The following is a 67,420-nucleotide window of genomic DNA, read 5'->3' as shown; positions in this document are numbered from 1 at the left end:
TATGGCACAGAGCAAGGCCTGCCCCCACCCCCAACACATACACACACACGATTTAGGGCCCCCTTCCTCCTTAATCTACTGTTGGTTAGGCTCATTTTCCTCCTCATACTAGTTCACATAGATATGAAATAAAGCCCTAAGTCCCTGCGTACAGCCCTTTTTTCCTTCACAAACTCTAACCTTGCCCACAGATACTTGCTATCTATGTATGTCAACAGATTCCAAAGCTGTATCTTTAGTTCAGATTGTTCTCATCAACTTCAGACCCATATGTTCAATAATTTGCTAGATTTCTCTACCTGAGTATTACACTGGTACCTCAAATTCAGCACGTAAAAAGTTAAAACTATTGAGATGCCTTAAAATATATATTCTAATTGTGGACCCAGAAATTTCTCTGGGCAAAGTAAAATCTTCCTCAATGTTTTGTTTTAAAAGATCATTGTGCTTAGAGTCACCAAATTATTATTTTTCCTTTGGGCCTAAAGTGAAAAAATTCCCATAAAGTCCCACAACCTCTTTATTAAATAAAGGAATGTTAACATTAATCTGTAACAGCAAAAAACTAGAAGCAACCTAAATGTTTTATCTCTAGCTTTCACACAATCCTAAAGAAAATCCTAGAAGGTAGGTTTGTGTGTGTGAGAGAGTGTATAAAAATTGATAAACTGATCTTAAAATGTATACAGAGGGGGGTCTGGCTGGCTCCGTCAGTAGAACCTATGACTCTTGATCTCAGGGTCATGAGTTTGACCCCACATTTTTTACTTAAAAAAATGTTCAGGGTCGACTGGGTGGCTCAGTCAGTTAAGCATCCAACTTTTGGTTTTGGCTCAAGTTATGATCTCACAGTTCATGAGATCGTGCCCCATATCCAGCTCAGCACTGACAGCACAGAACCTACTTGGGATTCTCTCTTCCTCTGCCCCTCCCTCATTCATGCTTGCACATGGTCTCTCTTTCTCAAAAAACAATTTTTAATCATTAAAAAATAAAATTTTATATGGAAATGTAATGGCCAAAAATAGTTAATATAATCTTATAATCTTAAAGTTGGAAGACATGGACTACCAGATATCAAAACTTATTACAAAATTATAGCAATGAGGAACACTTGTGATGAACATTTATCTTATAAAAAAGGAGACACTGCAGAGCAGCAGAGCAGTGAGATAAAGGATTGTTTTGTTAACAATTTCCATAACTTGGAAATGCTGCAAAGAAAAGGCGGCAACGCTAGCCAAAGATGAACTATCAAAGCAATATACTTGTGCTTAACTCATTATCTATTATTGATTAAAGGATAAAACTCTGTGAAGTCACATGTTAACTTATAGATTTTGGTCTGGTAATGATGCAAAGGATTTAGTAGAAAAGGTTATGAGGGCGCCTGGCTGGTTCAGTTGGAAGAGCATGTGACTCTTGATCTCAGGGTCATGAGTTCAAGCCCCATGTTGAATGTAGAGATGACTAAAATAAATACATAAATAAATAAACTTAGAAAAAAAAGAAAAGGTTATGGTGTTATTATCCTGTAGACACAATCAACTTAACAATGTTATTCTTTCTTACTTTTTTTTTTAAGTAGGCTCTGTATCCAGTGTGGGGCTTGAACTCACCATCCTAAGATCAAGAGTCACATGCTCCACCAACTGAGCCAGACAGGCACCCCATTTAACAATGTCACTATAACATTCTCTTCCTAATGTGGGTGGACCTCATCCAATCAGCTGAAGGCCTGAATAGAACAATAGGACTGAATAAGAGAAAATTTCTCGGGATGCCTGGCTGGCTCAGTCCATACAGCATGAGACTTTGTTTTTTTGGTGGTGAGGGGAACAAATGCCCTTTATTGCTCTAACCAGCATAACTTGGCAGTAGGCTTGAGCAGAGCTCTCCTATCTGTCCTGGCTCCCATTTTCTCTCTCCTGGGAGTTTGTGATTCACCCCCAGGGTAGAAGAGTGTCCTGGGCAGGGGTCTCAGGCAGAAGTAGGATAAAAAATACAGAGTTGGGATCTGAAAGGGGACCAGGGTGAAGCAGAAAACATTGTGTTACCAGATCATCCAAATAAAAAAAGTCCATCAGGGCAGAAGTGAGGATGTTTCCCCACACGGGTCCCTCTGCCCTTGCCAGAAAAGGGAGGGGGAAGGAAGCTTCTGCTAGAGGCTTCCTGCTGTGCCCTTCATGCCATCAGCATCTTCCAGATGTTGTCCTCAGCTTCTTTAACACTCCACTCCATGTAGGATTTTTTTCTGTTTCAATTCTTTAATTTGTTTCTTCTGCTATTCTCTGTTTCTCTAACAGTTGATTGTTAATTACCTCCTTGGAACGAAGAATAAACATTCTTCCTACACTTTCAAACATGTTAGTCTCATCTACCAAAGTCATAATCTCTGCACCTGTAAGATGTCAGCATGCAACTCTTGATCTCAGGGTTGTGAGTTTGAGCCCTGTAGCAGTTGTAGAGATTACTTAAAAATAAAAGCTTCAGGGGCGCCTGGGTGGCTCAGTCGGTTGAGTGTCCGACTTCGGCTCAGGTCATGATCTCGCAGTCCGTGAGTTCGAGCCCCGCGTCGGGCTCTGGGCTGACAGCTCAGAGCCTGGAGCCTGTTTCAGATTCTGTGTCTCCCTCTCTCTGACCCTCCCCTGCTCGTGCTCTGTCTCTCTCTGTCTCAGGAATAAATAGTTAAAAAAAAAAAAATTAAAAAAAATAAAAAATAAAAAAATAAAAGCTTCAAAAAAGTGAGAGAAAATTTCTCCCTGATCAGTTCTTTGAACTGTGACATTGGTCCTTTTTCCTGATTTTAGACTCAAACTGAAACAATAGCTCTTCCTGGGTGTTGAGCCTGCTGCTGGCTTTCAGACTGGAATTTCATTGTCAGCTTTTTGGTTCTCACGCCTTTGAACTGGGACTGGAACTACACCATCACCTCTTCTGGGTCTCCAGTTTGCTGGCTAAAGATCTTGGGACTTATTAGCCTCCATAATCCTGTGAGCCTGTTCCTTATAGTAAAATCTCTCTATCTCTATCCCTGTGTGTGTGTGTGTGTGTGTGTGTGTGTATCTCACCCCTCACCAGAGCTCTAATATAATACCTAATTTCCTTAAATGCTCATTAAACATGCTTTACCATACTGCTTATTCTGTCATTAATGAGTTAAATAAATCTTTGGCATGTTTTTCATTCTATATTCTTATAAGAATCTTGCTTTTAACTTTTTGCAATTTGTACTCTGACAATGTTTTCAACAAAAAGTGCTGGATAACCATATAGGAAAAAAATGAATATTGACTCTTACCTCACACCATACACAAAATCTATTGCAGATGACTTATAAAAAATAAAATAATAGAGTTTCTAGACAATGACATAAGAGAATATATTCATTACCTTGGGATAGGCAAATACTTCTTAAACAGGCATCAAATACATTATACACAAACAGTAAAATAAATTGGACTATATTAAAGTGAAGAACTTTACTTCATTGAAAAATACCACTAAGAAAACAAAAAAGTAAGCTACAGATAATTCTTTCTAACAAAAGAATCCTATCCAAAATATATAAAGAGCTCATACAAATAGAAAAAATACAGAGAACCATATAAAAAAAACAGGCCAAGGACCTGACCAGGCAAGTCAGAAAAGATAACCAATAGACATATGAAAAGGTGTCCTACTTTACTGGATATCAGGGAAATGCTAACTATGGCCACAGTGAGATACCACTACATATACTAGAATAACTGAAACTGGAAAGACTGACAATGTCAAGAGTTGTCAAGGAAATGAAGAAACTAGACTTCTCATATATTGTTGGAGGAATGTGAACTGTTATAATCTCTTTAGGAAAAATATTGGCAATATCTACTGAAGCTAAACACATACCTGCCCTATTACTCAGCAGTTATACTCCTAGGTATATATCCAATAGAAATACATGTATATTAGTCAATAAATTTATTTTTTTAATGAAGAGGAAAAATTAATACCAATTTGGAATAGTGGCAAACTCTGAGGAGAGAAGATGAAGAGCAAGGGGGAGAATGGAATGAGATTAGGAAGGAGTATATAAAAGCCCAACCTATCTGAAATATTAATTTCCTTAAGAGAATTTGAAGCAAATGTGGTGGAATATTGGAATTTGATAGAGCTGTGTGAGAAGAATGTGGATGTTTGATATAGTATTCTTTATAACTTTCTGTATGCCTAAAATTTCATAAAGACAGTTTTATTTTTTACTTCTTTTCTTTGATTTTAATTTTTTAAAGTTTATTTATTTAGCTTGAGAGAAAGAGAAAGTGTGAGTGGGGGAGGGGTCGAGGGAAGAAAGGGACAGAGAGAATCCCAAGCAGGGCTCAATCCCATGAACCCTGTGATCATGACCTGAGCTGAAGTCAGAAGCTTAACCAACTGCCCCTTAATTTTTTTTTTTTTTTAAATGTAAGCTCTATAGCCAACATGGGACTCCAACTCATAACCCTGAGATCAAGAGTCACATGCTCTGCCAACTGAGCCAGCCAGGCACTCCTCATAAAGAAATTTTTTTTAATCTTATAGAATTCTCCCAGAATGTTTAGGAGTCATTGATTTAATAAAACTTGTGGGGCACCTGGGTGGCTCAGTGGGTTGAGCCTCTGACTTCAGCTCAAGTCATGATCTCCCAGTTTGACTTTGAGCCCCACACCAGCCGGGCTGATTACTGTCAGCACAGAGCCTGCTTCGGATCTTCTGTCCCCCCTTTCTGCCCCTCCCCCATTTGCCCTCTCCCAAAAAGTAAATAAAATATATTTTTTTTTAATAAAATAAAATAGGGGCTCCTGGGTGTTAAGTGTCTGACTTTGGTTCAAGTCATGATCTCGCAGTTCAGGAGTTTGAGCCCCATGTCGGGCTCTGTGCTGACAGATCAGAGCCTGGAGCCTGCTTCAGATTGTGTGTGTCTCTCTCTCTGCCCCTCCCTTACTCGCACTCTATCTTTCTCTCAACATAAATAAATATCTCTCTCTCAAAATAAATACATAAACATTAAAAAATAATAAAAATAAAATAAAATAATGAAATAAAATAAAAACTTGTAATATGAATATACAGTATAATGCCAATATTGTGTATGTAAACATACCACATACACACGCATAGATTGATATGATGTAATGAAACTATCTCAGGAGTCTTCCTCCCGAAAACCTAGAATCATAAAAACATCAGACAAATCCCAACTGAAAGACATTCTATAAAATACCTGAGGGTAAAACTATCAAGGTCATCAAAAACAAGGAAGTCTGAGAAAATGTCACAGCCAAGAGAAGCTTGAGGAGACAAGAGAACTAATGCAATGTGCCATGCTGGATGAGATCCTAAAACAGAAAAAAAGCATAAGGTAAAAACTAAGGAAATCTGAATAAGGTATGGACTTTAGTTAATGATAATGTATCAATATCAGTTATTAATTGTAACAGAGGAACCATGCTAATTTAAATGTTAATAAATTTAACATTTATTATATGGAAACTGTATATGGAGTGGGGTATATGGAAATTGTATTATCTTCATAAGTTTTCTGTAAATCTAAAATTGCTCTAAAATAAAATTTATTTTTTTAAGTCAAGTAATTTAGCCAAATTCATACACCTAGTAAATACCCAATACCCAAAATTCAGAGGCCAACACAAATGACTACAAACCCTATGGTTTTTCCACCACCCAAATCCACTTCCAACTTACTACCAACTTCCACTACCCAAACCCTTCCAACTTACTCTCTCTAGGTATTTGTATAACGACCTTAACAAGTTCCTTGAGAATAGAGAAAAAAGCTTTTTTTTTCTTTTTCTTTGCGTACATTGGTGTTCAGTAAGTCAGCTTAAATTCACTACTCACGGAAAAAAAGTCACAAAAACCTAAAGACTCTGTGATTTTCAGAGAATCTTATCAGGTTCAACCCACAATCTATACAGCCAGCTCCTCAGAGAGGCCGGATAGGCCCTGGACGGAGGGCCCTTCAGTTCTGCAAGGGTCCTGTGCTGCCATCTACAGGTAGCTGGAAAGAGTTGACACACACCCTCTCCCCCCCCCCCCAACCCCCGCCCCACCGCTGTATCTCAGCAATTAGTAAATCAGAGAGAAGTCTCAAGCGCTAATTAAATTACAGAACATATTTAACTATCAGATAGCTCACTTGACACTTGTATAAAGTAGAGACCCTACTTCTCTCCGGCGATTGAAGGTTCTTCTAACTCCGTATTAACATTTAGTCTCCTAAAATTCACAGAATTCCTTGCTGACCCACCTCCACAGATACAGATCTGGCTGGCTATTACTGCACACCTCCTAGAACTCAGATTCTCCCGCACAGCGTAGGCTGCAGACACTTGCTCAATCCCACAGACTTGAGATCCCACCAACCAGATTCTCTCATCTTCACCGACCCCTGGGACTCCTTGCACTATCTTGCAAACCCCCAGACCTCCCCCATTAGGGCAAATGTGCGCGCAAACCCAGACGTCACCACAAAAAGGCTCAAGTTCCGCGGGCAGCTCACACCAGCGCGAAAGCTTGGGGAGAGCCCCAGTATCAGGCTCAGTGCCCTCAGGCTAGCGCTTTGATGCCAGCTCGGATTCCCCAACCCCCCCCCCCCCGCCCGATCCGGTCAGTCTAGGCCGGCACCCAGGCCAAGGCCCCGCCCCTCTAGACCTGTCATCACAGAAGCCGCACGTGGCCGGGGTGGGACCTCAGGCGACCTGCAGCCATCACTTTGTCTCCTCCGCCATCCATTGGGGCCGTCGCCGCCAATCAGAGCCAGCGGATCCGGCAGGAGCGCCGGCGCCCGGGTGAGGCGAGAGGGAGAAGGGGTGGGGGTAGGAGAGTCCCTGAGACCGACTGGGGCTCGCGGTGGAAAAGGGCCTGGCCTGGGTTCTGCCAGGCTGGAATCCGAGAGAGGGCGGATCCTAGCGAAAGGCGGAGAGACCACAAGGGGGTGGGGACCAAGGAAGGGGCTAGGGATAGGCGGATGTTCTGGGGAGACGCAGAAAAGGCTAGAAGGGGCGGGGCTAGAGAGGGGCGGGGCCTGTGTTACAGGGGAGGAGCCAGAGGAATTAAAGAAACTAGGAAAGGGGCTGGGCCCCGAGAAGGTGGGAGGTGGGACAAGGGAGGGGGTGGGCCTGGGCGTTGCGGGGGCGGGGCTCCGGCAGAAGGGGTGAGGTTTGTAGGCCGAGGCTGCAGCTAGGGCCTCTCTCTAACTGCCTCAACCCCACTACCTCCTCAGGTGCAACGGGACTCACGGAACTACAGGTGTGGGGTGGGGTGCGCGTGGAAGAAGGGACAAGAATGGGGGTGCGCTTGGGCAAACATGAGGAGGTGGGGGCCACGTTAAGGAAGGAGAGAATCTGAGGACTGCTGCGGGGGAGGAAGACAGAGTTGGGGGAGGACTTGGGGGCTCACCGTGTGGGTAGGCAGGTGCATTCTCCAGGGTCCCTTGTAAGGGAGTGCTTTGTGGAGGTTGGAGGTACAGTGTGAGAGGGCAAGTCTGTCTGATGTGGAGGGTTGGAGCCTGGCTATGGTTGAGGGGGAGGGGATGTGAAGTGCTTTGGGGAAAGCAGGTGCTGTATGATGAAGAGCTGGTGGTCCAGAGTGTGGGAGAGACAGAGGGACTGTGCAGAGAATGGGCACTATGTGAGGGAAAGAGGCTGTAGGCCCCAAATGAGGGGGGAAGAACCCCTAGTGCTTTGAGAAAGTCTCCTGGCTTTGTAGAGACTCCAGGAAGAGGTTTGTGTACTGTGTTCTAGGAATGGCATGATGGGATTAGTGGGGTGAAGAAACCAGTCCATAGTGCTCCTGGCTCCTTGGCTCCTAATTACACCTTCAGGCCTGAGCACTCTTAGGGAGGATCCAGGCCCCACTTGCTGCTAGGTCTTCTGTGACTGTCTCCTCAGTCTGCTTTGGATCTGGCTGGCTGAGACTGGAGTTTCTTCCCCTAGCTGGTGTTCCTGTTAACCCCCACTCTAGTTCCTGTTCCTCCCAGAAGGCTGCCTTCGTCCCTGTCTTCCCCCTCCCCCACTTTGCCCTGCCCTCTGCTCTGGGTGTGCTCATTTCCCACTTCCTTCCTCGCCCTGGGGCCTGGCCTGGGACTTGCCCGTCTAGGAGCTTTGTGTTCAATGGCCACAGGACCTAGTAACCAGCTGCAAGGCCCAGACCTCATCCCACTACTGCCAAGATCTCTCCCAACAGCCCCCACAAGTGACTGGCAGCTACATTTTTACCACTGGCCACAAAGTTATTTTCCCCACCCTTTTCCTTCTCCTGGGTGGGGAACCCTAGAACCCTCAAAAATCGGCTTCTGTGGGAAAGGTGGAAATTATTGAGTCTTTGATGTTTGTTTTGAGAGGTGAACTACTATTGCAGGCTGAACTCCAGAAGGGATATGAGGTTCCAGCCTCAGCTGGAAGAGGAAGAGAGAATAGCTCCCCACACTCCTGGCCGGGACGCTGATGGTCAGAACTGATACTAGGGGCCTAATCCTCTTGGGAGTTCCTCAGGTTCCCTGAGGGGACTTGATATAGTGCCAAAGTTCTATTTGTCCCTGGGCTAGTTGAGAGACTGAAAAAAGGCTTGCCTTCCACACAGTGGCTGGATGAGTATGACAGTGTTACTGAAAGGGGCCCCAAGCCAACTCTCCTCCTAGCTGAGAGACTGGCTGGGGAGGGAGGGGGTGCTGAGGCCAGACAAAGCCGTAGGGTAGGGTGGGTAAGGGAGGGCAGGCTGAAGCCTTTTGAGGAGGAGCTGATTGCTATGGCAACACAGCTTCCCAGACTGTCTCTCAGAGAGGCGGGCCTAGGGCAAACACTCCAGCTTCCTAAGGACTGAGGCATTTGTATGAGTGGGTGGGGCGTAAAGAGAAAGGGCATCAGTTTGCTGTGCTGAGGCTGGAGTATATAGCTTCTCTGCTTCAATACAAGCAGGAGGGCATTCAGAAACTTGTGTCCATCCTCTGAAAATGGATTTGAGTGAACAATAGCCATTAGAATCATAGCAGTATAAGGCCAGAGTTGTAGAAGCCCTCAACTATAGTTTATACAAACCTCTAATCTTACAGGGTTGAAAATTTACAGCCAAAGACACTGTGACTTTCTCTGGTCTCAGAGTGAAAGAGCAGGTATTAGGACCTATGTCTTCTGTTTGCTGTTCCCTCAGCCCAGGGCTCATCATTTCTTTCAGCCAACGTTTATTGAGCAGCTATTATGTGCCAGGCACTGAGGTTGATTCTGGGAATACCAGCATGAACAAAACAACATTGCTTCTCTCCTATAGCTTCCATTCTAACGAGGAGAAAGAAATGCGTGGGGGGGGGGGGGCACCTGGTGATAACTGCTATGAAAAAAATAAAGGACAGCAGCTAGATAAGGCCTCTTGATTGTACCATGCTGCTTTCCTAGGGCACACGGAGGCCTAGAACACCTTTGATCCTTCCCACTGAGCTACTGCCCCCCCCCCCCCGCCCTTTGCAGGTAACTGAGGCCTGGATCTATGTTAGTGGCAGTAAGACAGAACTTACTGCCTGTTCTCTGGGGTCATCAAGGGACTATCACTTTCCTGTAGTGTTCTGTGTCTATTTCTCTTCCTAGTAAGTTTTTACTAAAGGAAGTAAGCTCTTGCTTTTTGCAATTTTGTTCAGAATTTTGAGAATTTCCTGAATCCTATTCCTTAGCATTAGGGAACCAACAAATAAATCAGTCCACGGCAAATGGAAATGGATTCTTTTTCAGGGTTTTTCTCCCTGGTCTGAGGTGAGAAGAAGGGAGCCTAGAGGAAGGGTTACTTACTTGTCCTTCCTTTTTTTTTTTTTTTTTTAAATTTTTCTTTATGTTTATTTATTTTTGAGAGAGAGAGAGAGCATGAATGGCAGAAGGGCAGAGAAAGAGGGAGACACAGAATCCAAAGCAGGTTCCAGGCTCTGAGCTGTTAGCACAGAGCCCACTCAACAGATTGAGCCACCCAAGCGCCCCTCTTACTTGTCCTTCCTGAACCTAGTGCACAAGGAGGAAGTAGGGAAAAGGGAGCCTTTTTTTTTTTTTTTTTTTTTTTTTTACTATCCAGTGACAACCTCAGGGCCCTTGGGGCCTACAGCACAGGCAAGGTAGAAACAAGGACCTTAGGCCTTCTGTAGCCTCTGAACTATGGAAGAATGGACTCCCCTTCTAGAGGCATAATTGGCAACCTGCCCTGGCCTACGCCAATACTCCAGGCTTTGGTTTGAGTCGTCCCTCTTTTAACTCTGGTATTTCCTTGCTTCTGTGGAAGACTGACAGAAAAAGCTTCCTAAGTATGGAAACTAACTTGTCAACAAGTTCAGAGGAAAAGGTACCTATTTTCTTAGCTTACCCCTAAAGCAGCCCCTGTAAAGAGCATCTTTTAATGCTTACTCCTTATAGAGGTTTCCATCCTTGTCATTTAAAGAATAGGTCATTTAAAGAATTAGGAATGCTGGTTCTGCTGCCACTTAGTTTGGCTGTTTCTGGGCCCAGCCTAGAGCCCAGTGACTCAGGGGGAGGGTGGGGAGTTTCGAGGGAGCTGTGAGTCATGGGAGGGAGCTCCATCACAAGAGTTGGGCACATCCCCCCCACTCATGGCAGAAGCCTTTCTATCCCACTTCCCCTGGGTGCTCGTCTCCTATGAATAGAAAGAATACTGTAGAAAGAATGAAGCAGCCTGATCTCAGAATGGTCGTTCAGAGACACAAAAAAGGATGTTTAGGTCCCTGAATTAAAATGTATCCCTATCTCTGGAATTCTTGAGGTCCCTCTAAAGAAGGCAAAAGAAAATTAATAAAAAGTAAGAGAAGGAAGAATACCATTTCTCAATGGAAGGAGATAAGATCCCACTTCAGAACTTTTTCATCTGCTCTGGCATGAAGGAAGCTTTCTAGACTTAAGCAGTACTCTGGTGTTTGAAGCTCAGGTTTGCAAGAAAGGGAGAGATGAATGAGAGTGGGGATATTTGGGGTCTGGTGAGGGAAGAGCAGGCTGATTTTGGAGATTGTGGAACTTTGTCTTTGAAAGCCCCAGGGCGTCCTATTAAACACCTTCGGAAGAGGAAGGGCGGAGGTGAGCAGTGGGAGGCCACACCTTTGAAAGGGTTAAATTGGCAGGGCAGGGAGATCCTTTGGATTCCTGCAATTGAGGGGTTAAGGAGATGGGCGGGGCGACACGGGTAGGCCTGCCCCCTTGTGGGCCAATGGGCGTGTGTCTCTTGGAGGGGGCGTGCCTCACACTTGAGGTCGTGGAGAGGCTGGACTCCTATGGGCCAATGAATATGGTCGCTGCCCGCGGAGGGCGTGGTCTTAGGGGGGCGTGGCGGCCACGGCCGCCGCGGCGGGGGTGTTGGGGCGCTGGGCGGGGCGGGCGGCCCCATCAGCTGGTAGGAAATGGCCTGTGAGTCAGAGGGGCAGCGGAGTCGACAGCACTGAGCCGGGGCGGCCACGGGGAGGGACAGTCGCGGGGAGGGGTGCGGCAGCGGCTGGGGGGCTGCGGGCGCCAGGTCCCGCTAGTGTTGCACACGAAGCTGAACAGAGAACAGCCTAGCAAAGCAGGGCTCTGCGTGAGCCACCCTTTGTCTGGGTTGGGGGCCCGTGGCGGGGAGGACCCGGGATTCGAGGGGAGGGACCGGGACGGGACGGAAGGGCCCGGAGCAGCGGCCGCCGCGGCGGAGCCAATTTAAGAGCGGGGTGAGTGTGTGCTAGGGGGAAAGAGCAAATCTCCGAAGCTCCAGTATGGAATGGGGCCTGCCCCAGGCTCTGGGGAGGAGAGGGGTGAGAATGGACCTGGGAGACTAAGTAGGGGTTGGGGGCATCATCCAGAACAAGGAGTCCAGCGGAAGGGGTGAGTCTGCTGGACTCAGTTTGGAGGAGGTGCTGACATCTGGTCTCTCCATTAAGGGTAGAGGGCTTTAGGTCAGCAGTCAAGGGGTGGGTTAGAGACCAGAGGTTGACCTTCCTACCCATAGTGGTGGTCCATGGGAGTAGCTCCGCTAGTTTGTGTGGACATGTATAGGAACAAAATGTGGAGTAGCTGGCAGTTCTCTCTGAACAGGATGAGGGTAGAAAGCACATGGAGAGGAATTCTCCTTCCTGCCACCCTCCTAGATCAGTGTAGAAATAGATACCTTTAATACTGAAGGAAAGGGGAGAGTGAGTCTGGGAGTTGTACCTGTACCAATACCCACCTGCCCCACCTCCCAGGCCTAGCAGGTGTCTGAGGTACAGAACCCATGGTATTCTGGGATTTGGTGTTTTTGCTGGCCTTGCTCCTTGGGAATGTTGGGAACTGTAGTCCTTGCCAGCCATAGCCTGGCACAGCTGTTTGATGCCAGCTGCTGCCCACCCCCTGCACAGAGAGTGAGGTTTGGCCTACCCTGCCCCCCTCTTCCACAGTCCTGCCCCATGAGTCAGCTCGAAGCCATGGTCTAGAGCCAGACAGGCTGGGTGGCAGGGAAGTGCGTCTTAGAGCTTCTCATTGACAAGTCAGGAACTGAGAGGGCTCTGGGGTAATGAGCAGATGCCAGGCATTCTGGGGTCAAGTAGGGCATCATGTCATCACCTGCCTTCCCCAGGGCAATGGCTCCAGAGGCCAACTTGGATGACCAGGGGTGGGGTGCTAAGAAAAAGGACCTTCCTCAACTTGTATGGCTTGAGTAGAGGAAAGGAAGGTAGAGATGAATACAGGTTGTACCTACCCTCTGACAGTGCTGTCATTGGAGTTCTGCCCTTTCCCAGACACCCCACCCACCACAGGGAACCAGAATTTTCTAGCAATCCCTTTTCTCACGAGAACGTGGTGAAATAAGGTAATGTGGGGTGCAATGATAAGAACTTGGTGTAGGAGAGCTTTTCAGTCCCCAGTGTGTAAATCTCTCCCTTTCTCCCTGTCCCCCATTTCCACCTCTGTTATTGCTGATTCTCCCTATACAAGTAATCTCTCTACTTCTCTAATTCTGGGAGTTTTTCTCTTCACTGCTAGGACTGATGCCAAAGTCTCTGGGGCTTGCATTCTACTTTTTTGAGTCCTGCCATGTGCTTACTCCCTGTACTTAGAGTTTGGCAGAGGAGCGAACAGAACTATCCTTAAGAACCCCCTGGTCTGTCTAGGAGATTTCTTACCTATAAGAACAAGCAAAATTGTCACTGGGTTGTAGTAGATAGTGACACTGCCTTAGGTGAAGTCTCAGGAGAGAGATGTGGTCTAGGGTGGACAGAGTAGGCTTTCTGGAGGGAATGGCATTTGGCCTAGCCAAGGAGGAAGGATAGGGCTTAGGTAGGTATACAGGGGACATTCTTTGAAGGGGAAAAGATACGGTGGATGGCAGGCAGCATAGGCTACTGCCCAAAGGAGAAGCTTGATCCTGGGACAGTATTTCCTCCCATAAAGGAAAATGGCCTTCAATTTGGCATTCCCCTCACCTAGTATGGGCTCCTGAGGGTGGACTAGTCAATAAAGAAAGTCTTTAGTCCTGGCAGAAAAACAATGGTTTGGGTTTTTGGGTGCTGAACATGTGGCTAAGTGGAGAGGTAGTCCTACTTGCTTCCAGCTATCTGACTGCCACTGCCTTATCTCTAGCTTGCAGGGCCTAGGGGGAGGGGAGGTCCTGGAAAGTGCCTTCTGGCATTGCCTTCTACACTCCCCCTCCACTTGATTAGATTTGTTGCCTCCTGTTAAAGGGACAGACTGCCGGGGGTAATGTGTTTAAGGCCAAAGGGCTGCCTTTGAGCTGACCTGAGGTTTGTATCTGTGAGGAGTGCTCCTGGGGTAGGACTTTCTGCAAGACCTCTCCCCTTAGGGCTCCGGAGTAGCATTTGTCTTTTGGAGAGAGACTTTAAGGAAGGAGTTATACAACCTTGTCTAGGAGGGCTGAATTCATACTCTGACCATCTCTCAGTTGGCATTGGAGTTCTCTTGGATCTTGGGGTATTGCATTCCCCCTCACACTCAGGGCAGAAGCCCCTTAGCTGGTGGCCCTGATAAATGGTGATCCTGCCACAACTTCTCACCTCCTATTATGCTGAACCTAGATCTGCCTCTCTCCGACTCCGTAGGTAACCTAGCTCTGCCCTCTGGGCTCTGGATCCCAAGACTACACCTTCTGTTTCTGAAGAGCTTTTCATATGGGAGAAGGATATCCTGGAGGGTACTCTGATAGCCCACAACTGGACAGGAGTCTTGCCACTGGCACCAGGGATCCTGGCTTTTAATGTCTGTTCTCCTTTCCTTAGGGTCCAGCTGAGCCCAAGAGCTGCACGGAATGGTGGCAGTCACCTTGCCAGTGCAGCGGGAATGGACCAGACTGCAAGCTAGGAGAGCAAGGCATCAGTCAGGAAGAGGGAACACACGGCTAGGCTTAAGGCCTCTTCATCGGGGTGAGTGCTGGGGAAAGGGAGGGGAAGCAGGTCCAGTGAGAACCCTGAGCTAAACATGCCATCCTCTCAGAAATTCTGGGATTGTCCTCTATACTCCATTAATCCATCTGGGGATTTGGACAGCTTCACCCCAAGGAAACCCACAAGGTCACCTCTTCAGGCCAGAGGAGGATCTGCAACTCAGGTGGAAGAGAGAAGACCCAATGATTCTTCTGATCACCTTTTCTTCTCTTCTCTTGTACAGATGTCCCCAGGCCCCCCAGCCCAGGCCCAGCATAAAGGCTGTGTGGGGGGGCCCCCCTGACCCAAGGGGGGGCTTCATGCGCCACGTGCAGGCGGAGCCGTCTTCATCCTCAGAACCAGAGGCTGGCCCTTCGCAGCCTGCAGTCAGGCAGGGGGCCCTCCAGGGTGGCCTGCTCATGGGCTACAGCCCAGCAGGGGGGGCGACATCCCCCGGGGTCTACCAGGTATCCATCTTTTCCCCTCCAGCTGGTGCCTCTGAGCCTCACAGGGCCCTGAAACGGCCGGCCCCACCCACTGAGGTTACCAGGGAGCTGAAGAGAGGCCCTGGGCTGGGGGCCAGAGAGGGACTACCCCCTGAAGAACCATCTACTGTGGGGCTACTAGGCCCAGAGGGACTGGGGCTGGGACTGGGTCTGGCCAGCCAGCATTTCTGTCACCATGGCCTCTGTGTTGTGGAACAGGGAGGTAGCTCCACCTCACCTTGGACTTCAGGGGCCCAGAGTCCCCCTTGTCCCCCATCAAATGCTTCCTGCAATAGTTTGCACACCAGAGACTGGGCTTCCCCAGATCCAGGGGCACAGGGGTCCCTGGGGGAGTCCCCAGGGCCAGCCCCTCTGGGCCAGCTGCACACATTTGACACTGATTTGCACAGTCTTGCACAAATAGGGGGTAAGAGCCCAGTGGCTGGGGTGGGCAACGGGGGTAGCCCTTGGCCTAGGGAGTCCCCTAGCACTGCCAATGGGCACAGTCCCGAGCACACACCCCCTGGCCCTGGACCTCCAGGCCCCTGCCCCACCAAGCGAAGGTTGCTTCCTGCTGGAGAAGCCCTGGATGTCAGCTCTGAGGATGAGGGGCCAGCCCCTCGGAGGCGCCGGGGAACCCTGGGCCACCCTCCTGCTGCCAACAGTTCTGATGCCAAAGCCACACCCTTCTGGAGCCATCTGCTGCCTGGGCCCAAGGAGCCTGTGCTGGTAATCCAGGAGAAGGGGATGGTCTATTCTTAAGTAGATATGTGTGTGGGAAAAGGTGAAGGCCTGAGGAGTGGGGGGGGGAGGGGGGTCCAGATGTTCCTTTGAGAGCTTGTAATGAGGTCCTGCTTCCAAACATGCCTGACCTCCACCCAATCTTTTTCTGTAATCTTTCCTCTCCATAGGACCCAACAGACTGCAGTCCCATGGGGCGGAGGCTGAAAGGTGCCCGTCGCCTGAAGCTGTAAGTGATCAGCTTCTCCCTCTGCTCTATCCCTGCAAGTGGGGCAAAAGTCTATAATCCTTTTTCTGACTGCAGGGTAGGGGAACCCAGGGCAGGAGCCCTAGATGGTGGCAAAGGGTGAGCCCAAGGACATGAGTAAGCATACCAGAATACTTCAAGCCAATGTACTGTGTGTCCCTCCCCTACCAGGAGCTCCCTTCGAAGCCTCCGGAAGGGGCCAGGCCTGCTGAGCCCCCCCAGTGCCTCCCCTGTTCCTACCCCTGCTGTCAGCCGTACCCTGCTTGGCAACTTTGAGGTAGTTCCCCTTGGATTCTGTGATTGGGGGCCTTGGGGAAAGTGAGATGGTAGAGTGTGGCCTGGATGGGTAAGGAAAATAGCTGATATCTGTCTCATAATATGCTTTCCCCATCTCAACCCCAGGAATCATTGCTGCGAGGACGCTTTGCACCATCTGGCCACATTGAGGGCTTTACGGCAGAGATTGGAGCTAGTGGGTCCTACTGCCCCCAGCATGTCACCCTGCCTGTCACTGTCACCTTCTTTGATGTTTCTGAGCAAAATGCCCCGGCTCCCTTCCTGGTATGACCTGACCTCAACCCAAAGTTAGCTTGTGAGGAGGGTGAGGGATGGATAGCAGGAAGGATTCTTTAGGTGTTCTCACCTAGGAGAGAGTTCAGAGCCTGGTGGGGAGAACTCTAGTGTGGGGCAAGGGCTAGGCCCAGAGTGAGAGATTATGGAGATGGATGAGTATTCAAAGCTCTCCTAGACCCCATCTTAGCTGATGGCTCCATGACCTTCCTAGGGTGTCGTGGACCTGAATCCCCTGGGGAGGAAGGGTTACAGCGTGCCCAAGATGGGCACCATCCAAGTGGTAAGTTTCCCCTGAGGGGCAGTGGGAGTGGGGAGAGGAGAACAGCCCCTAGGCCCTACCAACTTTGCCTGTCCTGCCCCCAGACCTTATTTAACCCCAACCAGACTGTGGTGAAGATGTTCCTTGTGACCTTTGACTTCTCGGACATGCCTGCTGCCCACATGACCTTCCTGCGCCATCGCCTCTTTTTGGTGCCTGTGGGTGAGGAGGGAAATGCTAGCCCCACCTGCCGCCTCCTCTGCTACTTGCTGCACCTCAGGTGAGGACAGGGCCCGGGGGCAGCTGGGGAGGCCCAGGGAAAGGATTTTCCCCACCCCAGGTTATCTGGCTTATCTACTATCTGGATTCTTTCTTTGATCACCCTGTTGTCCCCCAGGTTCCGGAGCTCCCGCTCAGGCCGCTTAAGCCTGCATGGAGACATCCGCCTGCTTTTTTCCCGCCGGAGCCTGGAACTGGACACAGGGCTCCCCTACGAACTGCAGGCAGTGACTGAGTCCCCTCACAATCCACGTTATTCACCTTTGCCCTGATTGCCAGTGCCCTGAACCCATGTGGGCCAAGTACCTACCCATCCTGCTCCATCCTGGACAGAGCAAATACGTGGAAAGGTGGCAAAAGACCCTTTAGGCTTGAATTAAAGCCCTCACCATGCTCATGCCCAAATCGATTATTTGGGTGTTTAAAGCCTCTGATCCTTACCACACTCTGCTCTACTCTGGGTACTCCATGTGCCTCCCACTCCCTTGGATTTCCCAGGCCAACTTAGGTAGTGGGGAGACAAGGAGTTACCCTGAGGTTGTCTAAAGTTCCCAGGCAAGTCATGCCAGCGTTGCCTCCCTGTCCTGGGCAGGGGCCACTTATTATTTTATTTATTTTTAATTTATAATTTATTCAAATTGGATTGCCTTGGTAACCTCCCAAACCTGATAATTGGCATTGCCCCTCATCCTTTCCCACTCTCAGATATTGCTCCAAGCTCAGGAGTTGAAGAAGCTGATGTGGGGGTTGGGGGAGAACTGTTCTTTCTCAGCTGAGGGCAGAGAGATTATCCCAGAAGGACTGAGTCCCTAGCCAAAGACTCAGCTTCTCCTGTCCTTCCCTATACCTTCCCTATACCTTTCACTTCCCCTACCCTCTGACCCCTCTCTGAAAGCCAACTTGTGTGTGTGTGTGTGTGTGTGTCCACGTGTCCGCGCACACACGCACACACATACAAGCTTTTATTTATGTGGTGTGTGTGAGAAAGAGAGCTTGCATGCATGCACACACACAGAGGTTAACCATGCCTGATCTAAGACTCCAGACTCCAGTTGTCTCTCTCCTCCTGCCTGTGTCTCCTTGCTTTGGGGTCCTGACTGAGGAAGGTGTTCTGGGGGCAGAGTCAGGGCCAAGGACTGGGGTGCCTCCTCTCACCTGACCAGACTCTGACCCACCTACCTCAGCTGGGATGAGGGGCACCCCTCAAACTCAGTCATGTGATTTCCCAACTACCCCATTCCCCACACCAGACTCTGACCCAGCCTTAGTCCTGACTCCTGGGGCTGGCTGAGGGGAACAAGCAATTGCTTGAAACTTGAACAAAAAAAAAAAAAAAAGAAAAGAAAAGAAAAAGAAAGAAAAAAAGAAAGAAGAAAGAAAAAAGAAATGAAAAAATTGTACCTGGTACTTTTTTTCAGGAAACAACAACAATAAAGAAAGAATAAATTCTTGTTTGGAAACTTGAGCTAAACCCTACTTTTTCTGTTGGGGAGAATATGGGAATGGGGATGGAGGGTCTAACTGGAGCTCAGACTCTGCCCTTTCTCCCAGACGGGCCTGAGGTCTGAGGCCATGAGGTCTTAGGCAAGGCCCTAATGATTCTTAGGATCTGGTCTTGCTCTTTTCAGATAATGGGGTGGGGTGGGGTGGTGAGAAAGGTTCAGCCATAAAAGCTGAGCTCTCTGAATGTGGATCTACATACCCAAACTAGTTCTATTGTTACCGATTTTAGCACCTCTGAACTTAAGTGCCCTGAAATGTAAAATGGGGGTGATTCTGCAAGTCTCTTAAAAGATGTGCCAGACATCAGGGATGTGTGCAGAGTGACATGATCCAGAGAAGCCTGAATGTAGGGGCTATGTGCTGGACTCTGTAAGTGGACCAGGCCTGATAGACTGACTAGGAAGAGGTAGAAAAAGCTACGGTGCCTGGGGAGAAGAGGGGAGGGGGAAATCTCAATCCAATCACCAGGCAATGTTAGGCCCAATCACCATGGCAACGGGAATGGGGTCAGTCCCCAGTGGGAGGGCTGGGTACAACACAGCAGGACTACCTGACAATGTCACTATGGCAACCATGGCATAGAGCGCCAATCCCTTGGTCGCTATGGTGACGAAGCCGTTTATACGCTCAGAAGGGTAAACTGAGTCTCGGGTGGAGGTAAAGAACTTGGTGGGAGGTGTTTCTGGGACACTTGCACGCGGAAAATAGACTCCATGGTCACCATGTCCAGGATCTTGAGCTTGATCAAAGAGAACCAGAACATGTTTCAGCCTTGTGCCTTCTCTAGCTGGTCTACAAATCCCAGGGAACAACTTGATACACGCTTCTGTTCAAGTAAAGCTGATTGGCTGACGTTGGGGTGGGGGGGCGGGAGAACGGAGACGGCCGGAAGTACGTCTGGGGGAGTGGAAATACAGGAGGAAAGGCTCAGGTCCGGTTTTCTAGAGTGACCTCTCTGCTCACCGTCTCGTTGGTTCCGGAGGTCCTGTGTTCGTGGGAAATGCTGGCGCGCGCTGCGCGGGGCACTGGGGCCCTTTTGCTGAGGGTGAGTGCGAGGGAACGTTCTCCAAGGGTCCTGCCAGAGATCACCTGGATCCTTACCTGGGAAGGAGCAGAATTCTAAGTTTGGGGAGAGAACTAGGGTCAGAGGTCACAGTACCCACGTGAGTTCCTCTCCGAGGACCCTTTAGGGTCGCGGTTTAAGGAGATGCTCTCTGGACAGGCGCCGAGAAGGGCGATGTGGCCCGCCGGCTGGGGTCTCTGCTAATCCTCGTCTTCTCGATAGGGCTCCGTGCAGGCTTCTGGCCGTGCTCCGCGTCGCGCCTCCTCTGGATTGCCCCGAAACACCGTGGTACTGTTTGTGCCGCAGCAAGAGGCCTGGGTGGTAGAGCGAATGGGCCGATTCCACCGGATCCTGGAGCCTGTGAGAACCTCTTCTGCCCACTCAGGGCCACCCTGATGCCGAATTCCCTCACGATATGGGCGGATGGGGTGGGATCTCATTGGAGCCTGCGCCCACTTTTGGCTTTCAGCTCCCCTGGCCAGACCTGGCAGGGCCCAGGCTGCTGAACCCATGTTACCACCTTTGGGTGTTGCTCTAGCATTACACAAGCCCCATTCTTTTAAAATTTTTTTTTTTTCAACGTTTTTTATTTATTTTTGGGACAGAGAGAGACAGAACATGAACGGGGGAGGGGCAGAGAGAGAGGGAGACACAGAATCGGAAACAGGCTCCAGGCTCCGAGCCATCAGCCCAGAGCCTGACGCAGGGCTCGAACTCACAGACCGTGAGATCGTGACCTGGCTGAAGTCGGACGCCCAACCGACTGCGCCACCCAGGCGCCCCTACACAAGCCCCATTCTTGGGTATCTCCCCTATCTACCCCCTCAGCTCTTGTTGTCTGCTACTCTGCTGGCTCCCATTCTCTTGATTGTCCCCTTTGTTCAGATGTCCCGCCTTGTATTCCCATCTTTTTGGACTTCCCTACTATTGACACGCCCAGCTTTCTGCTTTACTTGGAATGTTCCATATGTTCATTCCATACCCACTCCAGGCCTAGCTTGGATCTCAACCCTACAACCCCCATCCTTCTGAGGACCCATGACTCCTCTTCCCAGGGCTTGAACATCCTCATCCCTGTGTTAGACCGGATCCGATACGTGCAGAGTCTCAAGGAAATTGTCATCAACGTGCCTGAGCAGTCGGCTGTGACTCTCGGTGAGGGGTGCAGGGTGACACGGGTGCCCTGAGACCGTTAGGATGTAGTTGCAGGAGATGCAGAGCTCATGAGAAAGAGCTGAGTGGAAATTGGAGGCCTGATTTTCCTCCTTTTCTCTCCTGCTCCTGTACCTGTAGACAATGTAACTCTGCAAATCGATGGAGTCCTTTATCTACGTATCATGGACCCATACAAGGTATCTTCTCCTTGGTTTATTCAGCTCCTAAGTTGCTTTTCCCACTAAAATCCTGCATTCGAGCTTCTTACACTTTCCATGCCCTTTTCAGGCAAGCTATGGTGTGGAGGACCCTGAGTATGCTGTCACACAGCTAGCTCAGACGACCATGAGATCAGAGCTTGGCAAACTCTCTCTGGACAAAGTCTTCCGGGTAAGGGGTCTGAGCCAGAGTTACTGTTTGAAGATGCTTCCCTCACACTCTCCGTCCTTTGTGGGAGTCAAGATCAGTCAGTGGCACTTCTCAGCTTAGATCCCTGATGAGTGTGTTGAAGCCATGGAATTTGTACCTCTCTTTCTCCAGGAGCGGGAGTCCCTGAATGCTAGCATTGTGGATGCCATCAATCAGGCTGCTGATTGCTGGGGCATTCGCTGCCTCCGTTATGAGATCAAGGATATCCACGTGCCACCCCGGGTGAAAGAGTCCATGCAGATGCAGGTGGGGGCCAGGGAGGGGCGGGGAAGAGGACTTCAGGATGCTCCAGTCTCATGGGGACTTGGACTCCCTTCCCTATCATGATGGGTACAATTGCAGGTCTGTGTAAGAATTTACTCTGGGTTTTTGTTGATGGGGGTCATTGGGGGTTTCTAGGTGGAGGCAGAGAGGCGGAAACGGGCCACAGTTCTAGAGTCTGAGGGGACCCGAGAGTCAGCCATCAACGTGGCAGAGGGGAAGAAGCAGGCACAGATCCTGGCCTCCGAGGCAGAAAAGGCTGAACAAATAAATCAGGCAGCAGGTCTGCAGAGGGTAGAGGCTGAGGGAGGAGAGGGCTTGGGTTTTTGAGGGTTGGTACTGGGACAGGAGCTTTGAGGTACCCTGACTTCATGAGTAAAGCTCTATCTCTTTTCTTCCAGGAGAGGCCAGTGCAGTTCTGGCCAAGGCCAAGGCTAAGGCTGAAGCTATTCGGATCCTGGCTGCAGCTCTGACACAACATGTGAGAGGCCCTGGGTGGGGTGGGAGACAAGAATTGACACTGGAAGAGGTTTTCTCATCTACTCTTGGGAGAAGTTCCTGCCTTTGTGGGTTCCGCTGAGCCAGATTACATGATCTCTTGTATTGTGATCTGTATTGTGATCTGATTCTCTTTCCAGGAACCTGACTACTCTTTACTCCCCTCCCCTCCACCTACCCACCCACCTCCTTCTCCAAGACTGTGATCTTTGATTTTTTCTGTGGCCACAGAATGGAGATGCAGCAGCCTCGCTGACTGTGGCTGAGCAGTATGTCAGTGCGTTCTCCAAACTGGCCAAGGACTCCAACACTATCCTGCTGCCCTCCAACCCTGGCGATGTCACCAGTATGGTGGCTCAGGTTAGAGTACCCTGAGGACCTAGCACAGGACACCAATGCCAGAAACTGAGACCCCTGTCACCACCATCACAACTTAGACACCATAGAGGCCTTCAGAGTAGCCTGAGCCCTAGACCTTCTGTTAGTCTCTGTAGAGAATAAGTTTCTAAGAATGAGACACCTCCCTCACCCCTGGAGATAGGGGAGCTCTTGAGACATCTTTTTTTGGGGGCAGATATATCTGTACCAATATTCTGAGGGTAACCCTGCTCTGATAGTTTTTACGATTCCTAGAATCGACTCTACAGCTTGAGTCTTGCAAGAGAGATAGAAAGGAAAAATAAGTTTATTGGCCCCAGCCCCACTTTCTTTTTAGCTATTGGTGGGTTGGGCTATGCCTTCTGCCATGTGTCCTCATGGTTCTCTCTGTCCCTTTTTTTAGGCCATGGGTGTGTATGGGGCCCTCACCAAAGCCCCAGTGCCCGGGGCCCAAGATTCAGTCTCCAGTGGGAGCAGCAGAGATGTCCAGGGCACAGATGCAAGTCTTGATGAGGAATTTGATCGAGTCAAGCTGAGTTAATGGAGCTGGGCTTGGCCAGGGAGGCTGGGGACAGGGAAACAGCATTCCCATACTCTGGCTCTAGCTTCCCTGCCAAGATTTTGTTATTATTTTTTTATTTGAACTTTAATCATGTAATAAACTTGCCACTGGCAAACCAGAAACTGTCCTCTTTGATTGGGGAATGAAGTTGGGAAAGTCACCAGTGTTTTCCTTGGATGTCCACTTCCATCCTCCAGTTCTCTCAGGTCTGGGGAGCTGATTCCTCCATGACTAAGAGTAAACTTCATGTAAGTCATCCTTTCTGTCTTCAGGAGAAGCTTTGGGATAGGGTGGAGGATTAAGCCATGTGTCTATTGAACTATCAGGGAGTGTAGTCCCCCTTCTTGCTAACTATGGGGATATAAATTTGAGCGGGTATTTGTGGGGATTATTTATTTATTTATTTATTTAAATTTATTATTATTATTATTATTATTTAATGTTTTATTTATTTTTGAGAGAAATACACACCAAGTGTGAGCGGAGGAGAGGCAGAGAGAGACGGAGACACAGAATCTGAAGCAGGTTCCAGGCTCTTAGCTGTCAGCATAGAGCCTGCCATGGGGCTCAAACTCATGAACCATGAGATTATGACCTGAGCTGAAGTTGGACTCTTAACCGACTGAGCCACCTGGGTGCCCCTGTGGGGATTTTTTTTTTTTTTTTAAAGTAAGCTCTACACCTAATGTGGGACTTGAACTCAGGACTGCGAGATCAAAAGTAGCCTGCTTTACCGACTGACCCAGTTGGGCACCCCTGGGGGGATTTTTTATGGGAAAGAAAGCTATTCTGGCGGATAGTACTGCTCAGTGTTTAAAGGTTTCCCAGGGACTGTGAACACTCATTCATTCAAAAACATGATGTCTACCGTGTGTCAAGCTCAGTGCTAGACAAGCAGTTTAGACCTAGTGGTTCCTGCTTTCACAGAATATCAGGTTGGCAGGGAAGACACAGAGATACAAAGTGCTGAGTGCTAAGATGGAAGAAAATTCTGGTTGAGGGATCCTGCAGGGAGGAGCATGCCAGCTTGTGGGCAGCAAGGTTGCCAACCCTGCCACTGAGCTCAGGCTAGAAAAATTAACACATTCACCAGGCTAGGGTTTGGTACTAGAATCTGCAAAGGCCCATGATTCCAGAGAAGTTGGAACATTCAGAGATGTTTGCTGAGACTGAAGGGTGGGTGGGATGTTAGGGGTGTGACTGTATGGCAAGAGCCAGTCATAGGGAGATAGAGTACTGAAGAGTTTGGACTTTAGCTTTAGGATAGGGAGGGGTCCATGAAGGGTTTTTTCTGCCCTCCCATGAAGACTTAGGAAGATTTAGGTAGTCATATTAGTGTTTTAGATACAGCTGTCCTGTTGCAATGTGGACAGGGTATTTGAAGGAGAGGTGAGAGGCTGAAGGGCAGTAAGAAGGCGACCTCCATCCTGGAGGGTGATGAGGCCTGAACTGAAGTAAGGAGCCATTGGGATGGAGGTGGAGCGATGACATTTTTCAACATATGTCTGAATTAGAATTTGTGTATCATTTGATGGCTGTTGAACCTCAAATACATGCCAGGCACTAAGGATATAGTAATGAATTTGTGTATCATTTGATGACTGTTGAACCTCAAATACATGCCAGGCACTAAGGATATAGTAATGAGAAACAATTCCCTGTTCTCAATGAGCTTAAATTTTTTCCTTTAAGATTTTAAAATTTATTTTTAAAGATTTCATTTTTAAGTAATTTCTACACCTAACATGGGGCTTGAACTTGCAATTGTGAGATCAAGAATCACATGCTGTACCGACTGAGCCAGCCAGGTGCCCCTCAATGAGTTTAAGTCCTATTTGGAAGAGACAAACCATTAATAAGATGTTTAGTATTTCACATGCTGGTGAGTTGTGCTATGAAAGAAATTAAAGAAAGGAAGGAATGTGAGGAATTTGGTGAAGTGGCTGTAATCTGTAACATTAGAGGGTTCCAGGAAGCCTCTGGATGTTATATTTGAGCTTAGATATGGAAAGGAGGGGAAGGCCCATTTGGCCACCTGGGAATAGAGCTGACTGGAGATCCTAAATGTAGTGGCTTTGAGGCAGAGCTTGCCTGCCTTATAACTGGAAGAGCAAAGGAGCTACAATGGATGGAGCAGAGTTAAGGAAGCAAAGAGGTGGCAGCGAGATGCATCAGAGAGGGAGCTGGTGTATAGACTTCTACTGCCGCTATGTAGGACTACCACAAGAACTTGGGCTTTACCATGAAATGTGAAACCAGTGCAGAGGGTTTTTGTTTTGTTTACAGTAGTACATCTACTGAGATGTAATTCACATACACTACAATTAACCCATTTAAAGTGTAAATTCAATCATTTGTAGTATATTTAGAGTTGTGCAACCATCACAATTTTAGAACATTTTCATCATCTCTCCTCCATTTCTTTCCGACCACCAAAACCCTATACCCATTAGCAGTCATTCCTCTCTCCTCCCTAGCCCTAGGAACCCACTAACTTCCTGTCCCTTTAGCTTTACATATTCATGTAAATGGAGTAATATAAAATGCTATTTTGTGATTGTCTTCTTTCAATATTTTTAAGGTTCATCCATGTAATAGCATGTAGCAGTACTTCATTCCTTTTTATGGCTGAACAATATTCAATTGTGCACATATACCATATTTTGTTTATCTTTTCATCAGTGAAGGCCATTTGGGTTGTTTTGTTGCTATGAGCTGTCATGTGCAAGTTTTTGTGTGAACATATGTGTTTCATTTCTCTTTGGTATACATCTATGAGTGGAATTGCTGGGGCATATGGTAACTCTATGTTTAACCTTTTGAAGAATTGCCAGACTGTTTTCCAAAGCACCATTTTACAATCCCAAGGGCAGTGTTCAAATTTCTCCACACCCAATTCTTGTTATTTGTCTTTTCTATTACAGCCATCCTAGTGGGGTTTGAAGTGGTATCTCTAGTATTTCCCTGATGGCTAGTGATATTGAGCATCTTTTTCTGTGCTAATTGGTCATTGTGTATTTTCTTTGGAGAAATGTCTATTCAGATCCATTTTTTTTCTTTAAGTAGGATACATGTGGAGCCCAACACAGAGTTTGAACTCAGAACCCTGAGATCGAGAACTAAGCTGAGATCAAGAGTTGGACACTTAACCAACTGAGCCACCCAGGCACCCCTATCCTTTTCCCATTTTAAAATTTTATTTTTATTTACTTACTTTTTAAAATGTTTATTCATTTATTGGGGGGGGGGGGGGAGAGAATAGGGGAGGGGCAGAGAGACAATCCCAAGCAGGCTCTGCACTGCCAGCACAGAGCTCAATGCAGGACTAGATCCCATGAACCAGTAGACCAGGACCCCAGCCAAAACCAAGAGTCAGATGCTCAACTGACTGAGCCACCCAGGCACCCCTTATTTTTATTTTTTTAAAGTAGGCTCTATGCCCAACGTGGGGCTTGAACTCATGACCCCAAGATGAAGAGTTGCATGCTCTACCAACTGAGCCAGCCAGATGCCCCTACCTTTGCTCATTTTTAAATTGGATTATCTTTTGGATTATTGAGTTGGAAGATCCAGTGAAAGACATGAAGAGGAGGAATAATAAAACCTATCGGTGTCAGCTAAGCAAGTAGAAAATAAATATTATTTATCCCTATTTTACAGATGAGGTAATGCCCAATAATGCCAGTGAGTGGCAGAGCTAGGATTCAAGCTAAGTTTGATTCCAAAAGGCCAGCTCTTAACCTTAACCAAGAATGACCAGTGGTTCACTGAGTTGTAGCTTTGTTCCTTGCCCCTAATTCCCCTAAACTACAGACCTGCGTTCCTTTAGGAACCTCCTCGGAGGCGCCAGCAGATGGCGATGGGGCCCCTGTGGGCCGCTCTGTCCGGCCCGCGTCTGTCTATGGTACCACCAGTGCGCAGGCGTAGCCTCTGCGCTTCCGGGCGCCTTTCAAGGTGAGCCAGGGTCTCCGAGAACCTACTCCCTACTCCTCAATCCCTTTTCCCGAATCAAACCATCCCCCGCAGCTCGCAGCCGGCTAAGTACCGGAGCCAGGGTGCCCAGGAGATGGCCAGGTAGCCACCAGAGGAGGCAGAGCTGTTCTGACGTGTGGGTCCCGGCGAGGCCCACCGGTCGTAGACCCCGCGACTCTGCTTTGCTGCGCGGGGTAGGTCGTGACTCTGGTTGGTCTCCTGGCGATCCTGGCCTTCCAGAAGTGGAGCGTGACTCCTCCCCTTGGTCCTCTTGGTCTCCACCAGGCGGCGCCGTCATTCCGGCCCAGGTTCCCCTGCGCTGCGAGCCCTGGGCACCCCAAGGGTGTTGAGATTGGCAAGGAGAGAGGCGGAGAAATGAGCTGTCAGAGAGCAGTGTACCACTTGAAATAAGTTTCCCTGGTGGACTGTGCTTTTCATCATTAGAATCTCCTGGAGTACATGTGCAAATCCCTATGCTCCACCCCGAAAGATCCCGATTCAGTAGATCTGGGGTGGGGCCTGGAAATCAGCATTTTAAACGGCTGCTCCAGGTTGATGCCCGTAATCTGCGGACCTCACCTTCAGAAACACCGGTGTAACTGGTGGAGAGGAACATTGCATTGGGTTGGCTATGGGGCTGTTTATCTTCTGGAAGGCTTCCAAGAGGAAGTGATTCTAGCTTGGCTTTGTATTGAGGGACCAGAATATCCATTGGTTCTTTACCCCACAGTGATGAACTCCCTGCCCGCTACCAGCAGGATGCAGAAGATCTCAGTGCTGCTCTTCCTGGCCTGGGTCGGCTTCCTCTTCTACGTTGGCATTGCCCTCTTCACCAGTGGTTTCCTGCTCACCCGTTTGGAGCTCACCAACCATAGCAGCTGCCAAGAGCCCCCAGGCCCTGGGTCCCTGCCATGGGGAAGCCAAGGGAAACCCGGGGCCTGCTGGATGCCTTCTCGATTCTCTCGGCTTGTGTTGGTGCTAATAGATGCTCTGCGATTTGACTTTGCCCAGCCCCAGCACTCACATGGGCCTGGGGAACCTCCTGTCTCTCTGCCCTTCCTGGGTAAACTGGACTATTTGCAGAGGATCCTGGAGATTCAGCCCCACCATGCCAGGCTCTACCAGTCTAAGGCTGATCCCCCCACCACCACCATGCAGCGCCTCAAGGCCCTCACCACTGGCTCACTGCCTACCTTTATTGATGCTGGCAGTAACTTTGCCAGCTATGCCATAGTGGAAGACAATCTCATTAAGCAGCTTGCCAGTGCAGGTTAGTTTGGGCCTCTTTAGAGTCCAAGAGTACCTTAGCAGATTTTGTCTTTAGAAGTCAGAGAACCAGAACTTTGGGTGTCCAGCTGCTTGCTAGACTATGCTGTGGAAGGACAGGGGAAGAGAAAGAGACCAGGGCCCTGCATGCAGCAAGTAGGGGTCTGGGCTTTGTCCTTCTGGAGTTTCTAGTCTGCATGGAATGTTGGTTTTATTTAGGGGGAGCTCTCAGTAAGGGGCAGTGGAGAGACGAGGAGAAGATGTGAATCCTGTTATTCTCACAAGTGAGAAAGCAGAGAGTCAGTCCATGCCCTGTCCACTCACTGATTTGGAAAATGTAACATATACCCAGGAAAGACAGATCAGCAAAGATAGCCAAGAATTGGGAATTAGCAGAGCCTTTTGTAGAAACAAGAAGTGAAAAGTCTTGTTATTGGGGAAAGTATGGTTAACAGGGAAAGCTTCTTGGCAGAAAATCTTAGGCCTTGAAAAATAAAGAGTTGTTGGATGAAATTGCTGTCCCTTCGAGTGCATGGTTGAGATTTCTGACGAGTCTTTAAAGGTCCCCGTCTTCTTTTTACCCCTGCCTTGACTCCTGCTCAGGCTGTGACCCACTCTCATGTCCCTGCAGGAAGGCGTGTGGTCTTCATGGGAGATGATACCTGGAAAGATCTTTTTCCTGGAGTTTTCTCTCAAGCTTTCTTCTTCCCATCTTTCAATGTGAGAGACCTGCACACAGTGGACAATGGCATCCTGGAACACCTCTACCCAACCAGTGAGCATTGGGCCAGAGGCAGGTCTGACTAAGATTAGGAGCTGGGGAGGGTTGCTTCAGGTCACAAATTCTGACCCTCCCATGGGTGCAGTGGCCTGGGCTTACGTCCCTTGATAGATTGTCAAAAGCTGGCTGGGGTTGAGGAGTGGCCTTAGTCCCCTGTGCTCAGTGTTCTTCCTTTCACAGTGGACAGTAGTGAATGGGATATGCTGATTGCTCACTTCCTGGGTGTGGATCACTGTGGCCACAAGCATGGCCCTCACCACCCTGAAATGGCCAAGAAACTTAGCCAAATGGACCAGGTGATCCAGTGAGTGTGGGTTATTGGCTGGGGGAGTGGGTTTGTGTCTGAGAATCTCAGGATATATTGGCCCAAGAGAAAAAGTCTTTATCTTGGAGCCTCTTTCCTTGCTGAATTCTGTCTTTTCTAGGCCTTTCTTTTGAAGCTAGGAGCCTCATTCATCTTGAGTGACTCAGCATGTGGCTTTGGGCAGTAGGGTTGTGAATGAAGAGGTATCTCTTTGCCAAATGTCTAAGCCCTCCTGTTGGAAGTTATGGCTGGGGGTAAATGGGTCTCCAAGGAAAATCTTCATCCATTCCTACCCCCTGACATATTTCTTGGCCTTCAGGGGACTTGTGGATCGTCTGGAGAATGACACACTGCTGGTGGTGATTGGGGACCATGGAATGACCATGACTGGGGACCACGGAGGGGATAGTGAGCTGGAGATCTCAGCTGCACTTTTTCTGTACAGTCCCACAGCTCTCTTTCCCAGTGCCCTACCACAGGTGAGGTCTGGGGTGTGCTTTGTCGGATCTCCTGGTATTCATCCTCATCAAGATCACAGCATTCTTGTGGATCCCTCCACTTTAGATCCCCAAATTCTTTACCCTGGGCATTCCCCATCCATTTCCTACCTAGGTCCCTGTCTTCCATTCGAAATCCCGATCTCAGCTTTGTGGTGAACCCATTGGCCCCTCTTCTTTTCCTTTAGGAGCCGGAGATAGTTCCTCAAATCAACCTTGTACCTACGCTGGCCCTGCTGCTGGGCCTGCCCATTCCATTTGGGAACATCGGGGAGGTAATGGTTGAGCTGTTCTCAGTGGTTGAAGACCCCCAGCCTCACTCCTCTGCTCTGGCCCAAGCCTCAGCTCTTCATCTCAATGCCCAGCAGGTAGGTGATGGGTTGGGTTTCCAGGTGATAGAGCTAGGGTGGGCATGGGAGAAGCATAATGATCACTTCATTGTCCTTTGTTCATTTTTAATCCCACTGTCCATAGCCATGTCCTCCTTCATTATCCCTCACTTCCCCCCTGTCTTGGACAGAGTTTGGGTCCCTGTTTTCCAGATACCTGCTTTGGTAACACTAACCCTTGCCTCTGTCCCGGTTTATGTCTTTGATGTGTTCCCTTGGCCTCTGACCATTTTTGCCAGGTATCCCGATTTCTTCACACCTACTCAGCTGCTGCTCAGGACCTTCAAATTAAGGAACTTCATCGACTGCAGAACCTCTTCTCCAAGGCCTCTGCTGACTACCAGCGGCTTCTGCAAAGCCCCCAGGGGGCTGAGGCAGCACTACAGACTGTGATTACTGAGCTGCAGCAGTTCCTGCGGGGAGTTCGGGCCATGTGCATTGAGTCTTGGGCTCGTTTCTCTTTGGTTCGCATGGCAGGGGGTGCTGCTCTCATGGCTGCTGCCTGTTTTCTTTGCTTGCTGGTATCCCAGTGGGTAACATCCCCAGGCTTCTACTTCTGCCCCCTCCTCCTAACACCCATGGCCTATGGTCTGGCTGGTGCCATAGTGTGTGCTGGACTCCTGACAGCTACCGGACTGAAGCCGGATCCAGTGGTCCTAGGGGCCATGGCTGCAGTGGGCTCACTCCTGCCTTTTTTGTGGAAAGCGTGGGCTGGCTGGGGGTCCAAGAGGCCCCCGGCAGCCCTACTGCCCATCCCTGGGCCTGTTCTGTTATTCCTGCTCATTCGTTTTGCTGCTTTCTTCTCTGACAGTTTTGTTGTAGCTGAGGCCAGGGCCACCCCCTTCCTTTTGGGCTCATTCATCTTGCTCCTGGTTGCCCAACTTCACTGGGAGGGCAAGCTGCTGCCACCTAAGCTTCTCACAATACCCCGCTTTTGCCTTTCGGCCTCAACAGGCCCGCCACGGCACAATGGCACACATGCCCTGGGACTTGGAGTTGGGTTGCTTTTATGTATAAGGCTAGCTGGACTTTTTCATCGGTGCCCTGAAGAGACACCTGCTTGCCATTCCTCTCCCTGGCTGAGTCCCTTGGCATCCATGGTGGGTGGTCGAGCCAAGAATTTGTGGTATGGAGCTTGTGTGGGGGCTTTGGTAGCCCTGTTAGTTGCTGTGCGCCTGTGGCTTCGCCGCTATAGTAACCTCAAGAGCCCTGAGCCCTCTGTGCTCTTTGTGCGCTGGGGGCTGCCCTTAATGGTACTAGGCACTGCCGCTTACTGGGCATTGGCATCAGGAGCAGATGAAGCACCCCCACGTCTCCGGGCCCTGGTTGCTGGAGCATCAGTTGTGCTGCCCAGGGCTGTGGCAGGATTGGCTGCTTCAGGGCTCATGCTGCTGCTCTGGAGGCCTGTGACAGTGCTAGTGAAGGCTACAACAGGTGCTCCAAGGACCAGGACTGTCCTCACTCCCTTCTCAGGCCCCCCAACTTCTCGCGCTGACCTGGATTATGTGGTTCCTCAAATCTACCGACATATGCAGGAGGAGTTCCGGGGCCGTCTAGAGAGGACCAAATCCCAGGGCCCCTTGACTGTGGCAGCTTATCAGTTGGGGAGTGTCTACTCAGCTGCTATGGTCACAGCTCTCACCCTTTTGGCCTTCCCACTTCTGCTTTTGCATGCAGAACGCATTAGCCTTGTGTTCCTGCTTCTGTTTCTGCAGAGCTTCCTTCTCCTGCATCTGCTTGCTGCTGGGATATCCATCACCACCCCTGGTAAATACATTTCTCAGCCCTGGTTCATCCAAGGACAGTAGTGATGTGACTTCGGCCCCTCTTGTTTTCAGGGAGGTGTTGCTCCTCAGATTCTTCACACGGTTGGGAGGGTTCTCCAGATGTCCTCTTATCTGCTGTAGCCAAGCTAATTGATCCCTCCCACTGGCTTTCAAGGCCAGCAAGGTTCATGGAGGAGACAGACAGGAGTACTCCAAGACTCATTTCTTATGGAAATGCTGCATCTTCATGAGTGCATTTCCTGATTTTCCAGTGATGGGAGTGGTGAATTATGAGTATGTGATGTCAACAGTGAGCTGTGCATATATGAGAGAGAGAAAGAGATAGATCATAGTTGAAATGTTCAGATTTAGAGTAACGGGGACTTAGTGCCACAGAGGGAATTAGAATAACAGAGTGTTGAATGTAAAGAGGTTGGATGATTGGCATGTGCAAGTGTGTGTGTCTGTGTGTGTGTGTGTGTATAGCACTGAAGTAGTAGGAGTATATGATCATGAGGCAGTAGGCTATGGATTAGAGAATGGGATGTGACTGTGAAAAGGTATATCTCTTCCCCCAGGTCCTTTTACTGTGCCATGGCAGGCAGTTTCTGCCTGGGCCCTCATGGCCACACAGACGTTCTACTCCACGGGCCACCAGCCTGTCTTTCCAGCCATTCATTGGCACGCAGCCTTCGTGGGATTCCCAGAGGGTCATGGTTCCTCCACCTGGCTGCCTGCTCTGCTGGTGGGAGCCAACACCTTTGCCTCCCATCTCCTCTTTGCAGGTAACTCCTCATTCCTCTCTTGCTTCCCTTGTTTACTCTGAATTTGTGGAAAGAAAAGAAAGTCCTGGATTTGAGTGGGGAGATGTGATTTTGTTGGATCTTTGGCACCCCTTGGCCAATGGTAATTGGAGCCTCAGTCAACTAGGGTGGTTGGGGGCCAGGGTGGCCTGGTCCCTGGGTCCTCCATTGATTCTAGTCCTGCCTTCCTCTGAGGCAGTAGGTTGCCCATTGCTTCTGCTCTGGCCCTTCCTATGTGAGAGTCAAGGACCCCGGAAGAAGTGGCAGCCCCTAGGGAATGAAACTGAATCCAGAGTCAAGCCTGAGGAGGAGGAGGAGCCACTGATGGAGATGCGGCTCCGGGATGCACCTCATCACTTCAATGCAGCACTGCTGCAGCTGGGCCTCAAGTACTTCTTTGTCCTTGGTATTCAGGTAGGTACAGGGAGAGATCACAGGGTTAGTGACCTTTTCTCATGTGTGTACATCACATTCTTTTTTTCATACTTTACCAAAACCCTAGGAGACAGCCTTGACTGAAGTACAGTTAAGAAAAATAGTTGCCCAAGGCCAGTGGCCTCAAGTGGTTATATTGAGACTTAGACCTGAGTCTCCTTAATCCTAGTCATGGATTGTTTCCTCTCTACAAGCTAGATCTGGACTCTGCTGGTTGCATTTGGGGATTCCTCCATTAGTGGACAGACTGGAAAAACTGAGGTGATGGCCAGGATTCTTTCCCAGGCTGTGGTCATGGATCTTCTTTCCCTTCAGAGGCAGAAGGTGTGACTCTGACATTTTCCTCCACCCTGGAAGGCAGAGCCTGAGTATAAGCACAGATGGATAGTGCTTGCTCAAGGTCACACAGTGAGTCATGGTGAGGCCAGGAAAAGAATTAGGTCTCCCAATTCCTCATCTAGGGTTTTTTTTTCACTGACATGCGCTAGTTTCCTACTCACCCATTCTTCATACGGGCCTATAGCACTTCTCCCTTTGACCTGCTGCTTCTCCCCTTCCCAAATAACTTGACCTTTCGTATCCTTTCTTAGATTCTGGCCTGTGCCTTGGCAGCCTCCATCCTCCGCAGGCATCTCATGGTCTGGAAGGTGTTTGCTCCCAAGTGAGTGGATTTGCTTGAGAAGTATTGGCATTGGGGTGGGTAAGCTTGGATGAAAGAATGAACATCAGGGCGGGCAGGTTTTGTCTCATCAGGGAAAAGGCCTCCAGATCTACTTTCAGTGTCCCCTGAGAATTCTCCACATTTCTTTGCAGGTTCATTTTTGAGGCTGTGGGCTTCATTGTGAGCAGCGTGGGACTTTTCCTGGGCATAGCTTTGGTGATGCGAGTGGATGGTGCTGTGAGCTCCTGGTTCAGGCAGCTAGTTCTGGCCCAACAGAGGTAGCCTAGGCTGCAAGTGCTGGCTTTGTGGCCACAGGGAGAGCTGAAGAACAATCTCGCCTGGCCTATACAGGTGCTGGATCATCTGCAAGAGAGGCTTAGCCACACTTCTTACCACCATGCAGCCAGGAGCTACTGACATCTGGGACTTCGTTATTTTATAATTCAAAATCATAGTGGGGCATGGTCCCTAACTGCTGCTTTGAATGCATCTAAGGGACTGGAGGGTGGTCTCCAAAGTAGAATAAAATAATAATGTAAATATGTGTGTCTGAGAGGTGGGGGAGTCCCCACTGTCCTACAGGGACTAGGAAGAGGGTCACTCTCCCCTCCTATGAGGCACAGATGGCATCAGCCATCTTGTGCAGACCTGGCTACACCTGAAAACTTTTGGGAAGTGGTTGGAGTTGTCTGAATTCACTTCTACTTCTTCCCAAATCACTCCTGTTATCCCACCGGCTTTTTTTTTTTTTTCATGTAACATGTTTTATTAAATTCTTCTGCTAATAGCAGAGATGGCTGAAAAGCACAGGCAACATGGAGTACACAAACCCACTGTCTAAAGCCCCAAACAGTGTTGCATTCCCTCCTCTGTTGTGTTCTTTCGCGCTAGAACACCCTTTGCCCTTTGCTTCTGTGGAGGCCAGGAGGCCACCCTAGTTTTCCAACCTTTGCTGCCATTTATCAGACCTAATTGCCCATCTTACATAGCATTCCATCTTGTCCTATTGATTATTCCTGACTTGGAGCCAAAACTATATAAATTTAATGCATGTCTCTTATGTTCTTCATCCACCTCACTACTATGTAAGATTGAAGTACTGGTGGCAAATTCTCATGGAAATGTCCATCAAAGGAGGGGGAGGGGAAGACCCTGAGGAGAAGGGTCAGGACTGGGATTTGATGTTTGATAATGCCCAGGACAAGTGATGGTGAAGTAAAGGCATTCACCACTGTGGCAGCTAAAGGAAGAGTTGGAGTTATTGTGGCTAATAGTCTCTAATGCTACAGAGATCAAACAAAGATAAGTTCATACTGTTTCAGGCAGTTAGAGGATAGGACATTGGTAACCCTGGCAGGAATAGATTTAATAATGTAAGAGAAGTTAGGCCCCAGCTAAAACTGTAAGATGAATTAGAAAAAGATCCCTTCCCTTTCCTTAATCTGGGGGACACTATTCCCAAGCATCATTTAATAAGCAGACAATGCCTCTGTGAGAAGAAAAGACCCTTTCCCATCCCTAGCACCCATGGGAAGGATTTCAGAGCCTAGTCCCTCATCTTGTCTTAGTCAGGTTCCCCCCAATCCCGTTCCTTTTTTGCAGAGAGCCTCCTTCCCTGGAGCCTAAGGAAAATATTTTCTTAGTACCATTGGCTATTTCCTCTTCTGATCTAACTACAAGATCCTTTTAGAGAAAGATCTGTTAAAAATTCTTGGGGCACCGGAGTGGCTTAGTTGAACATCTGACTCTTGATTTCTGCTCAGGTCATGATCCCAGGGTTGTGGTATCGAGCCCCATGAGCACCCCTGCTTAACATTCTCTTCCCCCTCTGCCCTTCTCCCCTGCTTGTGCGCTCTCTCTCTCTCTCTCAAGAAAAAAAAAAATCTCATTTCTGCTTCTCACTTGACATCAAAGACCCCATTACACACTAACTTATTGTTTGTTGTGTTGTTTTGTTTTGTTCTGAGAGAGAGTGTATGTGTGAACTGGGGAGGGGCAGAGGGAGAGGGAGAGAGAATATTAAGCAGGATCCATGTTCAGCTCTGAGCTCTTTGCAGGGCTCTATCCCATCACCCTGGGATCATGACCTGAGCCAAAATTGAGAGTTGGATGCTTAACTAACTGAACCACCCAGGCGCCCAACTTTTTTGTTTTGTTTTGTTTTAGAGAGCTTTATTGAGGTACAATTTACCATAAAATCCAGCCATTTAAAGTGCACAATTTTGGGTGCCTGGATGGCTCGGTCAGTTAAGCATCTGACTCAATTTCGGCTCAGGTCATGATCTCACAGTTGTGAGATCGAGCCCAGTGTTGGGCTCAGCGCCGGGCATGGAGTTTGCCTAAGATTCATTCTCTCCCTCTCCCTCTGCCTTTCCACCACGCACCCTCTCTCTCTCTCTCTCTCTCTCTCTCAAAAAAAAAAAAAAAAAATAGTGCACAATTCAATAATTGTATATTCACAGAATTGTGCAACCATCATCACAGTTAATTTTAGAATGTTTTCATCACCCCAAAAAGAAACTCCATACTCTTTCCTATTACCCTCCAAACCTCCCTACATCCATCCCTAACCCGAGGCAACCACTAATCTGCCTTCTGACTATATTCGCCTATTTTGGACATTTCATATAAATGGAATGTTATAATATGTGGCCTTTTCTGGCTTTTACTCAGCCTAATGTTTTCAAGGTTCATCCACGTTGCAGTACATATGAGTATTTCATTTCTTTCTTATGGCCAAATAATGTTCCATTGTATGGATATATCAATTTTGTTTATTCATCCATTGATGGACATTTGGGTTCTTTGCACCTTTTGGTTATTATGAATAATGCTGCTATGACCATCCATATACAAGTTTTGTTTGGACATAAGTTTTCATTTCTTTTTCACTTCTACCTAGTGGTATATTGTGGAATTGCTAGGTCCTGTTGTAAATCCGTGTTTAACGTTTTGAAGAACTGCCAGTTTGTTTTCCAAGGCCACTGCACCATTTAATATTCCCATTACTAGTGTGTATGAGGGTACCAATTTCTTCACATTCATGCCTTTACTTACTATTAACTATTTTTTATTTAACCATCCTATCAGGTGTGAAACGGAAAAATTGTGTTTTTGGTTTGCATGTCCTTGATGACTAGTGATATTGAGCATTTTTCTTATGCTTATTGGAGAACTGTCCATTCAGGACCTTTCTCTGTTTATTAATTGGGTCTTATTTTTACTTTTGAGTTATAACGTTGTTTATATATTCTAGATAGAAATCCCTTGTCAGATATATGATCTGCAAATATTTATCCTTTTGTGGATTGTCTTTTTTTTTTAAAAAGCAGGCACCACACCCAAGGTGGGGCTTGAACTCATGACCCTGAGATCAAGAGTTATATGCTCTACCAAGTGAGGCAGCCACCCCAGGCATTTCATTTTCTTGATAGCATTCTTTGAGGCACAAACTTTTTAAATTTCGATGAAGTCCAATTCATCCTATTTTTCTTTTGTTGCTTGTGCTTTTTGGCTTCAAATGTAAAAAATCTTACCTAGTGCCACGATTCAGTTATAGAAATTTTTATCACTCTCACAAAGTTCCTATACTTTCTTTACAATGAATTCCCAAATTCACCCTAGGCCAATGATATGTTTTAGTTTTTCTAAATTTGCCTTTTATGGACATTTCATACAAATGGAATCATCAAATATGTGGTCTTTTGGTCTGGTTTCTTTGACTTAGAATATTTTTGAGGTTCATCCATGTTGATGCATGTATCAGTTTTTGCCCCTTTTTATTGCTGAGTCATATTCCGTTGTATGGCTATGATCAGCCAATGGACATTTGGATTGTTTTTAGTTTTATTTAGCTATTATGAATATTTTTGTAGCTGCTTTGAGTATTTGCATACCAGTCTTGGTGTAGACATAAGTTGTTGGGGTTTTTTGTTTTTTGAGAGATAGAGGGCGCAAGTGAGCAAGGGGCAGAGAGAGAGAGAGAGAGAGAGGGAGGGGGGGAGAGAGAGAGAGAGAGAGAGAGAGAGAGAGAGAGAGAAAGAAAGAAAGAAATTGGGCTAACCCAAACTGGGGCTCAAGCTTACCAGATGCAGGACTCGAACTCACAAACAGTGAGATCATGACCTGAGCCAAAGTCAGATGCTTAACTGACTGAGCCACCCAGGAGCCCTTGTTTTTCTTTCTTGAGAGGATTCCTTGGAGTGGAATTGCTGTATGATTTACTTTTTTAGAAATTGCCAAACTGTTTTCTAAGGTATCTATAATGTTTTATATTCCCACTAAGTATGAAGGTTTTAGTTTCTCCACATCCTCACCAACATTTGGTATTATCTGTTTTGTTTTGTTTTGGTGGTGGTGTTTCGTTTTGTTTTGTTTTTTAAGTAGGTTCCACACCCAATGTGGGGCTGGAACTAAGACCTTGAGATCAAGAGTTGCATGCTATACTGACTCTGCCAGCCAGGCACTTTTGGTATTCTCTGTTTTTGTTTTTGTTTTTGTTTTTTTGTTTTGTTTTATTTTATTTTATTTTGGTAATAGTTTATTTTATTTTTGAGAGAGATAGAGTGTGAGCGGGAGAAGGGCAGAGAGAGACACACAGAATCCGAAGCCAGCTCCAGGCTCTGAGCTGTCAGCACAGAGCCAGATGCAGGACTCGAACCCACGAACCGTGAGATCATGACCTGAGTGCCCCTGTGTTTTATTATTGTAACTATGAGTGTACGTGTATAATGGTGTCTCAGGATTTTAATTTGCATTTCCTTGATAGCTAATGATGTTGATCATCTTTTTACGTGCTGCTTAGCCATTCATGTATTTTTTTTTTTTTTGGTAAAATGTCTATTCATATTTTTCTGTCTTAAAATGGTTTAAATTATTTTTATTTTTGAGCTTTGAGAGTTATGTATTGTGGATAGAGATCTGCTATGTGTATGCTCTGCAAATAATTTCTCCACTTTATGATTTTTCTTTGAATTTTCTTGATGGTGCCTTTTTGTAGCACAAGTTTTGTTTTTGTTTTTAAGTTTATTTCTTTTGAGAAAGAGGTGCGTGGGCTGGGAGGGGCAGAGAGAGAGATAATCCAAAGCAGGCTCTGCACCAGTAGCCCAGAGCCCTACCCAGGGCTCCACTTCACCAACCTGAGATCATGACCTGAGCTGAAACTAAGAGTCTGATGTTTAACCACTGAAATACCCAGGCGCCCCAGAGGTGTTTGTTTTTGTTTTGCCCTCAGAGTTTTTAATGTTAATAAAGTTCAACTTATCCATATTGAGTTGATTTTATCTCTGGTAAGGGTCACAGTTTTGTTTTTATATATGGATATCCAAGTCTCCTGGGTCCATTTGTTGAAAGATTCAGAGGTACCTTTGAGCAGTGTGTCCTGCTCAAGCCTAGGGCTTCCATGGCCAGCAGTCAGACTGCACGAGGTTGAGCAGAATGTGGTAGCGTGTTAGTGCTCTGTGGTGAGCAAAGAAAGGAAGGGTTGTTGACCAAAAGCCTTGGTCTCCTTTCAGTTGCTTTTGGAAATAACTTTGCGCCATGGCTGGCATTTTTGTGGCTGCTTTCGGCCGTACTACGCTTCCCAGCATGCACTGCTCGGGCCTCCTTTGTGCGGGGCGGCGCCAAGCCAGACCGACCTAGGAGTTTGGCTGCGAGGGAAGGGCTGAGCCACGGGTTTTGGTACCGAGATCGATTTCTCAGGGTTTTGGCCTTCCTGAGAGACTAGCAAGCTGAACCTTAAGAAGTACTACCTCTCCACTCAGACACACTCCCATCCTCTGACCCGCCTTAGCCTCCCTCTTGGTTTGGGCCCTGACTCGTTTCTTCTTCGAGTTTCCCGCGGGGACTAACCCTTGAAGACGACCAACCGCAGCCGAGATTTTGACGGCCTGGCCAACCAGAGACAAGGTGGAAGAGGCGGGGGTGGGAGCCGGCACAGCGTCCGGGAGAGAGTTTTTCCGTTTCCATTTTTCGCGTAGGGGGTGAGCCGCCCCTCCTGGGGCCCTAAGGGGAGCAAGGGAGTCACGGGGGGATGCAGAAGCGCACGGACCTTTCCTCGCTCGGGTGGGGACCTCGGCGAGGCCGGGCTTACCTTTCAGCAGCACCCTCCAGGGGTCTGGGCCCAGCCTCTGCAACCTTGTCGCACCAGACCCCTCTGGGCTCCTCAGGACTACACGCCAGCTGCCTAGACCTGTGGAGGGAAAAGAATGACCAGCTAGTTCGACAGGCCAAGGTAACGTGGTTGCTGGGACCCTTGCTTTGCAGCCCCAAAATATCAGAAGGAGGGTTTCCCGTGGATTTACCCCAGCTGACGGGAGGTATTGAGTTTGACCTTCCCCCAGGAGCCAGAAATGACTGGAGAAAGACATCCTTTGCCATTGTTGCAACGGGAGAAATAAGGATTGATCCTCAGTGATACCCCATTCCACATTTCGTAGGTGGCTCAGGACTCGCGTCAGTTTCTGAGAGGACAGCAGCTGGCCCAAGATGTGCTGGAAGGATTCAGGGGACTCCTGCATAGCCTGCAGGGTAAGCAGGATCCTCCTCAGGACGGTCAGTTATCCTTCTCCACAGCCAGAGACCAGTTCTGCATTTCTGGGATTGAGAAAATTACTCAGGGGGCAGGGAATCCTGTTTAAGGCACAGACAAGACTGAAATGGAATTCTCTTTGGTACAGATGAATCTCTGAGCCCTGCCATGCCCCCTCCCTCACTTCCCCTCACTCCCCAGCATTTGAAGAAATGGTCTCCAGGATGGTCCAATCTGAAGAACTTTCTGCCCTTTCCAAATTCTGTACAAAGGGTGATTCTTTATTGAGGCCGTTTTGGTTGGGGTGATGTGATCTTTGGGTTTGGATCTTATCTGGGAAATCTTTCCTGGGAAAGTGGTCAGTGAGATCAGCATGTGTTTGCTTCAGGTCTCCCTGCAGCTGTTCCTGTTCTCCCCTTGGAATTGACTGTTACCTGCAATTTCATTACCATGAAGGCAAGCCTGGCCCAGGGTTTCACTGAAAACCAAGCACAGGATATCCAACAGAGCCTGGAGAGAGGTGAGGGCTAGAGATTGCTTTCCATATCCCTGCCAGCCTGTTTGGGTTTAAGTCCTTGCAAAGGGGATGAGAGGAGCAATAAAATCTGTTACCGCCAGGGAGAGAGATGCCCTTTTCTTATCCACCAGGTGCTCCTTAGCCCAGGAGCACCTTTGTGACCTTTGGGCTCCTGCAGAAAAAGGAAACCAGAGATGAAGTCCCAACCTCAGCTGTATGTGTGTATCTTCTACAGTGCTGGAGACCCAGAAGCAGCTTGGGCCCAGACTGGAATGTGGGCTCAGGGGGCTGTGGGACTCTGTTCTCCATTATTCCTCTGTTCTGCTGGAGCTACTCCCTGCCCTTCACCACCTGGCTGGCCTGCAGGCTGCCCTGTGGCTAAGTACTGACTGTCTTGGGGACCTGACCTTGCTGCTGCAGACCTTGAATGGTAACCAGGTAATGTGGGAAGTAACCTGTATCTAAGGGCCTCTTCCCTTCTTTCACCCCTCTCAGCTGCAGTAGCATCATTTTGTGCTGGGAAGTTCTGCTGGGTTGGTGGTCAGAAGACCTGGGTTCTCTCCAGGACTCTTGATGACCTTATTTTGCTTGGTCTCTCATTGGGGGGATTCTCTTGAGTGGTTTTTAAAATAGCTTAATGATCTTGGATAGGGTTAGGGCTTTTATGATCTTGCTGAAGTGTCCTCATGGGCTTATACTGAAGGAGAAGGTGCACTAGACCAGATCATCTGTGCCCCACGTTTTTCTTCCTCCCTTTATCCTTGCTGTCTCTCTCTTAGAGTTGAGGGAATAGGAATCAGGAGGACCCTTGATTTCAAGGTCCAGCCAGGATAGACTGAGATAGGAGAAGAGGTGGTTATAGGCTTGGAGCTTCTGATCATCCTTCTTTCCTCAGAGTGAGGCCTCTGAGGATCTGCTGCACCTTCTGAAAACTTGGAGCCCCCCAGCTGAGGAGTCAGATGCTCCATTGACCTTGCAGGATGCCCGGGGCTTAAGGGATGTCCTTCTTACAGCTTCTGCCTATCGCCAAGGTCAGCTAGCAATCTGACTCATCCCTTCCTCCCCACTCCCTGTCTTGAGGAGTCCTTTGGCTCATACCTTCCTTGTCATGTCCCATTTAGCTCTGTGCTCTTGTTCCCTGTCATGCCCCTTGCCCTGTAGGCTTCTTTAAGTTTACACCCTGATTGCCCTCAGGCCTCCAGGAGTTGATCACAGGAAGCCTGCCCAAGGCATTGAGCAGCCTGCAAGAAGCAGCCTCAGGTCTGTGTCCACGGCCTGTGTTGGTCCAGGTGTACACAGTCCTGGGGACCTGTCTTCGTAAAATGGTACAGACAGTCTTAGGGTGGGTTGGGAAACCATGGGTGTTATGAATAGCTTTCTGCTTTGTGAGGTAGCTAAGGCTTGTGTTCTCTCACCCCTCTAGGGCAATCCACAAAGAGCTCTGCTGTACTTGGTTGCGGCCCTGAAAGGGGGATCACCCTGGGGTCCTCCGCTTCTGGAGGCTTCCAGGCTATATCAGCAACTGGGGAACACAGCAGCAGAGCTGGAGAGTCTGGAGCTGTTGGTTGATGTAAGGAACTGAAGATATGGGGATGGCTGAGGTGCTTGTATTAGGGAGAATAATCAAGTTGTAAATAGAAGGAAATATGGCTCCCAAAGATTATAGATATACTTTTTCTTTGTGTTCCTTTTAGGCCTTGAGTGTCACTCACAGTCCTGAAGCCCCCCAGCTTCTTATTGAAGTAGAGTTACTACTTCCCCAACCTAACCCAGCCTCACCCCTTCACTGTGGCACACAGAGCCAGGCCAAGTACCTGCTAGCAAGCCGATGCCTACAGATAGGAAGGTGAGGTTCCACTGCCTTGATCATCTGAGTTCTTCCCATTTCTGATACCTTCCCTGGGATGTGACTCTGCTTCTGTTCTTTCGTATGGACAGTATGGACAAGTCAGTGGTAGGACATAGGTTCCCACTCTTCAGTCTCCTGCCTTGCTGATGGACCTGAACTTAGGACTCTTCACCCAGACACTAACTCCTATATCTTGAAACCTCTGAAATCTCCTCCCAGATCCATTCTGTAAGGAGGGTAGATCCATAGTGAGCTAGGATTGGAGTTCCAAGACCCCACTTTTCCTACTCCCCAGGGCCCTTGAGCATCCCTTTGTTAGCTATGAGCCTTTGGAGGGCCCTGCTAATGGCCTAATATGAAGTTCATGGGCTATGACTTCTTAGGGCAGAGGACGCTGCAGAGCATTACTTGGACCTGCTGGCTCTGTTGCTGGATGACTCTGAGCCAAAGGTGGGTATGTCTTCAAGGTTCTCTACAATAGGGTGGGAGGGTTGGAGTCTAACTTTGGAGTAGAGCAGGACTACTGTTTTCTCTTTTTTCTTCTGCTGTTCTGTCTGTCCAAGCTGCAAGGCCAAACTAGGAAGGTTCTCAGAATAAGTGGTCCAGGGTAGCAAGCAATGGGTGGTCTCCATGTAGTACCAGAGCCTGGTGAAGAGGTTGGGGATGGTGGCCAATGTCTCTTCAAGACACTGCATCCTCCTTCCACCCCAGTTCTCCCCACCCCCATCCCGTCCAGGGCCCTGCATGCCTGAGGTGTTCTTGGAGGCAGCAGCAGCACTGATCCAGGCAGGCCGAGCACAGGATGCCTTGACCGTATGTGAGGAGCTGCTCAGCCGCATGTCGTCTCTGCTTCCCAAGATGCCCCAGCTGTGGGAAGATGCCAGAAAAGGAACCAAGGAGTCACCACACTGTCTATCCTGGGTCTCTGCCACCTACCTGCTTCAGGGTCGAGCCTGGGTGCAGCTGGGGGCCCAAAAAGAAGCAATTAGTGAATTTAGCCGGTGAGCCCAGGAAGCCAACCAGGATCCTAGGGGAAGTGTGGAGGGATAATTTGCTGATTGGGACCTGAGTTGGTAAGCTCCATACTTACCTACTCATCCCAGAGTTATTGAGGTCGACTCCTCTTCATCCCTGTTCTTTGTCCCACTTCAGGTGCCTTGAGCTGCTCTTCCAAGCCACACCTAAGGACAAAGAACAAGGTGATCTAGACTCTCGGTTTTCCTCTTCCCTCTTGGAAGTGGGGGTGGTGAATGTGTTGCCTCTCCATGCGTCCTAGCCTACTATGAGGCTTAAAAGAAAGGAACTGCAGATACAAGAAGAGAAAGAGGAGTACTTGGGGTTTTGGTGACTGTGTAGCAGGGACACTCTTTTGACTTTGGGGATGGTCCCCAGGTCCTGCTTCCAGCTGTGAGCAGGGGTGTATGTCAGATGTGGCACTGCAACAGCTTCGGGTAGCCGCCCTGATTAGTCGTGGACTGCAATGGGTGGCCAGTGACCAAGATACTAAAGCCCTACAGGACTTCCTCCTCAGTGTGCAGATGTGCCCAGGTATGTATATTTGCATGACATCAGTTATGCCCAGATGCACAAGGACAGAGAGGCCCATGGGGGAGGTACTTGGGGATTAGTGGAAGAGTGATGTTCCCAGATAGAAGGGGATGAATGAGGTTGTACTGTATATACCTAGGGATATACCAGGTTTGAGAACACATGCAAGTGTATATGGAGGCCTCTCAGGAGTTTCTCAGTCTTCCCAGTATCCTCAGACACAAAGACCAGAACCGTGCTGGGCATATGTTAGGGGGAAGCAGGGTCAGCTGAGCCCTTTGTCCTGGGCAGCTGTACCCAGGGATAGGAATGGTTGGGAATGAACTACTCTTGGTTCCATGTGTGAATGTAGACAAGATACTTTCTTGCTCTAGACTTCAGTTTCTTCTTTTATAAAATGATGCTTAAGGCTGTGTCAAATTCTAAGACTCCCTACTCTGGGGTGGGGCTATAGGTAATCGAGATGCTTCCTTTTACCTGCTTCAGACTCTGAGGAGGATGGATCGGAGGGATGAGGCCATTGCTCTCTGGTGGAGCCTGGAGGCCCAAGCTAAGTTGCCACAGGAGAATGCTGCATGGTGAGGCTGAGGCCTGTGGACTTGGGGCCAAGGGCATTTGGCATTCTGGAGTACTTGAGTCTATGGAGGGTGGTGGTGAATGAAAGGGAGGGAATGGCTGTCCAATTTTCTGCCTATCCTTTACCCTTAGACATCACTCTTTTTGCTCTCCAGGTCTCTCCCCCTGTTCCTAGAAACCTATTTGAGTTGGATTCGTTCCCCTGACCGTGAAACCCTTCTTGAGGAGTTTCAGACATCTCTGCTGGAACCTTGTGACCTGTAGCTGCCATGTTTTTAAAAGCCTGAACTGGGGCCCATTTCTCCATGGGGAGGGCTTTCTGCTTTACCAATTTTGGGGAATATGGGTGAAACTAATCATTCCTATATAAATCTGGCACTGAAGAGGTTGGTAGTAGTCTCGCCAAATTTGGCCTAGTTACTGCCATTCTGGTTTCAGAAGAAACCCTCCATGCCACCAAAAAGGCAATGACTTTGCTTATGATGCCTTTTTTCCTGTTTCTCCTTTTCTTTTGTTGAGTAAAATCTCATATTTATCTCTTGTTTGCCTGCTACATCTACTTGAGTGGGAAGACGCAGAGCAATCTGATTCAGTTGAGTGCTGGTTGTCTAAGATACCCTCTCCCAACATCGTCTACCTTATGAGGTTGAGTTCTTGGTGGAAGAAAGGGCTACAGGAATCCTTGCAGTGGCTTTGGTTCTTTCTGTTGCCTAAAAGCCACAGAGTCCCAAAGCCCAGGATCTGTGCAAGGTGACAGAATGAGTGGAGCTGGGTCTGGAAGGTGGTCTGGGTAGGCCTCTCGGGACAAGGGCAGGTATTTGAGTCTTAGAGGGGAGGGACAAGCATACCTCTGAGTCTGAGTGACTCCTCACTCCAACCCCAAATTCTAGAAATTTTGGATTTGACTAAGTCAACCATGTCTGTGTGGATATGGGGTGGAGGATTAATTAAATCAGCATGCTACCAAAGCTGATTATTTTATTATTTTTTTTAAAGTAGGCTCCACACCCAAAGTGGGGCTCAAACTCACCACTTGGAGATCAAGAGTCCCGTGTTCTACCAACTGATCCAGCCAGGTGCACACACCCCTCCTTTTTTCCCCAAAGCTGCTTATCGAATTTAGTCAGGTCTAGCTTGCATTTGGGGCCCAAGAACTTCAAGTCTCATAATGCAATTTTCTTGCTGCTTTGGGTTCTATTGAATCTACTGTGTGTTCTGCGGTTGAAGAACTGTAAAGCCTATAGGACTAGGGTTACCAGAGGGTGCCAAGACAATACAGTGGAGTGGATTAAGAGCTGAGGTGCTATTCAGACGGTTCAGAGTAGGGGTGGCTGGAACCAGCATTTTGAAGGAGGAAGGTGGGGGGTTAGGGTGGATCCTTAGATTTAGGAAGAAGATGGGTGTGTAGATTATCACTGCAACAGGACTAGACTAATGCAAGGGTTCAATCCATTGTGCCAGGTTCTTCAGCAGGATAAAATCAGGAGCCAATGAACTGGAGCCAAGTAGGAGAGTCCGCCTCCCAGGGATTAAAGGCTCTTCTTTCTCCAGTCGATCTGGCTCCGTCCTTTTCGTTGATTGGTCGCGAGTTCCAATCCGTCGAGGAAGCGTACCGCAGCGGCCAATTGACGTGGCGTTACTAGGCGTGTTGCATCCCTGAGGCGGGAGCCAGGCCGCAGGCAAATTTCCTGATTGGCTCTGGTCCGCGGGTTGCTGGGGAGAGGCGCGTAGGGGCGGGCGGGAGTCCCCAGGGCAGGCGCTGATTGGCTGAGGTGAGAGCACCTCTCCTTCCGATGATTCGGCTCTTCTCGGCTCAGTCTCAGCGCAGCGTCTGCAGCCGTCGTTTGAGTCGTCGCTACCGCTGCCCCCTCGCGGAATCAGAGCCAGTGTATACCGTCCGCCCACCGCCCCGGTGCCACTAGGAGGAAGCGAGAAGGAGGCCGCCTGCGGGTTTGTCGCCGCTGCTCGATCCCCGCCCGGGAGAGCCGAGCCCCGGCCCAGTCGGTCGCCTGCCACCCTTCGTAGCCGTTACCCTCGGGCCGCCACAGCCGCCGACCGGGAGAGGCGCGCGCCATGGCCTCTGGAGCTGAGTGAGTGTGTGCGCGCGCCCGCCCGCCCGCTGCGGGTGCGCGCACCTGGGGACTCGCCGCGCTGGGTAGGCCCAGCCAGGCCTGGCCGTGGGCGCGTCTAAGAGGTGGAGACTGGGAAGGAAGGAGAGAGGGAAGGAGAGGAAGGAGGCGAATGAGGGGCAGCGGTCCGGGCTGGGCCTGGCAGCGCAGCCGCGCGCCCCCTAGGCCGGGCTTGTGTTGGGCCTGGGTCGGGGCCTGGGCCAGATCGTGCTGTGTCATGCAGGCCCGGCCGGCCTGATTGGCTCCCTGGGAACCGCTGTCCGGTTCTTGTGAGGTCTGCGGACCCACATTGCCGGCGCGGAGCCCCGGGGCCTTGGGGAGCCCACCTGCGATCAGGTCTACCGTATGCTGAAGGCCTTTGGTCCCCGGAGAGACCAGGCAGGCCCCATGGGCCTGACGCCCTAACTGGGCCCGGTGGGCGTGGACTTTGGGCCACGTGAAGGCCTTAGAAGGCTGGAGACCGAGGCGGAGGCTGGAGCTGGGAAGGCTTGGAGAGCTCAGGGAAGCTCACCGCCTCCCTTTTGGAGTAGGGTCGGCCTGGCCCTTGGTTTCACATCCTCTAGACCTGAGTAGTGAAGGGATGTTCGGGAGAGGGCAGGCCCTGCGTTTTTTTTCTGGCTTTCATACTTTAGGCTTGTTACTATTCACATAAGAAAGCTTTAGTCAGTTTTTCTTGATGTTATGAAACGGGTGCCGGGGAAAGAACTTTTCTTTTCTCTACTGTTTTGGGCTTTTGCAAAAGTTAGAATCTCAGTTGGTAATTTGTGGGCCTTCCTCGATTTCAGCCTTTGTGGTGTGAAGGCTAGAGTTAAACTAGCTCTTTGAACACACACGGCTCCTTTCACCAAACGGCTGTGTTTAGAAACCTTGGGCTCTCCACCCCTCAGGAAAGCATCAGATAAAACCCGACCATCTCTGCCCGTTAAATTTAGAATCAAGAGCTTTAGATACTGAAGAAAAAAAAGAGCCATCCTGTGGAAACTCTTCTATGCAAATCACTTTCCTGACTTGAAGAAAATTCAGTTTTTTGAAGTGTGCTCCTTTTTCCCCCAAGTTTCTAAATGGAGATGAAGTATTATTTTTTAAAAGGACTGCTACTTATTAGTACTGATTTTCTTAGGTTATTCAGTCATTTGTTTTCAAGACTAAAAATAAAAATTCAAAATTCTTGGAACCTGGCATCATAGATGGTTTCTAACCTCTAGGTCATCTTAATGACTCTTACCTGAACTCCCTCCAAGTCCCCTGTGGCCCACTGGAGTTCTGGAAAGGGCCTGACTCATGCAGGAGACAATGGGGGATGTCCTCAAAGAACCTCCAGGACTGCTGTTGGCTCAAGATCAGGCTGAAGATCTCTTTTAAAAGTTACATCCTTTGATCTCAGTAGATAGATGTGGAAGTAAATTTACCTTAAGGGAAGAGCATACTACCCATCTCCATCGCTAGAGTTAGAAATGGTAGGCAGATAGGCAGTTTTCCTAAAATGCAGCTTTGGGGTAACTGCTGATTAGAGGCATTTGGCACTTTATTTTTCCCTAGCCCCAGTCCTATAGATCAAACAGGAGGGTGGCCAGTCCTTGGAAGACATTTTGATGGGTAGGAGAGAGGGAAAATTGATGGGTTTAAATTGCCTTCAGCTGCCACATTGATCATGCTTGTTCTATAGGGTGTTGATAAGCACTGGAAGAGTCTGCCTGCTCTGCAGCATTGTGCCCAGAGTGCTACACTTTTATGTTGGGGAGGCAAGTTTAAGCTGAGGAAACTCCACTCTTGGGAACTAGTTTTGTTTTTAATGTTTATTTTTGAGACAGATACAGAATGTGAGCAGGGAAGGGGCAGAGAGAGAAGGAGACACAGAATCTGAAGCAGGCTCCAAGCTGTCAGTACAGAGCCCGACGCGGGGCTGGAATTCACGAACCGTGAGATCATGACCTGGGCCAAAGTCTGCCGCTTAATCAACTGAGCCACCCAGGCTCCCCTCTTGGAAACTAGTTTTAAGGCCATGATTAAATATGCAGCCTATGTGAGAAGATCAGCAGAAAGCCTACAACTTTGTTTCATGAATGGGATTTGTATTTCTTTTTGGTGTGTCAGGACCCAAAGATGTAAAAGCCCCATAAGCCCTTAGCTGTTATTCTGGAGCATAGGCTTTTTTTTTTTTTTTTCTTGCATTGTGAATGTATATCCAACAGGAATACTGTTTTGTTGATTGATATATCTTTAGATCATAGGACAGTGCCGGGCCTCAAATGTATACTTGCTAATTTGTTGAGTGAAGAAATGATTCATGGAAGAGATTCCATTTTATTTCTTCACTTTCTCCATTGTCTGGCCTCCCTATATTGGTTAATGTTCAGATTTTCCTGAGCCTCCGTAAGAGGAGGTACCTCTTCAAATGGAGAGCCCACTGAGTCTAGTTAGTGATGGCTGGAGGTGAGCTAGGTAAGAAGTTGGTGTCAGATGAATGATCTTCAAGGAAATGATAGAAACTATTTAGACGGTTTAAACTGAGTTTAGACTTGGGCAACCTTAGTTTGGGTGAGGGATTTGGATTTGCTCCTTGTCTCGGCATTTCTTGGTTTTGATTTTTTGAACCAACATTGTGGAATTGTGTGTCTTTGAAGAGCTTTGTAAAGCTCCTTTTGAGCTTGAGGCTCTTTTTGAAGGTTCCAGATCCATTAGTTTAGTTTCGTTTTGTTTTTCCCAAATATCATGGTCTTTATGCTTGACATTTCTGTGGTATACAGAACGCACTAGCGTTCAGCAGGTTTGGCCAGTAAAGATGGTAGTGCTAATGATTGTGCTTCATTGTCCCCAGGCTTGCTTGGTGGGACTTGGGGCCTTCCTGAGCCCTACAGGAAGTTGTCTTGCTCACTTCATTCTCCAAGAAGGTTAGCAAAGAAAGAGCTTATGCTTTGTTCTGCAGCGCTAATCATTGTGACCATTAAAACCATGTACCAGGCATTGTATTGAACATTTTGCATTCATTATCTCACTTAAGACAGTAATTCTCTAAGATAGGTACTACAGTATTTGCTCTTTACATGTGAGGACATCAACATCCAGAGAGGTTGAGTAACTTGCCCAAATTCACAATTAAGCAGTGGCAGGGTTGGGATTCAGACCCAGCGGGTCTGATAACAGAGCCCCTTTTCTTAATTGCTATTCCATATTAAGATTATTGTCATTTCTCTAATTGTTATTCAACCTCTACTTCTGTTTAGTCTTCTCAAGCCATAGTTTCCTGAGTCTGAGGGAAGATCACTTGGGGCCTTGACATCTAGGATACCAGTGCTCAGAATACCAGGAGCTGCTGGAATGGGAATTGTATGTGCTAAATGTTATTCTTCATGACCTTGGCTCAGTATCCTTTATCTGACCTCTCTGGTGTAGGGACAGCTTCATTTATCCACTATTTCTTTCCTAAGTGTGAGTTTGAGAGACTGGTGCAGCCCTTGGGGCTGTTATTATGTATTGGGACTAACTTCATTTTCTCTTTCTAGTTCAAAAGGCGATGACTTATCAACAGCCATTCTTAAACAGAAGAACCGTCCCAATCGGTTAATTGTCGATGAAGCCATCAATGAGGACAACAGTGTGGTGTCCTTGTCCCAGGTAAGTTGGGTCCAAGGTCCAGTCTTTCTTTAATGCGCTTCACTGGAGGGCTTTTCCCAGGTTTCTTTCCTCATTTTTTTTTTTGCAGTGACCACAGATAGAATGGGGCTTACTGGGAATTCCAGCCTCCAGGGCTGCTGCTTACCCCGTGGCCCAGTGACCCAAAGGCCTTAACCTTCTTTCCTCAGCCCAAGATGGATGAGCTGCAGTTGTTCCGAGGTGACACAGTGTTGCTGAAAGGAAAGAAGAGGCGGGAAGCTGTGTGCATTGTGCTTTCTGATGACACATGTTCCGATGAGAAGATTCGAATGAATAGAGTTGTTCGGAATAACCTTCGTGTACATCTAGGGGATGTCATCAGGTGTGTGTGGGGTTCTTAGCCCCTCAGGGATGGGAGGCCAGAGACAGCCTGAATTATAGGCAGGACCCTAACAAAGGCCTTGGCAGCTGCCATTAGCAGAAGCCTCCTAGCCACGGGAAGACAACATAATAGGGTTGTGTTTTGGTTTTGATTATGCCTCCTTGGGACTTCAGAATTTACCTCTGCATTACTTTGGCATTTCTATGACTTTCATGATGCCTTTATTTATTTATTTATTTATTTATTTATTTATTTTGCCAGAAGTATAATTTATCACATGTTGGATCTTGGTTTAGGATGCCATTTGAGGGTGTTTGTCTACCAAATGATCTCACTGTTGTGTTGGAATAATGGCTTGTGTTGGGGCTGGAGTGAGGAGGGAGTGTGGGCACAGAAGGTGGACTCCCAAGTAGGTTTTTTGTTTTGTTTTGTTTTTTAATGTTTATTTTTAGAGAGAGGGTGAGAAAGAGTGCACGCACGTGGACACACAAGCAAGGGGAGGGGCAGAAAGAGAGGGAGAGAGAATCCCAAGCAGGCAGTACAGAGCCCAACATGGGGCTTGATGTCACTAAGCATGAGATCATGGCCTAAGCCGAAATCAAGAGTTGGACCCTTAACTGACTTAGCCACCCAGGCACCCCTCCAAGTAGGTTTTTTTTTAATTTTTTTTTTTAAAGAATCCAAGTTAATCTAGAGGAGAGGCATAGTTTGAGCCAGATCCTGAATAACTTCAATCTGAGTGATTCTGGACTTAACTTTAGGCAAGAGAATTCCCTATCTTGGAGTCATTACTGGCCACTGCTATCCAGCCACCTGTTGCCTGGCCAGGAACATCTCAGATTTCCATTTTTCATGGATTCTAGGTTTCATGTAGCCTTCTTCATGGAGGTGCTTAGTCACTTTCTCAAGACGCTCTGACCACCTGGTTGAGATGATTGTTTTCAATTCTGTTTCTCTGATCCTGACACTTGTCTGACTGAGGCCTCCCTTTATAATATTGGGTTACTGATATTAGCCAGAATGGGTCATCTTTGGATATCTCTCTGAAGATATCTCACTGATACCTCCTTACTGCGTCCTCATTTTGGGAGCTTTAGATGTATGGATCTTTCTTTTGGCTCACTAATTGGGAGTGAGCAACCCCAGTAGCTTATGTTTTTTTGTTTTTTGTTTTTATTTAAGTAATCTCTATACCCAGCTTAGGGCTCAAACTCATGACCCCACGATGAAGAGTCACATGCTCTACTGACTGAGCCAGCCAGGCACCCCTCCCAGTAGCTTCTAATGGCTGTAGCTGCTACTCCACCTGAATATGATTTGTCTTAGTTCTGCTTGGCTGCTCCTTTGTCCTCACTCCCACTCTATGTTCCTGCCTCTCTTCAGCTAAAGCCATCCCTGCCTTTTCTCTTTCGCTCGCCATCAGCTCTCTGTGCCAGGCCCTTTCAGACGCCCAGTGCTTGGGGCTGCAGTGTGGTTGGTAACATGGAGTCTGCTTGTCATCCTCAGCATCCAGCCGTGCCCTGATGTGAAGTACGGCAAACGTATCCATGTGCTACCCATTGATGACACAGTGGAAGGCATCACTGGCAATCTCTTCGAGGTCTACCTTAAGCCATACTTCCTGGAAGCTTATCGACCCATCCGGAAAGGTGAGAGAGAATTCTAGGGACTGAGCTTAAGCATGGTTATTTGTAGGGATACCTGGGAGTAAACCTTGGAATGTCTTTATCTCATTCTCATATAAGTGCTGACACACACATTCTGCACACATGTTCATGTGTACTCTCTCCTTCCCTCTTCCTCCCTCCCATTTTCCTGTTTCCCTACTCCCAGTTCCTGCTTCAGTAGAGTACGCTATATATATTTTTTTTAACGTTTGTTTATTTTTGAGAGAGAGAGATAGCGTGAGTGGGGGAGGTGCAGAGAGAGAGGGAGACACAGAATCTGAAGCAGGCTGCAGGCTCTGAGCTGTCGGCACAGAGCCCGATGTGGGGCTTGAACCCATGAACCACAAGATCATGACCTGAGCTGAAGTTGATGCTTAACTGACTGAGCCACCCAGGTGTCCCTTTTCTCTTTTGTCTCTAAAGGAGAACTTGGGTCCTTTTGACTGTGTCAAGTCCAAAGTGTATTTTAATATTTAGCACAGCCTGACCATTGGTGGTTGTTGAGAAAGCTTGGGTTATATATAGCCCAGAAGTCAAAATCTTTATTGGCCTCTGGACAAAGGCCAAAACATGATGTGCCAAAATCCCATAAGGTTTTGTTCAGTGCCCTCTTGAATGACAGAGGGACTCTTCACAGTTTAGTTTTCTCTTCTTACCTGATGCTTAATAAGATGGAGGTGGGAAGGGAAAAATGGCAATGTCTAGTGAACGTGGCATTTTAGACCCCAGGTTCTGATGAGGAATTCTCACTTGGTTTGGTATTTGACATCTCTGACTGCGCTTGTGTTAATTGCTCACAGGAGATATTTTCCTTGTCCGGGGTGGAATGCGTGCTGTAGAGTTCAAAGTAGTGGAGACAGATCCCAGCCCTTACTGCATTGTTGCTCCAGACACAGTGATCCACTGTGAAGGGGAGCCTATCAAACGAGAGGTGAGTTCTCTCCTTCATCCCAGTACCCAGTTTCATGATTATGAAGTGGGGCAGTCATGTGGTGACTACTAAAACTGTACTGTTTGGGACCAAGCTTCTTTCCAGAGGTGGGAAATCTCCCAACTATTCATTTCCGGACCTACATGTTACTTAGAAATAAGTGATAACCAGTGGTTTTTAAAATCTAGATTGAACCTAGAGGATCTAAGTAGTCGTAATAATTTTTGTAGAAGTGACAATTGATGATGGCATCTAGACTTTCACCTGTTTTCCAGAGTTTCCAGCTTTAGGTCTTAGGGCAGTCCTTCCTAGTAATACTAAGGACAGTCTGAAAGGGTAAAGCTATGCTAGAAATCTTTGCTTTGGGATTTTTACAGTGCTTCTTTGGGGCAGCATCCCCTCAGAAGGGAATCTTCTCATATAACAGATTTCTCTACAGCAGATTATAGAAGGATTTGGAGAAACTCAACTTTGCTGATATTTAATATTGCTGCCTTCTTTTTTCCTTTGTCTCCTCAACATTCAGGATGAGGAAGAGTCCTTGAATGAAGTAGGCTATGATGACATTGGTGGCTGCAGGAAACAGCTAGCTCAGATAAAGGAGATGGTGGAGCTACCCCTGAGACATCCTGCCCTTTTTAAGGCAATTGGTGTTAAGGTGAGCATCCTGGGCCCAGTGGGACATAATCTAGGCTGTGATCAATGAAGGCTCGGTGTCTAATCACAGAACCTTTTTTCACACGTATTTTTCACTATTCCCTTGGATTAGAGGGGGAGTAATATATTCTTTGTGTGAAGAGAACTGTAAATTTATTAAGCTACTAATGGTCTAGAACAGACCAGGTCAATTAAGTTTTTCGTTGCATATCTTTTTTTTCTTTGTCCTCACAGCCCTTTAAAGATGTAAAAACCATTTTTATGTCATGGACCCTATAAAAACAAATCTTCATAGTTTGCCAACTAACATAGTTTGCCACTGTCTATAACAGTGCTATCCAATAGAAGTAGAAATTTAAGGAAATTTGCATTGTGAAGGGTACTGAGTCCAAAACATTTGAGAACTGCAGATCTCGTTGTAACTTCCTAACCATTTCCATATCCTGGAGCACACTGAAGATGGAATTATCCCTTTCTATTATGTACCATGCCAATAATTTTATCTTCTGTGTGGGCATTTCCCATGTGCAGCCTGTGGATGAGGCCACAGAAAAGACAGCTTCAAAGAGGAAAACTTGTGGTTGGTGGTAAGGAAAAGCATTCCAATATGATAATAAATCCTGGAGGGTTGTGATTACTAGAGTGAGTGAGCCTCTGGTAATAACTCTTTCTTAGATGGCTAAGCTAGTCCTGGCCCTTGCCTGTCCAAAGTCAAGCCCTTTTGGCTTAAAGACCTCTTACTGTTTCCTAGTCCCAGGATCTTCAGACTTAGCCACACTGATTTCTTAGGAAGGTTTCTCTGCTCCTGCTCTTAGTCTTTTATGTAACTTGGAATCATAAGTGTCAGTTTTCTAAGCATATTTTCTCTGCTAGTAAGAGGAGGGAGTATGATCTGAAGTAAACTGTCTTTCAAGCAGCTAATGCTGAGGGCTCCTAACTGATATTGGGGTTGAGCTCTGATTCTCACTGTCTCTAGATAGAGCCATAGTCAAACCATTTTAGAGTGGTTGGGGTTGGGAGAAGGTGGGAGTCTGAACCTAACCATACTCTCTGTACTGGTCCCCAGCCTCCTCGGGGAATCCTGCTCTATGGACCTCCTGGGACTGGGAAGACCCTAATTGCCAGAGCTGTGGCAAATGAGACTGGAGCCTTCTTCTTCTTGATCAATGGTAGGAGACGGTTCACCTTGTGTTTGGCTGGACCTTATTCTGAGCTGAGCATGATCAGTCTTATGAGCTGGAGAACTCATGGACACGTTTATTTATACATGTGCACTCGTGTATATTTCATCATCTTTCTTCTGCTGGGGTACATTACAGATAGAGAAGCAATAAGGGGAAGGTATTGCACTCTGGTGCCCCCTGCTCTATCCTTCCCCCACCCTTGAGAAAGATTGTGGAAAGGCTGAAAATATTTAGGGGGAGCAAGTTAAAATTTTTGTCTGCTAATTTATTTGAAAAGGTTTAGGGGAATATTGGCTGAGACCAACTGGCTCTTTGAGAATGATAGAGATCCAACTGGTGTGCTGCTTCTCCTGCTCTAGCCAGAGGTCCCAGAACATGTGCTGTCTTCCTGACACTTAGAGCTTGAATGTGAGATAGTCCTGAGCTTGCCTGATAGTTTGAGTCCTTGGCTTCTCTCTAGCCTAATCTGCTGGCTGTCCTGGGGTAGGGTCTGGTAGAGTCTATGAGAAAGTAGGCAGAGGTTACCACATTTTTGTACAGCATTTGTTTCTGGGCTGGGCAGATAAGAGATCTGATTTCTTTTGGGATTGAGGAAGGCTGTAGATTTGTCATTGGTTCTATTCCGTATCCTTTCAGGTCCCGAGATCATGAGCAAGTTGGCTGGTGAGTCTGAGAGCAACCTTCGTAAAGCCTTTGAGGAGGCTGAGAAGAATGCTCCCGCCATCATCTTCATTGATGAGCTAGATGCCATTGCTCCCAAAAGAGAGAAAGTAGGAACCTACCCAAGGGGATAATGGGGGTTGAAAGGTCCTCGCTTCACTTCTGACCAGACATCCTGTCCTGACAGACCCATGGGGAGGTGGAACGGCGTATTGTATCACAGTTGTTGACTCTCATGGATGGCCTAAAGCAGAGAGCACATGTGATCGTCATGGCAGCAACCAACAGACCCAATAGCATTGACCCAGCCCTTCGACGATTTGGTAAGGACCCCAAATTTTTTTCAACCCTGTTCTTCCTCATAGATTATAGCTCTTCTGAACTTAATCTTTTTGATTCCATGTCTGTCCTTCATCTTAAGTCACCTAATCCAGAGGATTCCTTTTTTTTTTTAATTTATTTCTGATAGAACGTGAGTGGGGGAGGGGCAGGAAGAGGGGGACAGAGGATCCAAAGTGGGCTCTGCATTGACAGCAGCAAGCCCGATGTGGGGCTCAAACTCACGAACGGTGAGATCATGACCTGAGCCAAAGTTGGATGCTGAACTGACTGAGCCACGCAGGTGCCCCAAATGCTGAGGATTTCTTGAAGCTCCTTGCAAGTGATAGGTCGCAGGGTCCTTTCCCTTATCCCATGTCCTATCTAGGGTGACCAACCATCCTGGTTTGCCTGAGACTGAGGGGTTTCCCAGGACATGTAACTTTCAGTGCTAACACCAGGACAGTCCTGGGCAAACAGGGATGGTGGTCACCTTAGACCTGTTCCTTTCTCTCTCTGGAATAGAAATGAGCCCTGTCTGTGTTCATACACTGTCCTGCAGGTCGCTTTGACAGGGAGGTAGATATTGGAATTCCTGATGCTACAGGACGCTTGGAAATTCTTCAGATCCATACCAAGAACATGAAATTGGCAGATGATGTGGACCTGGAACAGGTGGAGTGATAATGAGGGGTGGCCCAGAGTTAGGATGTCTGTTTCTAGACAGTTGAAGGGAACTGGGTAAGGACACAAGCTCAAGATGTAAAGAGACTAATTTTGATTCCTGGGTGAGGGAAAGGAAGTGATTTGAGATTGAATTCAGGAAACTGGAGTTGGTGTGTTCTCGGTTGACACCACATTAGAGTAAACTGGAACTTTGGGGTCGGCTTTATTTCTAGGCCCCACGTCCAGGCTTGACTACTTAAAACCCAGCCAGTGAAAGAACTGCTGGTATGTGTTCAGGGAAATGGGAAGACCCACAGATAGGAGTCAGGGTAAGGGGCCAAGATTTTGTTGTCTCTGAGCCTCCTAAGGCATCTAGGTCTTAGACACAGAGTAGTAAGTAGCTCTTCTCTCTGCAGGTAGCCAATGAGACCCACGGGCATGTGGGCGCTGACTTAGCAGCCTTGTGCTCTGAGGCTGCTCTTCAGGCTATCCGCAAGAAAATGGATCTCATTGACCTAGAGGATGAGACCATTGATGCTGAAGTCATGAACTCTCTGGCAGTTACTATGGATGACTTCCGGGTAAGGATTGCACCCCCATCTCAGGTACACACACATGCACATTTTGACCTCACCTGGCAAGTCTCATCCCCAGCTGTTTTTTTGTTTTTGTTTCTCCTTTTTCTTCTTAGTGGGCCCTGAGCCAGAGCAACCCATCAGCACTGCGGGAAACTGTAGTGGAGGTACCACAGGTAACCTGGGAGGATATTGGGGGCCTGGAGGATGTCAAACGTGAACTTCAGGAGCTGGTCCAGGTAGGGTAACTTGGTCCAGCGTAAGTTACTGCCTCAGAACAACGTAATTGAGCTTAGATGGTCTTGGGGTGTTGGCGGTTATTACAGGAATTGTGAGAGCATAATTCATGAATCTGTTATTCTCAGTTTGGAGACACTAAGGAGCCTGCTCCTAGAGAGCCTGATCTTATACCATGTTGTGGTTGGGAGGGATGCTACTGTTCATTAAGTTTGTTTTAAACTGGGTGGGTATCCTGAACCCTCTTTCCTTTTCTTCCTAGTATCCTGTGGAGCACCCAGACAAATTCCTCAAATTTGGCATGACACCCTCCAAGGGAGTACTCTTCTATGGACCTCCTGGCTGTGGGAAAACCTTGCTGGCCAAAGCCATTGCTAATGAGTGCCAGGCCAACTTTATCTCCATCAAGGGTCCTGAGCTGCTCACCATGTGGTTTGGGGAGTCTGAAGCCAATGTCAGGGAAATCTTTGACAAGGTGAGTTAGAAGCAGCTGATTTTTCTCTTCACTTGCTTGGCAGCAAGGAAGCTATTTCTTTGGGAGAACTGAAATCATCTTGTTCTGGCAGTTCAGCTGGGGCAGTAAAGGTCACTTTAATTTCCTTTCCTTCTTAGGTCTGAGAGACCCAGTTGTGCTAATGCTTGAGTTCATCTGTCTCTCCCATAGGCCCGCCAAGCTGCCCCCTGCGTACTATTCTTTGATGAGCTGGATTCAATTGCCAAGGCCCGTGGTGGTAACATTGGAGATGGTGGTGGAGCTGCAGACCGAGTCATCAACCAGATCCTGACAGAAATGGATGGCATGTCTACAAAAAAGAATGTGTTTATTATTGGGGCTACCAATAGACCTGACATCATTGATCCTGCTATTCTGCGACCTGGCCGTCTTGATCAGCTCATCTATATTCCACTTCCTGATGAGAAGTCCCGTGTTGCCATCCTCAAGGCCAACCTGCGCAAGTCCCCAGTTGCCAAGGCAGGTGTAGCGCTATTGGTGATGTGCACTTTTATGAGTGCTCAGCCTAGTATGGAGTTTGGTTCCTGCAAAAGATTCCATTGGGGATTTCTAGGGTTAGCATTGTAAAGGGAGAATGGAAGATTTGACAAAAGATGGGACAAACTAAAATTAGGAGTGCTTGGAGTATATTACAGGGGAGGAGAGGCTAAATGCTAAGGTAGTTCTATTGCTTCTTTTAGGATGTAGATTTGGAGTTTCTGGCCAAGATGACTAATGGCTTCTCTGGAGCTGACCTGACAGAGATTTGCCAACGTGCTTGCAAGCTGGCCATCCGTGAATCCATCGAGAGTGAGATTAGGCGAGAACGGGAGAGGCAGACCAACCCATCTGCCATGGTGAGTCTGCAACTTTTCCCCATATGTGCCTGTTGTGGGGACCCAGGGACAATCTCTACCATGCTCTATAGAGTTAAGAGTGTAAGGTTTTGGAAAGATATCTGACCGATGCCCTATTAGCAGGGCATCAAAAAGAATGAATACTGAGGGTTAATCTTTTCAGTCTGGAATTATAAAGGCAGAAAAGATATAGGTAGTCTATATATACTCTGTTTGAGGTAAGCTCTATGAAGGAAATCAAAATATGATTATGTAGATAAACAAATAGAGCAGGATTTAGAACCTGGGATCCATAGACCTGTCCTTCATTGGTGGTCCATGGATCTCCTGAAATTAAATGCAGAATTTGGTGTGTGTCTGTGTGTGTAAGCTTCGTAAAGATAAGGAATCTAGGGGCGCCTGGGTGGCGCAGTCGGTTAAGCGTCCGACTTCAGCCAGGTCATGATCTCGCGGTCCGTGAGTTCGAGCCCCGCGTCAGGCTCTGGGCTGATGGCTCGGAGCCTGGAGCCTGTTTCCGATCCTGTGTCTCCCTCTCTCTCTCTGCCCCTCCCCCGTTCATGCTCTGTCTCTCTCTGTCCCAAAAATAAATAAAAAACGTTGAAAAAAAAAAATTAAAAAAAAAAAAAGATAAGGAATCTATATTATCTTGCATATTTCCCACTCTATCTTGGCATCATGATAGAGACTTAATGAATGAATAAATACATGAATGAAAGGCTTCTTTACCTTTTGTAGGGGTTCTGAGACATCCCTTCTTCTTCCCATAAAAGCTTAGAATGTATTGATACGGTTAATGCTATGGAGCACTCTCATAAATCACAGCAATTGGAGTGGCTTCTCAGTGGAAGAGATAGGGTTTGAGCCAGCTTATGAAGGGAGAGTGTAAAGGCTAAGGAAATAAGTATCCCAAATAACTGGCTCAAGAAATAGGATTGCAGGAATTGGGGAAAACTGGGGTAGATTTAAGAGGGCATATGTTACTGGAAGTAAGGCCACTAGGTAAAGCATAATGTGGATGTGGTAAGCACTTTTTTACCTTTTTAAAATTTAGGGGTTTTGTTGTTGTTAGAAATTGCTTATTTATTTTTAAAAGTTTATTTATTTTGAGAGAGAGAGAGAGAGTGTCTGAATACGCAAGTGGGGGAGGGGCAGAGAGAGGGAGAGAGAGAATACCAAGCAGGCTCCGTGCTGTCAGTGCAGAGCCCAACATGGGGCTCAAACTCCTGAACTGTGAGATCATGACCTGAGCCAAAATCAAGAGTTGGATGCTTAATCAACTGAGCCACCCAGGCGCCCCTGTTAATTTTTAAAATTTAAGTTTATTGAGATACAACTCACACATAGTAAAATTCACCCTTTTAATGTATAGTGTATCTGTACATCTTGACAAATGTATTTTTAAGTTCTATAACTACTACCACCATTCGGATAAATTTCTGTCATCCCAGAAATTCCCTCCTGTCACGTTTTAGTCACTTTTTTCCACCCTAAGCCCCTGGCAACCACTCAGATGATTTTGTTCATACAGTTTTGCCTTTTCCAGAATGCACTGACAGGTTTTTAAACAGGGCACTGATGCAGTTTTAGGAAGATTGGCCTTGCAACTTATTCAGGGTGGATTAGAGAGACAGGGAGACCAAAAAACTGCTTACAGTAATGGGGAGCAGGAAGGTCAGGGAAGGAATCCAGGCTGGATTTGAGCTCTGGTGGTCTGTGTTTACCAACCCTGCAGGAGGTAGAAGAAGATGATCCAGTGCCTGAGATTCGCCGAGATCACTTTGAGGAAGCCATGCGCTTTGCTCGCCGTTCTGTTAGTGACAATGACATCCGAAAGTATGAGATGTTTGCTCAGACCCTTCAGCAGAGTCGGGGCTTTGGCAGCTTCAGGTAATTATATTGCAATGGGCAGTACTTAAGTTGTCTTAGGAAACTGTACAACCAAGGTTGTGGGAGTCCTAAGGAGGCTGGAGGGTTAATTGTGAAAGTCCCACACAGGCCCCGTCCTAACCCTCTTTTTTGGATCTGCTCTTGTGCATACAGATTCCCTTCAGGAAACCAGGGTGGAGCTGGCCCCAGTCAGGGCAGTGGAGGCGGCACAGGTGGCAGCGTGTACACAGAAGACAATGATGATGACCTGTATGGCTAAGTGGTGGTGGCCAGCATGCAGCGAGCTGGCCTGGCTGGACCTTGTTCCCTGAGGGTGGGGGCGCTCGCCCAGGAGGGACCAGGGGTGTGCCCATGGCCTGCTCCATTCCTCAGTCTGAACAGTTCAGCTACAGTCAGACTCTGGACAGGGGGTTTCTGTTGCAAAAAAATACAAAACAAAAGCGATAAAATAAAAGCGATTTTCATTTGGGAGGCGGAGAGTGAATTACCAACAGGGAATTGGGCCTTGGGCCTACGCCATTTCTGTTGTAGTTTGGGGCAGTGCAGGAGACCTGTGTGGGTGTGAACCAAGGCACCACCGCCACTCCCCACAGTAAAGCATCTGCACTTCACTCAGTGCTACTCAAGCCCTCCCTTCTTCCCTCTACCCAACCTGGGCAGGAGGATGAAGGGCCACAGTTGCTGGGTGTTTATATAGAGTAGGTTGATTTTATTTTACATGCTTTTGAGTTAATGTTGGAAAACTAATCACAAGCAGTTTCTAAACCAAAAATGACATGTTGTAAAAGGACAATAAACGTTGGGTCAAAATGGAGCCTGAGTCCTGGCCCCTGTGCCTGCTTCTTTTCCTGGGAAGGGCCTTGGGCTACCCCTTACTGTCAAGGCACTCTTCAAATGTGAAATCCTGAGAGTAAGATTGCACCCTCTTCCCCTCCTGATTAACAGTGGTATGAACTGCTGCCTTGCCCCATGCCTGCATTATCACTGGATAGGATAGCAGTGGAGGGGTGTGCAGCCTGAAGAAGCTCTAGTTGTGGAGAGTATGGCATTTTCCACCTGTGTTTGATGTGGATGGTAAGGCTAGGCCTGCAGAGCTCTCTCCCTTTTTCTGACCAAGGACTGAATTGGGATGCCCTCCCAAAATCTTAAGGGTTGTAGAAAGAATTTCTGTCTGCAGTGGATGTTCTTTTGAACATCTAAAAATCCTAAACACTCATGCTGTGGTTGAGGGTCACGTACAATTATGTCCACTTTATGTAATTTGTATTATAAAAAAATAGTTTTTTTCTAATATAAAATTCTAGTATTGAATGTGTTTTTTTTCTAAACTTAACATCCTCCCCTGCTCACAGTTTTTCAGATGATTGCTTGCATAGTTTTGTCCACCTCCCAGTATAGAATATCCTTTTTGTTCAACAGGTACCAACATAATCACTTAGTGCTTTTGGGATCAGTACTGTGATACTGTGATGCCTTACCCAGAGAGGAGTATGGTGCAGAGAAGATAATCCCGAGTCAAAATTTTATTGGTCATCCTAGTGCTTATACCAGTCTCAGGTATGGGTTATAAAGATAGATAATCTACAAGGACATGAGATCATTATATTGGCTGATGAAACTGGACCATTTTGAATTCATGTGCTGTGAAATAGATTTTTGTATGTTGGAGATTTGGGTTGACTTTCCTTTATTTTCCATGACACTTTCTCTACCACATTCTGTCTTTGGTCCTCTTCTGGTTTTCCCACCATTTAGGTGTCCTGATGGCTAGCCTTCAGTCCTGTTTCCACTTTGAACATTGTTATTCTGTCTCATCCATGTGGCTCATCCCTGTGGGTTGGCAGCCTAACCTCATTGTGGGTCAAAGATAAGATCTTTTGGGGGAGAGACATTTGGTTGGTACCTCTGCATCCAGCTATAGGAACAGAATAGAAGGCAAGTACTATTACCCTACGAAATATGTAGAGATACTGGTTGATATGTGAGAAATTTGTATTGGAATGATTGGTTGGTTTTTACATGTCACACAAAGCATGTCTATAGAAGACAGCGCTATAGACTCTTCAGGAAAAGCAAGAGCAGACTTGCAGTGAGAGGCCTAGTTCTAGTTCTGGCACTTGTGTTTATAGCCATGTAGCTTTGAACAGGGCACTTAGTTCTTTTGGAGCCTCTGGTAAAGTGATGAACATTCTTTTGGAGCCTCTGGTAAAGTGATGAACAGTGCTTTGTAAACTGTAGAAAGCAGGGTGGGGGACTGTCAGCTTACACACCTGCAGATGCCTGCATGCTTAGACCAAGAGGCAGGTCATACAGGCAGTCCATCTTTTCCCTTGCAGTGTTCCTAGAAACAAATTGGATATTGTAACTTTACTGTAGCTAATCATTTCTTCCATAGGGCAAATGCTACAATTTGAAGATGGATTTTTTAAACGTTTATTTATTTTGAGAGAGAAAGTGCGAGTTGGGGGTGGGGGGAGAGAAAGAGAATCCCAAGCAGGCTCCACGCTGTCAGCGCAGACCCTGATAAGGGGCTCGATCCCAAGAACCCTAAGATCGTGACCTGAGCTGAAATCAAGAGTTGGACACTTAACTGACTGAGCCAGCCAGGTGCCCCTTGAAGGTGGATTTCTAACTAAAAATATGGCATGAAACATTATAGAGTATCAACAGTATATCACAGGGGCAAAAGCAAAGATGGAATTATAAACCTGACATCTTAAGATATATTTGGATCCATACTGATCTACAAGTTGCTGTGAGAGGCTCTAGTCATGCAATAATCCCCATGAGGAACACAGGCCTGCCAGTCATTAATTAGACTGAACTGAGGCGCATGTTAAGTGGTTTGTTACTCTTGTCCAGCCATATAACCTACTGAAGACTTAATTAAAAAAGACTTAAATAGCACTTTGATTTTTCATAAAACTACCCAGATGTGCATAGACTCATGAAATGTCCCTGTGTCAAGTAGAAATTTAGAATTGCATGGTCTTTGGGGTACTGGCTGGCTCAGTTGGTGGAGCATGCAACTCTTGGTCTCAGGGTTATGAGTTTCAGTCCCACGTTGGATGTGGAGCCTATTTAAAATTTAAAAAATTGGGCGCCTGGGTGGCGCAGTCGGTTAAGCGTCCGACTTCAGCCAGGTCACGGTCTCGCGGTCTGTGAGTTCGAGCCCCGCGTCGGGCTCTGGGCTGAAGGCTCGGAGCCTGGAGCCTGTTTCCGATTCTGTGTCTCCCTCTCTCTCTGCCCCTCCCCCGTTCATGCTCTGTCTCTCTCTGTCCCAAAAATAAATTTAAAAAGTTGGAAAAAAAAATTTTTTTTAAAAAAATAAAAAATAAAAAAAATTTAAAAAATTGCATTGTTTTTGAGACTATTTTGGGAGAATAGTGAGATAGAAAGAAAATACCTTCATTTCCACTCCTGGCCAGCAGGTGGTGAGTTTTGGACTTGGACCCTGTAGACAGGTTTGGGCTAAACCTTTGGAACAAAAGAGTGACAGGAGGCAGAGGGACAGCATGTGCCTTCTGTTTTTCTCAACTAAATATATGGAGTAGAGGGAATATTGTAGAATGGAAAGAGCACTAGATTGGGAATGTGGATTTGACCTCACTGAACCATAACTTTTTTTTTGAGGGGCTTGATTATCATACTATCAGGGAATTGGAGTGGTGAAAAAGGTACAAATTATAGGGCTGCAAGGAACGGGAAACCATACCAAGACAGGAGAATCAGAAGGCTCTGGAGGTGTTAGGGGGAAAAAAGCCTCTGGAAGCAGTCTGAGCTGGGCATTAAAGGAATGTGTGAGACTTGACATGGAGAAGTAGGGGAGAGCAGTCTGAGCAAAAAGCACAGAAGTTAGAAAGTACAGAGCATGCTTAAGAAGCATCAGTTGACTAGCAGGGGAGTGTATTTGGAGAGGTCAGCCACCTCATAAAGAATCTTAAATTCCAGGAGTGAAGTTTATTTTTTTGAAGATTTTAATTTTGAGACACCTTGGTTTCCCAGTCTGTTGAGCGTCCGACTCTTGGTTTCAGCACAGGTCATGATCTTGCGCTTTGCAAGATTGAGCCCCGTGTGGGATTCTTGAGCTGACAAACACAGAGCCTGCTTGTGATTCTCTCTCTTCCTCTCTCTGCACCTCCCCTGCTCGTGCACATGTTTTCTCAAAATAAATAAACTAAAAAAATTTTTTAAGTAATTTCTACACTGAACATGGGCTTGAAGTTACAAACCCAAGATCAAGAGTTGCATGCTCCACTGACTGAGCCAGTCAGGTGCCTTAAGTTTATTTTAAAGATGTGGGCTTTCTGTGCAGTTTAGGCAGGGAAGTGACAGATTTCAGTGCTAGATAGTTCACTTTTTATTTTTTTAATTGTGGCAAAAAAAAAAAAAAGCACACCTATCCAACAATTTCCAAGTGTACATAGTATTGTCAGCCATATACACATTATGCATGGACAAAAAAATTTTTAAAGTAATCTCCAGCCCAACATGGAGCTCCAACTTACCACCCAGAGATCAAGAGTTGCACCACCCTACTGACTGAGCCAGCCAGACACCCTGACAATTCACTTTTTAAAAAACCTGTTTTTATAGAAGCAGTAATGTGCATTGTAGAAATTTAGAAATATATAAGCAAATTATTAAAATTAATATTCCCAGAGATCATCTTAATGACTTTAGTTTATATCTTTTGGTGCATGTAAATACATGGTACTGGTTTTTTTTTGTTGTTGTTTTTTTGTTTTTGTATGAGAATGATGGATGAGATGAGGTTTTTTTTTTTTTTTCCTTTTTTTTTAATGGATTCTTTACTTTCTTTAAAATGTCCATAAAATCACATGCTTCCATGTCATGGAATCACTGAATCATATTTCAAGAAAGGGTTTGGTAATTATACCATGACAAAACAAATTTATGTAAAAATTGAATCTCAGATACTATATTCTAAAACAAATATACTTCATTTGTTTCTTTAATACCTAGTCTTCACTGTTAACAGTCTCAGCTGTTAACTAGAACAATCACTGTAACAAAAAATTTTGAAATTAGGGATGACATAGGAGATTCATGACTGTTCTTAGCGTATATGTAACCAGAACTGTATTTACGTTTACAATAGATGGGGCATGCATAGTCTTCTGCTTGTGGGAACTTGGCCCCACTTGACTGGCCTTTATTCGTTGTACCCTTATGGTCTACATGTGGTATTTTTAAATCAAAATGAGATTATATTGCTTTATATCTTTTTTAAGTCAATCTCTACCATTTCCTTATTTCCTTTTAGTAAATTTTCATTTAATCTGATACTCATACCGTATTCAGTTTCCCAAGTGATCCAAATATGTCATATATATATAATATACACAAATATATATATATTTGTGTGTGTGTGTGTGTGTGTGCGCGCGTGCGTGCGCACGCACGCACAAAAGGAATTTAATCTCCCTTTTAAGCACCTTTATTAGTGGGTTTTGTCATTCCCACTTCTTGGCCAAACCAGTATCCATTCTAGGATCACAGGTTGCATCTGTTGTGTTCCTTTATTCAAATGTGTATGACACTTGTTGAAGAGATGGGGTTTAGTTGACCTCCAGAGAATTGTAACCATGTGGAGGATGGATTAGAAAGAATAGGGCAACCAATCTGGTGAGAAATGACTGAACTAAGACAGTGATGGTGGAAATGGAGTAGTGGAAATGGATTTGAAGTGCATTTCATAGGTGTAATTGACAGGGTTAAAATTGACTAGATTAGGACGTGAGGGGAAGGGAGGAGTCAGGGATGACAGGCTTCTGACTTGAGTATTGAGATGGATGTGATACCCTTCAATAGGAGTGGGCATACTGGAGGAAAAGGTTAAAAGGGAAAATGAATTTTGGACAAGCTAAATAGGAGATGATATCTAGTAGGCTATTGGATATGTGGATCTGAAGCTTAGATAGAGATGCTTTAAAAATGAGCCATATTTTGTCAATGAGAAAGAATGAAATCTGGCCATTTGTAGCAAAGTGAAGGGAACTGGAGAGTGTTATGCTAAGTGAAATAAGGCAGAGAAAGACAGATACCATATATTTTCACTCATGTGGATCCTGAGAAACTCAACAGAAGAACGGGGGAGGAGAAGGGGGGGAAAAGTTACAAAGAGGGAAGGAGGCAAACCATGGGAGACACTTAAATACTGAGAATAAACTGAGGGTTGATGGGAGGTGGGGGGGGGAGGGGAAAGTGGGTGATGGGGATTGAGGAGGGCACCTGTTGGGATGAGCACTGGGTGTTGTATGGAAACCAATTTGACAATAAATTTCATTTAAAAAAATTTTTAAAAAAATTTAAAAATGAGCTGTATTTTGAAATATGGCACTTAATGAGATGAGTTCAGGACATTTTTTTAAATGGTATTGGTAAAAATGGACCTGTATTTTGGGGTGGGGTAGTTAGATTCTCACA

General features: G+C 47.3%; 5 protein-coding genes and 1 pseudogene across 11 annotated transcripts; 5 read left to right on the top strand and 1 right to left on the bottom strand.

Moving 5' to 3' along the window:
* LOC125919238 (Golgi-associated plant pathogenesis-related protein 1-like) overlaps positions 1-2,486 on the bottom strand; it is a 4,075-nt pseudogene extending 1,589 nt beyond the window's left edge.
* Positions 2,487-6,688: 4,202 nt separating this feature from the next.
* Positions 6,689-18,451, top strand: ATOSB (atos homolog B). Of its 4 annotated transcripts, none has more exons than XM_049625759.1 (9): positions 6,689-6,833; positions 14,264-14,407; positions 14,652-15,621; positions 15,804-15,862; positions 16,052-16,157; positions 16,283-16,441; positions 16,665-16,733; positions 16,838-16,992; positions 17,110-18,451. In XM_049625759.1, the coding sequence occupies exons 3-9, from the start codon at positions 14,728-14,730 to the stop codon at positions 17,261-17,263; spliced, it is 1,596 nt and encodes a 531-aa protein (XP_049481716.1). In that variant the 5' UTR covers positions 6,689-6,833; positions 14,264-14,407; positions 14,652-14,727; the 3' UTR covers positions 17,264-18,451. The 4 variants fall into 4 exon arrangements, with proteins under 4 accessions (XP_049481716.1, XP_049481695.1, XP_049481702.1 ...); XM_049625738.1 differs by having other exon boundaries at positions 6,691-6,833; positions 16,817-16,992; XM_049625745.1 differs by lacking the exon at positions 6,689-6,833 and adding an exon at positions 7,186-7,293 and having other exon boundaries at positions 16,817-16,992.
* A 987-nt stretch (positions 18,452-19,438) lies between these two features.
* On the top strand, positions 19,439-22,924 carry STOML2 (stomatin like 2). Its single transcript, XM_049625773.1, has 10 exons — positions 19,439-19,539; positions 19,780-19,917; positions 20,613-20,712; positions 20,851-20,909; positions 21,001-21,102; positions 21,253-21,387; positions 21,541-21,685; positions 21,804-21,883; positions 22,132-22,260; positions 22,682-22,924. Exons 1-10 carry the CDS (start codon positions 19,495-19,497, stop codon positions 22,817-22,819), a joined length of 1,071 nt encoding a protein of 356 aa, XP_049481730.1. The 5' UTR covers positions 19,439-19,494; the 3' UTR covers positions 22,820-22,924.
* Positions 22,925-26,096: 3,172 nt separating this feature from the next.
* Positions 26,097-36,118, top strand: PIGO (phosphatidylinositol glycan anchor biosynthesis class O). Of its 3 annotated transcripts, none has more exons than XM_049625695.1 (11): positions 26,097-26,794; positions 27,543-28,082; positions 28,710-28,853; positions 29,040-29,163; positions 29,483-29,642; positions 29,849-30,028; positions 30,289-31,816; positions 32,394-32,600; positions 32,818-33,032; positions 33,644-33,714; positions 33,867-36,118. In XM_049625695.1, the coding sequence occupies exons 2-11, from the start codon at positions 27,545-27,547 to the stop codon at positions 33,994-33,996; spliced, it is 3,297 nt and encodes a 1,098-aa protein (XP_049481652.1). In that variant the 5' UTR covers positions 26,097-26,794; positions 27,543-27,544; the 3' UTR covers positions 33,997-36,118. The 3 variants fall into 3 exon arrangements, with proteins under 3 accessions (XP_049481652.1, XP_049481644.1, XP_049481639.1); XM_049625687.1 differs by having other exon boundaries at positions 26,097-27,006; XM_049625682.1 differs by having other exon boundaries at positions 26,097-28,082.
* Positions 36,119-39,208: 3,090 nt separating this feature from the next.
* FANCG (FA complementation group G) lies at positions 39,209-46,458 on the top strand. The gene is made up of 14 exons (XM_049625725.1): positions 39,209-39,946; positions 40,152-40,242; positions 40,632-40,763; positions 40,996-41,198; positions 41,656-41,791; positions 41,955-42,085; positions 42,184-42,330; positions 42,455-42,606; positions 42,993-43,059; positions 43,321-43,610; positions 43,762-43,808; positions 44,002-44,157; positions 44,612-44,735; positions 44,889-46,458. The coding sequence occupies exons 1-14, from the start codon at positions 39,746-39,748 to the stop codon at positions 44,995-44,997; spliced, it is 1,986 nt and encodes a 661-aa protein (XP_049481682.1). The 5' UTR covers positions 39,209-39,745; the 3' UTR covers positions 44,998-46,458.
* Positions 46,459-46,519: 61 nt separating this feature from the next.
* Positions 46,520-61,784, top strand: VCP (valosin containing protein). 2 transcript variants are annotated; one of them, XM_049625705.1, is made up of 17 exons: positions 46,520-46,823; positions 50,366-50,477; positions 50,666-50,838; positions 52,345-52,487; positions 53,306-53,436; positions 53,963-54,094; positions 55,160-55,262; positions 55,914-56,047; positions 56,125-56,260; positions 56,818-56,930; positions 57,338-57,502; positions 57,613-57,735; positions 57,996-58,208; positions 58,398-58,706; positions 58,928-59,083; positions 60,816-60,970; positions 61,124-61,784. In XM_049625705.1, the coding sequence occupies exons 1-17, from the start codon at positions 46,807-46,809 to the stop codon at positions 61,227-61,229; spliced, it is 2,421 nt and encodes an 806-aa protein (XP_049481662.1). In that variant the 5' UTR covers positions 46,520-46,806; the 3' UTR covers positions 61,230-61,784. The 2 variants fall into 2 exon arrangements, with proteins under 2 accessions (XP_049481662.1, XP_049481670.1); XM_049625713.1 differs by lacking the exon at positions 46,520-46,823 and adding an exon at positions 50,088-50,189.
* The last annotated feature ends 5,636 nt before the right edge of the window (positions 61,785-67,420 follow it).

This window comes from Panthera uncia, chromosome D4 (assembly GCF_023721935.1).
Source record: "Panthera uncia isolate 11264 chromosome D4, Puncia_PCG_1.0, whole genome shotgun sequence".
Classification (NCBI taxonomy): domain Eukaryota; kingdom Metazoa; phylum Chordata; class Mammalia; order Carnivora; family Felidae; genus Panthera; species Panthera uncia.
The sequence above is the reverse complement of the archived record's forward strand: the minus strand, read 5'-3'. Positions and strand labels throughout refer to the sequence as shown.

What these genes read in the sequence shown, in the direction of transcription:
- ATOSB (XM_049625738.1), top strand. Translation starts at nt 14,728, where the DNA reads ATGCGCCACGTGCAGGCGGAGCCGTCTTCATCCTCAGAACCAGAGGCT. An exon ending in AGATGGGCACCATCCAAGTG is followed by an intron (nt 16,734 to 16,816) that starts GTAAGTTTCCCC and finishes TCCTGCCCCCAG; the next exon opens with ACCTTATTTAACCCCAACCA. An exon ending in TGCTACTTGCTGCACCTCAG is followed by an intron (nt 16,993 to 17,109) that starts GTGAGGACAGGG and finishes GTTGTCCCCCAG; the next exon opens with GTTCCGGAGCTCCCGCTCAG.
- STOML2 (XM_049625773.1), top strand. Translation starts at nt 19,495, where the DNA reads ATGCTGGCGCGCGCTGCGCGGGGCACTGGGGCCCTTTTGCTGAGG. An exon ending in CTCTGGACAAAGTCTTCCGG is followed by an intron (nt 21,103 to 21,252) that starts GTAAGGGGTCTG and finishes CTCTTTCTCCAG; the next exon opens with GAGCGGGAGTCCCTGAATGC. An exon ending in ACAAATAAATCAGGCAGCAG is followed by an intron (nt 21,686 to 21,803) that starts GTCTGCAGAGGG and finishes CTTTTCTTCCAG; the next exon opens with GAGAGGCCAGTGCAGTTCTG.
- PIGO (XM_049625682.1), top strand. Translation starts at nt 27,272, where the DNA reads ATGTGCAAATCCCTATGCTCCACCCCGAAAGATCCCGATTCAGTAGAT. An exon ending in GATATCCATCACCACCCCTG is followed by an intron (nt 31,817 to 32,393) that starts GTAAATACATTT and finishes CTCTTCCCCCAG; the next exon opens with GTCCTTTTACTGTGCCATGG. An exon ending in CTCCCATCTCCTCTTTGCAG is followed by an intron (nt 32,601 to 32,817) that starts GTAACTCCTCAT and finishes CCTCTGAGGCAG; the next exon opens with TAGGTTGCCCATTGCTTCTG.
- FANCG (XM_049625725.1), top strand. Translation starts at nt 39,746, where the DNA reads ATGCAGAAGCGCACGGACCTTTCCTCGCTCGGGTGGGGACCTCGGCGA. An exon ending in CGATGCCTACAGATAGGAAG is followed by an intron (nt 42,607 to 42,992) that starts GTGAGGTTCCAC and finishes ATGACTTCTTAG; the next exon opens with GGCAGAGGACGCTGCAGAGC. An exon ending in GCAATTAGTGAATTTAGCCG is followed by an intron (nt 43,611 to 43,761) that starts GTGAGCCCAGGA and finishes GTCCCACTTCAG; the next exon opens with GTGCCTTGAGCTGCTCTTCC.
- VCP (XM_049625705.1), top strand. An exon ending in TTACTATGGATGACTTCCGG is followed by an intron (nt 57,503 to 57,612) that starts GTAAGGATTGCA and finishes TTTTCTTCTTAG; the next exon opens with TGGGCCCTGAGCCAGAGCAA. An exon ending in GCAAGTCCCCAGTTGCCAAG is followed by an intron (nt 58,707 to 58,927) that starts GCAGGTGTAGCG and finishes TGCTTCTTTTAG; the next exon opens with GATGTAGATTTGGAGTTTCT.